This window comes from Vigna umbellata, chromosome 5 (genome assembly GCF_029865625.1).
Source record: "Vigna umbellata cultivar VRB3 chromosome 5, Vumbellata_1.0, whole genome shotgun sequence".
Lineage (NCBI taxonomy): Eukaryota > Viridiplantae > Streptophyta > Magnoliopsida > Fabales > Fabaceae > Vigna > Vigna umbellata.
In genome coordinates, this window is record NC_142169.1 from 27,707,174 (window position 1) to 27,779,262 (window position 72,089).

A 72,089-nucleotide genomic window follows, 5' to 3' on the forward strand; every position below is an offset into this window, starting at 1 on the left:
AATTTTTTTAATTAACTTTAAATGACTGCTCAAAATATGAAACATTGATAATTTATAATTTGAACAAAATAGTTGGGTTCAGGGAAAATGCACACTCCTTTGAAATATAATTAATGGTTTTGTAATAAGATTGTAAACAATAATTATTTATGATTTTGAAACGTCCTAACAATAATTCAATCAATACAATCCGTCAACAACGATTAATTATATAATAAAAAAATAAACTATAGCAAGAAATGAAATCAACACATTAAACTATTAAGTTTAGAACAAACACCTGCATCACATTTTATTATTCACTTTTCATTGTCTTCAAGGACAGATTATTTGAAAATGATTTAAACATGTTTTTTTTTAAATTGACGACAAAATGATTGCTTAAAAAAAAGTTAGTTCTTAGATCAACAATTTAAAATTTAAAATTATTACGTTCATTAGAAAACTTAATTAACATATCATGTAAAAGAAATTACATTAAATTAGACTATATAAACTTTGAACACTCTCAAAAACAAATAATTTTGTAATGTAAAAGAACATCTTTGTAATTCAAACATATAATTTATTCTATAAAACTTTCTATACATCTTTTAGACAAATATCATTAATATTAATATTATATATTATAGTGAATGTGAATGAGAAAAATATATAAAACTTTTATATAAAATAATGAAGTACTTATTTTTAACTTGGTACAACAATTCAACTTTTGAATAATGAGATTGACACCAATACAACCTTTTTTTTTACTCTAAATGTTTGCTCAAATATAAAACTTAGATAATTTTTATCTTTAACGTTAAACAAAATAATGATTAGAAATCATATTCTAAAAAAACAATAATTTAACATTAAATATTTATAAAATTCAAGAAATAATACAAAATTTGTTTAACACTTATGTTATGTTCAGATGAATGGACGTCAATGTTCACATAAACTAGAAGAGACAGATTGCGAATGAAAGTATTCGCTAACCAATTACGAGTGATAGATGATCATGATTTGCGAATGAAGGGTATTCTCCATTTTGGGGAAGACATAATATTTGAGTGAAATATTTACTTTACCCACTGAAGAAGGTTGCGTATTCTAATACAGAGGTGAATTCGATTCTAGGGAGGGGTGTATTCTGTTTCAAGGAAAGTGAATTAGGTTCTAGCTCGTGCGCAAAGTCACGAAACTTCGTATTCGATTACGAGATTTGCTGTAACTGAATACAACATTACATATTCGATTCTAAAATATTATATTTAAAAATATTTATTTCATTTTTACTTAAATATTTTTTTTCATTTTAAAAATTAATATTTTTCTTCTTCTTATATTATATATATTATTAACAATTATCATTTTATATTACTTTTATTACTAAAAGCATTTCTTGAAAAGTATGGTGACATTTTAGTTAAATTTATTTGACTAATAACAAAAAAAAATCCCTCTTACACTTTAAACATACTTATATACATATATTAACTATATAAAGATAAAATGTTAAAAATAAAGACAAGTAAAACTAAAGATATTGAAATTAAAAATGAAAAGTACTACATCATATTTTTCATGAAATATTGTTGCACTTCTTATAAAAGAAAATATTTTGGAGTTTAGATACGCTTATTTATTGTAAATGCAAGTAACATATCACTAGTTATGATCAACAATAATATGTTTAATAGTTCCAAAATTAGAAAAAAGATAATTTGTTTTGATATTTAATGTTAAACAAAAAAGACTAATATGTTTCGGTTGTGCAGATTTTTTTTTTTCACCTTTTAAGTAAAGCACGAAACAACTATTGACTTTACAATCCTAACATTCCATCCTTCCAAAATGGTTTTGCAAAATAACTTTTAACACATTCTTTAAAAGATTCTATATTGAGAAAATGTCAAGATCTTTTGACATAATGAATAAAGTATACTTATTATACATTCAACAAAAAGTTTATTAAACTATCTCTGTTGATGTAAAAAGCTTATCAAACAAAACATTCACATAAGTGTTCAACAAACAATATTTACATGTATTTAACCACTCAACTTATCTATTAATGATAAAACACGCTTAAAATATTATATTTAATACTTCATTATTTAAACACAAAAATTATTAAAATAATAAAGTATGTTCAACTGGAAATATAACAACTCTTAGTTTAACTTTTTTTCAACTTTTAACTATTTTTTAAAAATTTGAATTAATGTTATCAAACATAATAGTAGCATGTCTATTTGTCATATATTTTTTACGATTTATTTGATAATTTTAATCGAGCAATTCTATGTTATAATATATATATATATATATATATATATATATATATATATATATATATAAATTTTGACTTATTTAATTTTAAATTCTTAATATATGATTAATATTTTTAATATTATATAATTTTTTCTTTGCCTATTGAATTGTTTAATAAATTATAAAATTTTGACTTAAGTTGAAAAAAATATGGACTCTTTAAAATAATTCTAGAATTATTTCTAGGTTTCTTTTCCAATGTTTTTTTCCCACCATCAGAACAACAAATGTTGCTTTTCTTAATATAAGAAATTATTTAAGCCTAAACGTTATACTATAATTCTTAAACATTTTTATACCTTTTACAGTAGCCAAATGACCAAATAATTCTTCAAAACCACCAAAAGTTGAGGTGAGGTTTCTAGCATAGGTTGATTTAAAATGATTTCTATGAGGATTAAATCTTTAAATTATTATTTCAGGCATATCACATTTTTTCCTTCTCATTATTTTTTTTCTTGCACTTGGGTACTATTAGATATGTTGTTGAAAATTCATGATTTTCTTTCCTTAAAAAAAAATATACAGAAAGTGTGCACTTATGTACAGACCCAAGGAAATAAAAATACCTGTTTTAACTCTTTCTCTTTTCACAAATATATGGTTTACAATTACTTTTAAAAATAAAATATTATGTTTAAATATAGTTATAATAATAATAATAATAGTAATAATAAATATGAATAAAATGTTATGATATAATAATAATTTATATAGTTGCAGAACAATTATAAAAAAGAGAATATCAACTCATGGTCATGACTGGCCAAGAAAAATAAAGTAAAATTGGTAAAGTTATATAAATCAAGACAATCAGAAAGAAAAAAGAAATAAATAGTTGTACCAGTGAATGATTCAACAATAGTTTAAAAGTGGAGTCATAGAACTATTTTCTTTCAGTTCTAAATTGTGTGAATGTAGTTGCTATAACTAATATTTGAATTATTTGAGGTACTTCTCACTCTAGAATTCATTACTGAATATTGTGTAACAAAATAGGTACAAATTGGATGGAAAAAACCAGAAAAGCAAGAATCTGTTGAGTATACAAGTCTTCTTAAAGTGCACTACCAATACAAAGTGTTCTGCAGAAGCTTTTTCAATATACTAATCAATCTGACAAGCATGGCTAACATAGGCTCCACAAACAATGACGTAACTCCAATTTTCAAGAGAGTACACCTGTGTCACTAAAAGAGTAATACAAGCATGAAAGAGACAGAAAACAATTCAAGAAAAAATCTGCTAACTAGAAGACATTATATTTGCTCTCTAAAGCTTGCTACTCAATTATCATCAAAATTTACAGTCAATGATGCCACTGTTGTCAACTAATTCAAACTAGTGAAATAGAGAATATCCCAAAACCAGATGCACGATTTGGGTTGAAATGTACTGTATATATAAACAAATGCAGACGAAGCCAAGATGTTAACTAGTCAATCACACAAAAAAAATGACAACACAACAATGAAAAGTATTGGTGCATGCGTCAAATTCAAGATGACAATGATCTTTAAAGGACCAAAGATCTCAATTAACATGTAATACTGATAAGAAGAGAAGCAAGTATCAAAAGAAAAAATGTTTTTTTTTTTTAATTTCCTTTATACCTAATGTTTCTTACCTCTCTCTCTCTCTAGATGATAGTTTGAACCAGGTAGATTATATGGATTAAACCTAACACAATTAAACATGCTCAGTATAGATTAATCATTTATCAGACATGAGAGGAAACCTCTTCTAACATCATTCGACAGAAGGGAAGAAAGATTAGGAAAAACAAAACATATTCAAGGAGAGACATAATGAACCGAGTTTCAGAAAAAATATAAACCAAAACTACATCAGTTTTGTTTTAACTAATAACTAACAACATGCATGACTCCTCGCACGCCATTAGTTAAAGCCATCAATGTTCTGATGGGCTCTGCAAATGGCATACAGGGAGCCAGGCACGCAAGTATGTTAACAGTAACATAAAAAACCAAATGCAAACTTAGCCATATTTATCTCACTAACATGGAAGAAGAAGGTAAGATGCATAGAGATGATTTGAAAGTACTATGTATGAGGTAGAAGCAATTGAACAGCATATTATATATATACAAAGACAAGGCCTTCCATGTCTCTCAAATGACAAAAACACCCCTAAAACCCTCTTGCTACTGTTTTAACTTGGGAAACAACTAAGAAGCTAGCAATTTGGCATGAAGCAAAGTTAACTTTTGTAAATAATTCTACCTGAACCTACCTTGTCTCTCTCTTTTTCTGTTCCCTATACTTTACTTTTTCAAACTCCCTAAGAGTTAGAAACTCATTGAAGAATAGTGTTACATACATACACATATAAATAAAAAAAACTGATTGAGGAGAGACTGAAGGACATAGACAATGAGGGTCTTGTCATGTTTACTGTTGGCTGAGATGGCTCTAGGCATGGCTCAGAATTCAACTTCTTTTTCCATTGCATAAAGGGCAAGTCATTTTTATCTTGAGAAACTAACTTGTCTACAAGCGCTTGGATCCCCTTAAGATTCCTATTCCCTCACCATTCAGTTTCTTTAAAGAACAAGATATTTCCCTCTCTTGTCCTTTTCCCTTTACACAAAGTGTTTCTTTTTCCTTTCTCTTTTGGTATGGTATACATGATGTAAGAATACAACCTAGAATTGAAAGAATTGTACTCCTAGGGAGCTCTTCTATACCTATTTCTTTAATTTCCTTATGTCCCTTTTTTATCATTGAATCAACTTCTGCAGCCGTTTGCATTAAACTGTTACCACTTTGCAAGATAAAAAACTGTAAAATCAGTTTTTACCTTTGGGACTTGGAAAAAGTAAACGACACAAAGATTTATGGGTGTCAATATAAAATAATCATAAACAAATAAACTTTTGTAATTTTAGAAAAGATAAAAAAAATAATCAATATAAAAAATTTATGGGTGTCAAAAATATCTGTGATTCAAATTTACACTACCATCTTCATTGAGTAATATGTGGTCCACTGTGTAAACCTATGGTCGCAGTAACTTTAAAAAGATATAATTAGATATAATAATTAAAAGTTAGAGCAACAAACAACTGTGAAAAAGTGTTCAGTAATCTGTCTATTTCTTGTGAACTTTGATTGCAATGCAATTTTTTGAATCAGAATGGTTTGTCGCCTGTACCAAACTATGTAAACCTATTGTCTTGCATAGTATACACGGGTGCTCTAAAATTGTCTCTTGATACTCCATGCAAAACTGATAAACTCCAAAATGAAATTATTAAAAGTGAAAGCATGAAACTTTATTAGATCCGAAGAAAAAGAAAAGACAAATTGAAAGGCATTAACATGTTAAACTGCTGAACGAATTGCATGCATGATAGAAAAAAAGCAACGTCCTGGTAATGCTTACAACAGTCACGGGGCAAAGACACATGCAATTATGCAAAAGCAGAATGGCTAAAGTAGAGGGTTCCCTTCTAGTTAGACAGGAATCTCTCGTAGTACCAGAACCAATCCTGAAACAAACACGTTCAAGTTGTAAATAAAGCTGCAGATTTTCCATACTCAGAATCTTGTAGAGAATACTCGACAAGACAAATATTTACAAAACCTTGTTGTATGAAGTAGCAACCTGCTATATCACTCCTTTGGCAACATATATGTGTTTGGAATAACCTTCTATGTTTTTTGTTTATGCTTTGCTACCAGCACTTGTGCACATGCCTTCTGCTTTACATACACTCCAATGTAGAATTCCTTTCCAACTTTAACTTGCTTGCACTTATATTTTAATTACTATTACATTCAATTCAATTCAACAGTTTTTAAATGATTATATAAGACAACACACTAAGAGACACCAGTGAACATGGCATGACAGCATGCATGTCAAATGTATAATATTTTTCTAAAATTACATTATCTAATATTACAACGTGATTTCATACTTATATATGTCAATTCAAACATGTAGCCTTAAAAATGAAAACAAAGTTTACATTCTTGTCTTCTAATTTCAACTTTTCTATATTTATGGACACACTTTGTTGTTCCTTTATTGTGTCCTTGAGTTTTTTTTTTTTTCTAACATGACATGCTTAACTTAAAACTAATTTAAATCTGGCAATTCAATTAAATGTGGGGGACACTTTTGTTTTTTACAATGAAACCGTATTAATGATTTTGCAATGAGGTGTGAGTGGTCCTCTTTTATTTTCATGAAAGCAACACAGCAATTGGTACTTCAAATCGAAGAGGAGCTATGTGATACAATTAAACGAGCACAGACATTCGGCCAATACATATAAACTATCATAAATTATTGAACAACGGTATAAAGGAGAGATCATATTCGAGAAGGATCGATATAATTTTTAAAAGCAGAACATTAGTAATAAAAAGTCTATTTTATCAAAAAAATTGTTAAATTATACTTTTTTTTATATAATAATGATTCTTTATGTTAATGTGAAAAAAATAATCTGAGTTTTGAAAATATTTAAGCCAATGACATTAATAATATATCATTCAATATAAGTTATATTATATGCTTAAGCTAGTTTTCTAAAACTTGCAATATTTTAACTATAACTTGTGTGATGTGAGTTCAATTAGTTTGTCTCTTGCCTCACAAACAAGTATTGTAAATTGATCCTAATTTTGTTTTAGAATGTCTTGACTTTTGTCTTATTAACAAAGATGTGTTAAAAGAATTTATTATTTGTTTCATTTTTGTTAATTAATGAACTAATATTTTCTTCTAATCTTAGGCAAAACTCACATTAAATATACATAGTACAAGGTCACATGAGCGCAAACTGTCTGTATAGAACTAAACTCCAAGAATACTTTGATTGGAATGCAAAATCATTTGCTCCATGAATCAAATCAAGTTACTATGAACCATTATGAACAATTTTGATTTTTTTTTTAATTTTGAACTGCTTTTACATTATTTAATTATTAAAAAAACATTTAATAAGTGTTCTTTATACTTATTTTATCAACAATAGCATTCACTTATTTAATTTCTTTTAAATACTTTATTTTGATAGTTTTTACAATTTAAAAAAATAGAAATTAACTATATTTTTTAATTATTACACATAACATTTTAAAATTCTTTTGATAAGATTTAGTGATGAAGAAAAAATTAAGAAAACAAAAGAATATAGAAGAAGCAAATACAATCAAGCCAACATGGTCCTTGCTCAACTAGTAATCAATTGAAAACACCCTCTTTCACCTCCATTTCTTCTTCATTATTTTTGTATAGATTTCATGTTATTTAACTCTATGAATAACTAAATATCTCTTGTCTAGATTAAATATAGTCACCAAAATCTCTTGTATATTTTGATTATGTTTACATAAAGTGGTAAATTACTCTTCTATTAATGTTTACTTAAATTAGACATATTTATCTTAATTTCTTATATAAAAAAAAAATAAAATACAAAAAATTTACCTAAATATAAAAATTAAATAAATTAATCTAGTAAAATAAAATTTATTTAAATATAAAAATATAAAATACAGATTAAAAATTAATTATAATATAATATGTTATATATTTTAAAAATAATATGAAATTGTTAGACTATTTAACTTTATGTTATATTTTTAAATTTAGTATGATTATTGTGAAAAATATTTTAATATTTAATTCTTTTTCTTAAGTAAAAGTTTAATATATTTTCTTTATAATTTTTATATCTAATAAGACTTTAATTAATCATTTTAAAAAGTAGATTAAAATTATAAAATTTTCAGTTTTATGTTCCATAATTTAAAAAAATAAATAAAAAATATATAAAAGTGGCCTCAATAAAAAAACACACAATATAATAATAATAATAATATAATTATATAATAAATCACATTTAAATTTCAATTTAAATTTGAAATTGAAAAATATTGTGATTTAAATTTCAAATGGAAAATAGTAATTCAAACGAAAAAATATGTAAAATTTAAAAGAAAAAAAATCAAAATTTAATAAAATATTAAATTTCTAATATAATTAAAATTTTAAATTATTCAATATTTTTTTTGGACATTTCTTCTTCTGTTATTCCTTCCCTATCATTCTTTTTCTCCTGACTCGAAGAAGTGTGTTTGATATTGTATCCCCAACCATGTTGGAGCTTCATATGTTATAAAAAAGTGAAAAACTTTTATGAGTTCCTGATTTAAAATAGAACAATCAATAAATTATTTATCCAGATTTATTAATTATCTTTAGACCTTAATACGAGTTTATTTTATTAAGTTGATAAAGAATTGTAATTTAATAAAGTATACTTAGAATTTGTTGTAAAATATTACTGTATAACTTTTCGGAACTCATGACAATTAAGAAGAGAATAATCTTTAATCTTGAACTTAATGAAATAAGAGGGTGTGGGTGATGAAATCTAATTCTAACATATTTATATCATATTTAACTAGCTTTCTCATTTTATAAATACCAAAAGTATTGAACTGTTTAAATCTAACTTCTCTTTTATCTTTTGGTTATTTAATCTTATTTCATATTTTATATTTTGTTTTGTGTCTAGTAGTATAAAGTTGGTGTAGTTCTTAATATGACAACATTCATGTGAATTTGATATTCTTATTACTTTTAAAATTACTGAGAGAAGGAAGGGTACGTTTGTTAAAAAGTTAACAATATTTCAATGTATTTTTTGCATTTTTAATTTTATAATTTATATTAATTCAAAATGTTTTATTTAATAATAATTTAATCTTTTTAGGCTTAATAAGTTTGAAATCTATATGAAAATTGAGTATTTTTAATTGACTTTTTATTAATTCTTTTTTAGTTGATTAGGTACTAAAAACTTTTATATTTTTAATTAATTCTATGTCAAAAGTAAGCATTAAAGTTTAATTATTTGGTTGTACTTAATATTTTTTTTGAAAGTTTCATCCTTGTTCCCACTTTGCTTTTTGTTTTAATTGAGTCTTAAATTTTAAAAAATTGACAAAATTAGATTTTTTTAACTAAATTACAAACTATGCTAATGACATGTTGTGTGTTAATTCGTAATTATATTTGTTTTTTATTTTATTTTTAATTATTTTACAAAAAAAAAATTGTTGCTCACGTGTCAGATCTCATGATATGATATGTGATACTTTTACTATCACGTGACGTGACAGGATAGTGTCACATGAAAATACCACATGGCTATTAACTTCTCAACAAGTGTAATCGCTCAAGTAATATAAAAAGGTAAGTTTATCGTTTTTCAAGAGACTCGTGTAATACTACATAATTGTATGATTAATAACTCATCTACACTAAAGAATATAAGATTGTGTGCAAGAAGTTAAATTAACAAATAAATAAATGGTGAACTTTGATAGTAGGAGGCACTTAAAAGAGGAAAAATGTCAGAAATGATATGTAATAACATATGGTAGAATTCACCGACTTCACTCTTGTGCACACACAAAATCATGTCCTCTCCACCAAACACTAAAGTCAACACACTCAAACCCTAATTCCTTAGGGGAAAGAGTCTAGGTTTTCTCACTAAGAACCAATATCTTAGACACTTAACAAATTAACCCGCATTACAATTTCGGGTTTAAGACAACTAATAACTCAAGTTTCATCCTAGATACGAGCTCTATTAGATCTCGTGTTTCAAGTTTAGGTTTCACTATATTCTTCCCAAAACCTAACAAGCCACAAATCAAGCTATTCATGTCTCTATTTCAAGCAAGCATTAAGAGTAGAAACAATAAATCATCATTTAATGAAAGAGACATATATATAATCAAAGCATTTACAAAGTACATGAAAGTTCAATGGCTACAAATGCCCTTAACAATATGGGTTTGGCTATTTATTTTCATGGAGAGCCTTGAGCTTACAAAATGGAAAATGAAATAAGGAAACACAAGGAGGAAGAAGAAGATGTTTCCACAAGCCCCAAGTAGCTTCCATAAGCTCCAAACATAGTAGTCGTGCTTCCAAACCACCAAAGACCTAGTTTCCTTTGAGCTATATAGGGTTCAACTTGCCACATCAACAACACATAAGTTAGCGCATGGGGCCTGCCACTCAGCGCTAGGTCTTCATAAAACACCAAAGTTACTCTTTAGAATGTGCTCACTCAACGATGTTTTTGGGCGCCGCAAGTCTTCTCTATAGTGCTCTCGCTCAGGGACAAGGAGGTGGCGTAGACTTTAAGACTCCCCTATTTTATGTTTTTCTCGTTTCTCTGGTTGGAGGTTCTTCCTAACACAAAATTAGCTAAAAAAAATGGATTAATGATATAAATACATAAGTGTAGCCCAACATAAAAGTATTTACAAAAGGAAGATAAAAGTGAGGATTAAAACAAGTTATAAACTATAAAAGAGCTGATTTTGTCAATAAAATGAGGCTCAGATAATAGTAGGAATTAACATTATTAATGGTAATGTTTTAGTGTCACATGTTAATGTGAGTATCAAGTTTCATTATTTTGTACTCAATTCAATTGCATTTTTTTCTTCAAAATGGAGCAATGTTGTCATTGTTTTAATTGTGATCAAATTTATTATTTGTAGTGCTGTCAAAATGGATCAGAATCCGCGGGCCAACCCGGTTCACCACGGGTTTGGCTCTTAATTTGAAAAAAATGAAATTTTTTTATATGGGCAAATTTTTAACTCGACTCACTTAAAACTCGGCTCACCCGGGTTGAACCCATATGAGCCGGGTTGGCTCACCAACCCACCTAGTTTAATTTATTATTTTGTGTTTCAATATTATTAGTTAACATTTTTTTTATTCTATTGTAAATGAGAATAAAGAAAAAGATGTTTCAAGAAAGCAAAATATTATAAATTTATCCATTCAAGACTCTAATCTTATAAATGGATAAATGACACAAAAATTATCAATATTATAAACTTATTTATTCGTTTTTAGGTTTGCTTTTGAGTTACATCTGAGTTGTATGTTAATCTTTTTTATTTTGAATTGTCTTTAGAGTTTAACATCATTTTAGAGTGAAATTATTTAAATTTGAATTACAAAAAAGTTGTATTTTTTTTATTTAAAAAAATTGTAATTAAGTGAGCTAGTGAGGCAATCCGTTTAACCCATCAACCTGTAGTAGACCAGGTTGGGTTGAGTCAGGTGACCCGTTTTGACAACACTAATTGTATAAATGTTATACTTATATTTGTCTTAAAATTAAATTTTTTATTAAATATTTCTAGAATTATTTTAAACCAAATCTAACAATATTATTGGATTCCATTTAAATTAATTAGTTTTAATCTTATAAAAAAATGGATTAATAATATATTAGTTTTAATAAAAAATCTAATTTAATAAAAGTCAATTGATAACCGAGAGTATTTAATTAAGTCATATTTAAAAACTAAATAAAAAAATATTTAATTTTTTAATGGAGTTTAGAATCAATTTAATTTGGTTTAAAATTTTTTTGTCATCCTTCAAATATATTTTCACATTAAATATTTTTTTAATAAATTTATTACGAGGCTTATATAAAATAATTTTCTTTTTACAATAAATAGTTTTTTTTTAATATTCTTAAAATATATAAGATTAATCTAACCATTTTTTTAAGTTCATCAATCTAGCTTGTCTAAACAAATTTAATAAATACATATTTTATTTTAAATATAAATATCTAAAAGCATCAAGCAATTTGTATTTTTTTTTAATTTAAAACTGTTAAATAAATATGATCGTTTTATGAGGCATGCATCCACTATTATAAAGCTGAATAGAGTGCATATCATTAAAAGGATTTGATAACAGAGAGTATTTAAACTATTAATAGAGAGTCTCATCTACATTTTAAAGACTAGTATGATGAAAAATGGTCATGTACAACTTTTATGTAAATTATCCAAATGTGTTTTACTGTTAAACTAACATGTCATGGATTTAAATTTTATTGCATTGCGTAATTAAGAGTTAAGTGTGAGCAAGTCTTTATTTTTATTGAAAATAAAGTTTCAGTTGTAAAATTTGGTAAGTTGTTTCTCTAATTTGTGATAGAGAAAAAATACATTCTTTAGGCTAATTGTAATTGACCTAAACTAAAAACAATCTCAGTTAAAAATCAAAATCTTACTTTAACTAAAATATAACATTAACCAAAAATTATCTAAAATATCATCAACATTGACATTTTTTAATTATTAACAATCATTTAACATTTAAATAATTTTTACATTTAGTGATAAATAAAATATTTTATTCAAACAATAAAACTAAAACTTACTAAGTTTAAATTTCCTCATCCAAATAAAATATTTAAAAAATAAAATAATCTAAAGTGTGATAATTAAATTTAATATATTTAAATATTTAAGAAATTGCGAGATTTTACACTTGTATATTACTCTTGGTAATTAGTATTTCCTATAATCAATATACTTATAGTTCAATATTTCTTATGTGTAAGTTACAGAATATATTAAATTAATATAAAGAATTAATAAGTTACCCTAAAAATTAATTTCTAGTTCGGTCTTGACAAAAGTTAGTTTAACTTCACTATTATGAAACATCTTATACTGCTTACCTTTAACCTTGAACAAAACAATTCCACTAAACTCTTCAACATAAAGAAAAGTAAAGAGCTTTCAAAGGAGAGCCTCAATCTAGTATTAGTCACGGTGGAAACTGCAATTAACAGACTCAGTCGAAGCCAAAATCAAGTAAAAGGAGAATATGACGGTGTTTACAAAAGAATAAATGATTGGTTCAGCTTTACTCAATATAAACTGACAAAGTAATCCTCAGACCTATGGTAAAGTGGTGATACATATAAGCATGTCTATGAATTCTTAACCGCTTATTTTAACAAATCAAAAATTAATTTTACATGGCAACAAGACACTACATATCATAGCAAAAAGGCAATACTCTATCTCCACCACAATCTAGAACAATAATAAACACAAGATGAATGAAATATATTATTCTGCATAACTTGAGTTCCCAGCACCAATATTTAATTCTTCACACTAGTTACATACTTGAGGAGCGTGGTGACAACGTCCCCTGATATCCTCCCTGCCTCAGTTTTCAGGTGATGGATCTTTGCTCCAGTGTCTAGCTCAAGTCTCTTTACATTAGCACCAGAATGTCCACTACTCTGTATTCGTAAGAATGAAAGCATACAAACTTAGAACGAGAAAGTGGTACAGTACAACAGCTATAGTTATTTATTTTACTGGAGTCAATTATAGACTTGCCTCTGACACTTTCTTTTGAAACTCGTACTCCAACTGAGCTCTGTACTCAGCAATTTCCTTTTCAGCGTTTTCTTTGGCCTGCTTCAGTCTGGCTAATTTTTCTAGCAAGGGACAATAATGATACTGATAAGTTCACCGATAAGAGATTACAACTAGATTCAGCTCAAGTTACAGGAGTACAATAAAGGAAATAAACAGAAAGATAGGGGAGGAGAGGTGGAATAACTTATTATAGTAATACTTAAAGAATTTGCTGTCACATGTATGAGGAAACAAGCAAACTGACCCCTCATAAAACCAATAACTCAGACCTACATATGAAAATGAAAATATCAACGCAAAAAGGGATAGAGGGAGGCAAGAATATAAACAATACCATTTTTGGCAGCATTGACAATCCTTTGTGCTTCTTGTTCAGCTGCCAGCAACTGTTGAATTCCACCTTGACCCCTGTTGGATGCCATTCTGTGATAAAATCAGTTGGTAACTATCAACATATACGAAATTAAATTAGACATAAATCAAGTCCTTCAACAACTCAAACAAATACCTTCGCAAACAAACCACCACGATCGCGACATGGAAATAACTACGCATACGTTGTAACACAAAGACCTTGAGCTCAACAAATTAGACAAATAATCCCACCGAAAACACTTCTCCTCACTCCAAAAGGAGGCGGAGAATAATCATCACACTAAATATGTACTAGATTTCAATTTTAAACAACAGAATGGAGTATCCCTTAATTTACTTTTGTTCTCCCTTGGTGAAGTGATTCAATATACTTACAATGCCAATAAACTTAAATATGAAAACCTAATTCTCCTTTTTGCGATTTAAGACAACGATATCGTGCAGAAAGCAGATCAAACACGCGCATCAAAACGTCAATCGAAAGACAACATATACAAATAATCCATGGTGATTATACATTGCATCAATCAGATGAAAATACATAGTCGATCACAAGCAGATGAAAAGCCAAGCGTTGATCATGTGATGAAAGCATAGAGATTAAAGAAGGATGAATGAGAAGAGGAAAACGAGTTGAGCATAGTGTGAGAAACGCATGATATCTAAAAGACCTGCATTGACATGGAAATCGTAGATCTGAAACGGCGGAGAGAGAAGAGGAAGTACCGTATCACTTGGAGTGTGTTGGTTTCAGAGAAAACCGAAGGTTGTGTGATAAACCTTCTTAGCTGGCTATGTGTAACGAAATCCAGAGGACTGTTTTGCTGATTTGGTTTTTATTTACACAATCCACCTTGTTTTAAAAGAAAATGATTTTATTTTTTTCAATAATAGTATAAATACCATTCTGTAATATTTAAAAAGTTATATCACCCAATTATTAATTAATATAAAAGGATATGTTACATTACATATGACTTAGGTAGACAGTGCCTACAACAATTTTTTTTTACCAATTTTGTTATCCTGATATTAGTTTAGAAATGTTCGCAAATATTTTGAAACATGCAGATACTTAAATATTTTTCAGTATTTAAAAAAGTATATTTTATAAAATTTTAAAATAAAATAATAATAAAATATATAAAATATAAATTAAATTTTAATTTTAGTTAACTTTAATTTAATAAAATATAAATTAATTTTAATCTTAATTTTAATTAAATTTAACTTAATAAAATAAATATTTTTGTTATCCTCAAATATGATCTTGATTAAAAAAAATGTGCAGAGTATGATAAAATCATCCCATAACCTTTTTCATTTTATTATTATCGTCATAATAATAATGAAAGACAAGTGAAGCTCACCTCCGATGCAATGCATATATTTGGATAGGCCCAATTTGAAAGTCCATAACTGTAAGCTACCCTTGATTCCTGGGGTTCAGTTTATCCAAATTCCTTCCTCCTTGGGCCCTTCTCGTTTTAACGAGGAGCCCATGCACTAATGATAAAAAGTTTATTTTAATCAATAAATTATTATCATGAAATAAAGTATATTTTTCCTTGAGATCAATTTGATGTGAGAAAATCTGATTTGTTGACTATATATATAATGAATCTTAATTATCATATTTAACAGACCTCTAATTTATAAAAGACTAAACCAATACATTTTTTACTTTTCAAAAATTGAAATACAATGTTTATAAAATTTAATGCTGTTATCTGTGTGAAGATTTAATCCAAGAATTTGTTTATTATTTATTCATAATTTTAAATTAAAATATGTTATAGTTCTGAAAATTCAATAAAGATTTGAACCGATATTTTTATCTGTTTATTTTAATAAATTAAATTTCTTATTCTTCTAATCTAAAAATAATACAATCAATCTTCTATTTACCAAATTATGAGTAACATATTGAAGTAAAATATGTTAGTTAATACCATTGAAAGTAGAAATAAAGTCTGTATCAATTAAAACTCAAGAGATGCGTTTTTTACTTTTATATATTTGCTTATCTCTAGTCAATATACTTGAACATGTATATGATGATGAGATAATTAATTTGTATGAGCAGGTATTTTGTTTTAATACTGTACATATATCACCCAAAAAAAAAGACGTTTCTTTTTTCAATATAAATTGTATTTTCAGAAATTACATTTTAAATAACTCTACGTTTAAGAAACTTATTCCAATAACATGCTTGTTTGTTATCAGAAATTTTACAACAAAAAATAAAAAATATTTAATTCATTTTTTAAGGAAAAATAAAAAAGAAAGTGGAAGAACAAAAATAAATAGTTACTATAAAAAATAGTTTGCATCATGTACATAGAATGAAAAATAATTTACTCAAATTCGTTAATGATCGAGTAAATAATTTTTATTTTAAATACATGAGTGCAACTCATTAGCCTAACATTTTATTAAAATCATTCCTCATATATGGATATTTTAAATTACTATGAATTGGTAGATTATGAATGAATTGGTAGATTTTAACGTTTGATAAGAAAACAAAATTATTTTAAGATATTTTTAAAATTAAATATTCATTATTGACCCAAGTCAAAACAATGGATTTGTGATTGACTGAAGACGTAATTTGGGATACTTGACATTTGTTTGAATTTGAAGATTTTGGAAAAGAAAAAACAAGTGAAAGTAGAGTTATATGGATTAAGGAAAAGATTGTGTGATTTAAGATGATATGAGATCAAAGTTTTGTGTATGATATAATGATATGATAAATTAAAAAAGTTTTAATGAATAAAATTAGATAATTATCAATGTGATTTTAATTCAAATATAAATATTATTATTATTATTATTATTATTATTATTATTATTATTAGTTATTGTTATTAGTAATTAATATTATTTTCATTGCTCTTTTGAATGTTCTTAGATCACATAATTAATAATAAACAATTAGTTAATTATTTAATGTTAACACTAACTGAACCTATATATTGTTTTGACAGCCAGTGAGAATCGGTTATATCAATTTTATGTTGCACTGGAATCGATCGATCACGTTTTCGAAGATCTTGTAAATAGTTCCAAAAAGTGGGAATCGATTCGATCAAGTATTCACAACAAGCTGTAATCAATTCCAATGAAATCATAATTGGTTATATCAATTTTACAATACCCTAGGACCGATTCCACGCACAACATAATCAATTCCCAACGCACAAAATCGATACCAGTCCTTTCTCCACTGTTACAACACTCTCACGTGAAAAATTGAAGGAAAGCCTCCAAAACTGAAGATCAAAAGCTGAAGAAGAACTCAAAGCACTGATGGTGCAAGTACGAATGTTTCATGAAACTTGCAACTTTAATTAGAATGATAAACAAGGCTATTTTGGTCTTTCGAACATTTTCAAATCATCTCTAATCTATTCAAAATGCGAGGATGAATGGTTCGTACAATCCCTCAAAATCCCTCGTACCAAATCCTTTCAAATAAACATAACTAAAGGTTTCCAATCTGCGCATATGTCTTCCTACATGGTAGCGCTTACCACTTCTACAATTTTATGAATTGAAATCAATATTGTCAAACTAGCTCAAATGATAATAAAACGTTTTATGATTTTCAAAAAGTACAAAATGTATTAAGTTTGAATTGCTTCATTTAAATTGCTTAATTTTTTAAAATAAAATAATTTAAATGTTACCATTATCAATTGATAAAATTTTCGAAAAATATTTTTATTTATGTTCTAATTAACATTGATATTAAAACTTCAACAAAGAAGATACTTTTAATCTTGATTAAAAAACTTGTAATAGACACTAGAAAAGAGACCATCAATTTTAACAAATAAAATACTTATTAATATTAATTAAAAAAAGTACCCTAACTTAATTATTATGTATATTATTAGAATTGGAGACGTTTCTTCCCTAGCTAAATATTCTAATTAAAATCCTAACTAAAAACCATCAAATAGAAAATATAAAAAAGGCATAAATTTACTGAGAAGTCAATTTTTTTTGTATATATCAAAGACAACATTACTGAGAAGTGATTTTTTTTTCCAATGGGTTTTTACCCAACTTTAGAAGTTGACATAAACTCCAAATAAGGAAAGCAATTGCATCAACTACTTGAACCTCAATGATAGAGTGTCTAAAGTTTTGTTGTGGGTAAATAATTTTAGAAAACTTTACCGGATAAAAATCTTTGATACTATTAGTTGAAACAAAAACAAAAGATTTTACCATTTAGCAAATAACTATATTTTATGTTTTACAAAAAAACTGTAATTAGAATCAGAAGTAGGTTACTGAACTTCTTTTCACCAGCTGTTTCTGTTTCCCGGAGCCAGCACAGCTACCTTCAATCCATTTCAGAATTTATTTCTCATCATTTCATGTCTTTAATTCCAAACTTTTCTTGACCCACTCAAACCTAGAATATTAGTTTATGCAAAATCACAGTTATTCCGGCGGTAAATATTAGAAGGTGAGTTTTTAAACAGTAAAAATTGTGTGGTATAGAACTGGTTAGAATAGACTCTAATCATGACTTTGACACTAATTAGAAGATGGGTTTTTAAGTCTAACTCAACTCTATAAAATCAGTTTGTAAGATAAGATTTGCACCTCACTTATGTATTATATTTTGGCCTTATCTTTATTACATGTGGGACTTCCAACCGTAAACACGAGCATCAAACCTTCTTAAATGTAGTTCATCTTCCTCTTTATCTTAAACTATTGAAGTTACAAACTTAAACAAAATCTAGTGCCGAAGTACAAATTTACTATTTTCATTAAGTACTGAACTTGTATATATGAATTCCATAACCCATGGGAGCATGTGAATCGTGGAACTCGATCGAAAAACCAAATCCTTCCCTGGATAACTTCCAACAAAAAGTCGCGATCGCATCGCTCGCATCACAAGTTGGCTAAATTTGCACCTTGCATACACTTACCCATCTTGGATAATGACAGATATGTTTGGTGGGTAAAATGACAAACATTCAGAAAGTTTCACACTAACATGTAGTTTATGAGTTTTAGTTTTCAAATTTGTTCACCTCCTCACGTTGAAATTAAATAGACAGTTTGGAAAGGAGTTTGGTCCCCCTCATCCATCCATGCATAAAGCATGTAACGAGTAAAGACAGGGACGTCATTGATCACCCGGGGGAAAAGATTCTCAGTCCAATAAAAATCCGTACTGGACCACACCACCTTTCATTTCAGAACAGAAAAATTAAACAATCATGGACCACACCCATAGATAAATCCATTAATCGCGACACAGTTAAATAGACACGGTACAACGATCTCGCTCTCAGAAACACCTCTTCACTACTACATGTGATCCTATCATCGCCCGAGAACCACAGCCACAGGTAATTAGCGCACATGTAGGATAGAGGATCATGTAATGTAAGGCTTAAAGATATGCATACACAAATTAACATGGACATGCATGTCCGTTGAATGGACGTTACCGCAAATAGTAAACATAAATAAATACACACAGTGACGAGGATATACAAATCCCAAATCCAAGATCCATCGAATACGATTAATTAAGGCTGTCTCCATGTGGTTTTGTTGGAATTACAGGTGCGAGGAGCTCCTGAATGACCCGAGAGCCTTTGCCGCTTGTGCCCTCAATACGTACTGGTGGTAGACTGCGGCAATGGCTGCACCGATGAAAGGTCCGACCCAGAAGATCCACTAAACCATTCCAAAACAATTTTCAGAACCCAATTAAAACTTAAGGTATCAGAACCAAATTTAGTAACAAAAATTACATTTTTTCATTTGTGTAGGTTAAAAATATTTTAATGACCACATTCTCGGTAAAATCTTATTTTTGTCTCTTTTACAAGCTTCATTGTTTGTTTTATTAACTACTTTTTTTTTTAGTAAAATGTGACCAATACCTTTACATTTTTTTTTACTTGATAAGTACTATATACTATGAAATATTAAAGATAATAGTCAGCATTAATTATTAACTATGAGGAAAGTAATTAAGTGAAAGTAAAATTGGTAGCCTTGATTTAAGGGTAATTTTAAACGATAATATACATTAATTAGTAACAAGTTTAATGTTATTAACTAGATTAATGAACTTATTAAATTATTATTAAACTTAATTATGAATAGTTTAGGTAATAGTTTGACTAATTAACAAATACTATAAATTGTTAATTAAATCATTACAAAATATTTATCAATAAGAACATGTATGGAAAAAAAATTGTTTGCAATTTCAGCTAAATATTTGGAAAAATAAATAATTATTTTTAAACAAGTTAATTGAATGAGAACATTTATAAATTAGGGTTATTTCTAACATTTTTCTTTTCTCTTTTTGTCTTCATAAGCTACTATTTTTCTGGGAAAAGAAAAAACTGATTTTTTATTTCATCCGAAAAAAATAATTATTTTAAAGACCACTTTCGACAAATTCATCTAAACAAAAATTTGTTCAATTATAATAGATTACAACGACAGATTATACGTACATATTAACCCAAATATAATTGAAACGCATCCACTTCATGTGAGAAGTACAGTAGGACTTATAAACTGTTTCATCGTTGATGTTTTTTTTTTGACATAAAAGTTACACAGAAAAACTGAAATGAAATATATGCATGGATCTCGTACCTGGTCATCCCATGCTTTCTCGTTGTTGAGTATGACAGCAGGGCCGAAGCTTCTGGCGGGGTTGATGCCAGTGCCGGTGACAGGGATGGTGGCCAAGTGAACCACGAACACCGCAAACCCAATTGGAAGTGGTGCCAAAACCTGCATAAGTATTTTACTGACTCAAGGTTCTGTATCAAATTAATCTGGTATAATTAAGTATAGAGATTTTGTGTTATGTGGATCCTTATGAGTGAAAGTAAAAAGAAAAACGTACGGGAACATGGGAATCTCTGGCTTTTCTCTTGGGATCGGTGGCGGAGAAGACAGTGTAGACAAGAACAAAGGTGCCAATAATCTCAGCGCCCAAGCCAGTGCCTTTACTGTACCCATCAGAGAGCAAGTTCACGCCACCATTGTACCTGTTGTAGTAGCTCTTCTGAAATGCCTTTACCAGCCCCACGCCAGATATAGCTCCCAAGCACTGAGCCACCATGTACGCGATCGCTCTCACCAGCGACACCTTCCTGGCAAGAAACAACCCGAACGTGACGGCGGGGTTTATGTGACCCCCGGAAATGCCCGCGGTGCAGTAGACGAGGACGAAGATCATGCCGCCGAAGGCCCAGGCGATGCCGAGAATGCCGACGCCATCACAGGAGTCGCCGAGGTGCATCTGGTGGTTGTAGCCGATGACGGTGAGGATGGTGACGTAGAGGAAGAGGAGGGTGGCGACGAACTCGGCGATGAGGGCCCTGTAGAAGGACCACTTGCGGAGCTCGGCGGCGTCGTAGAATGGGGCTGGGGGTGGGTCGTAATAGTCCTTGTGGGTCAATTCAGTTGGTACCTCGGTTTCTATGTCCTTGGCCATGGCCATGGTTGTGGGAGTTAGCAAGATTCAGCGGGTGTTGTGCTATGTGATAAGGTTCACAGGAAATTATGGAAGCAAGTGTATCTATATATACAAGGGAACATGCTGTTGATATGGCGTGTGGTACCGTTGCTTGAGTTTGATGGCTGAAGTAAAATTTTCACTAAGACTTCCTTTTCCAATGGCTGATTGCAATTTTCACTCTTACCCTGCCCCCACTGAACCTACCTTTGTACTTCTATGCTCCTGATTAACCTCTTTCAGTGTCTTCTGCATAAAATTATTAAATTATTGTAATTATATAAATATATATATATATATATATATATATATATATATATATATTGTTTTTTCTAATTTTATATTTTATTTCGGTGCTCTTTCATCATCGCATCCCAAATTGGACTGTTTTTTCATTTACTATATGAGAACTTTAGGGAAAAATAGATTTACATATATTTGCATTTAGAAATAGTATTAAATTTGAGGTTAGTCAAATTTAACATTTTATTTAAATAATACTCTTTCCAATTTAAATAACATTCTTTCTGTTTTTGTTTCTTTTAGATAATACTTACTCTCTCACTTGAGTCAATGGAGTTTAAGATTCTCTTACAACAGTAATGAATTTTTTTATTTTAAAATAATTTTACTAAAATAGTTTTATTATTTAATAAATGCATTGATAGAACAATGACAATACGAGATAATTTAGAATTTATGGGGGAAAAAGAATTAGGAATTATCATATGGTCCCAGTATTTCTGTGGACTTGCGGGTCTTGAAACATTTTGGATAGGAAAACTAATAAAATAAGCATGAGAATTATGAGAGAGGAAGTATTTTTTTTCCATGTTTTTAATTATCTTTTCAATAATATATTTACGTATAATTACCAATAATTAATACAAAAATACTAAATTAAAAATAATTTTAACTAAATATTTATTGATTTAAAGGTTAAATATGTTTTGTTACTTTTAGTAAAAATTAGAGTTAGTTTAATTTTTAAAAAATTTAATTCAATTTAGTATTCTAGTTTTAAAAATACGTTAATTGAATTAATGTTAAATTTATTTAACGTTTTAAATATGTTTTTTTTAATTAAATTGAAGTAAAAATAGGTCAAATAATTTAAAAATTCAAATATTATCAAGTTGAAATATCAAATAAATTTAATAAAATTTAGTTAAAAAAATTGAAATTACATATTTTTAAAATTATATGACTAAATTGAATTAAATTTTCAAAAATAAATTAATTTTTATTTTTATTTAAAGTTAAAAAATAAAAACATATTTAACTTTTAATTTAATATTATTATTTTTTCCAATGAATGAAATATAAAAGAGTTTATTCTCATTTGAACATTATGGTGATTTCATAAAAAATTAGAAACAATAATTTTACTATTTTATTTTAAAATTAGTTGATGATTATGAAACTAATTCAAATGTAATATCTACAATAGGAAATTTTAGTATATAAAATTATGGTAAGAATCCAAAAAGAAAAACCAAAAACATTAATTTATTGATTGACCTTTAAAATAAAAAATAATAATAATTAATTATCATGATAAAATTAATTCAACCACCATGTTATAAGACATTAAGTAAGGAGAATTGGACAGAATAAAACAAAACACGGTACAAGAGGATGAAGCATAATAATATTAATAAGAAATAAAGGGCGAAAATAAGGGTATTTTACCAGAACAAAAGATTATAGTGATTAACTAATTACATCTTTATTTGACAATTAGACCTTAAACTGAAAAAAAAAACATATGAATCTAGTACAGTACTAATTGTAAAACTCTTTTTCTTAATTAAACAATATAGTTTCATAACATAATACTATAATTTTGATGACAAATTATGAAAAATACATTTTAGTATACTTCTTTAATAATTGATTTAACTGTACATAATTTGTACAGAAAAACGAAAACATTATGGGGCACCACCTGATTCTGCACTGAACTGCTGGTCCTATAAAAAAAAAGTTTGAAAGTACCAGTAGTTAGTTAGGGGAGAAAGATAGGTGAGATTATTAGATGATGCCACTATATTTCATTATTAAAATATTAATATAAAGAAACAAAAACATTAGTAAATTTTAATTTTTAACTCACCAAATTAATTTTAAAAGCTTTTATTCTTTTATTATTATGATTTAAGATGGATTATAAGATTATTGTAATAAGTACTTATTTTATTAGAATCTCTTATTTTTTTGTCATTTATTTTTATAATATTTTCATGAAAAAAATTTAGGATTTAAATTTTTATTTTTTTTAAAATAGATATAATTAACTTTTTGTTGCCTTATTTTTTTTTGTAGATAATTGAATGTTTGAAGAAAAAGTGGATGAAGTTTTTCAGGACAATCTGGCACAGCAAAATGATCTCATGCTCAACAAAAAAAATTATATTTAATTACTGTTTTATGTCACTACAAGTATTTTTAGTTGATTTTTTTTTTCAATTTTTTTGTCTATTAATATTAAAAAAATATTTTTTTTAATTAAGTATTTCTTGTTTAATTTGTTTTATGGGTTGAGTAAGGTGATTTCTATTTTCTTTTGTCATTTTATTTTAAATCAATACCAAATCTCACGTTTAATTAATCTTCGAGATAATGAAAACAATAATAGATAAACTAATAACCACATTATTCAATTAATGAAAAAGAAAAACTTTGAGTATAGAGTAGATAATTTTTTTTCATAAAATTCACATAAAAACACTAAATTTTATGTGTTTTTAGTGTATGAACTCTAGTTTTTTCATTCAATGGTTTTCAACATGGAGAGTCTTAAACTTTTCTTCATATTTACATTTACATTGCATCTTCTCCGTCTTTGCAATTTCTTAATCATTTTCGTATGATTTGGTTGATTGTTACATTTCTTCCACAACTATGTTGCTCGTGATATTTTATGTAGTTATCATGGATTAGTAGACTCTTCTTTTGGTGGGTGTCAAAATATTTTGGATATATGAGGTCGAGTCTTCTATTCAACTAGTGGTCTTTAACTTATTATCTTCGAGTCCAAGATTTGTTTCTTAACATTGGTCCAAAATACTTGTCAGAGATATTCCTATACTAAAGTTCCTTCCATTCAGATTATAAGTAATAAATACGTAATTAATGTGTAACCCACCTTAAATTTCTATTTATAAACTTTGTGATGAATTTTTTATTAAGGTAGGTCGGTTTCATTATGATCCAAACAAGTTTAAATCTTTAAACAATATGATTTTGGAGTTAATCTGTTTCAGTTTGATGGTTCGGTTTCTACAATACTTTGAACTCTAGTCTAATTTAACCTCATTAAGGATTGACCGTCCAACTAATAATTAAATATGCATTTAACATTTTCTCTTTACTTTTTCATGAAAACGAGATATATTTATGCATGGATATTTTTTAAGCAAACGTGTTTTAAAAAAATAGTAATATTATTCATGTAAATTAAATAATAATTTACATAAAAACTACCTTTTAAAATTTTATCAATTCTATAAATTATCCGTCAAAAAAATAGATTACACTAAGTATAGACAGAGAATTTTCATGTTTTACTAATAACACATAAAGCAAAGATCTGACATGATGTATGATTATTGTACCGTACGACCCTCATTCTTGGTCGTACGGTCCCCACACTTGGCCGTCCTCCCGTACGGTTCTTCCAGGTCGTCCACCGTCCTCCCAGGACGTCCTCCCATGGTCGTCCACCTAGGCCGTGCCAACTGGTAATGACTCATTAAGCTCCTAATAAAGATTAAGGTGAGATTGGGCCGTCATTAGACCGACGAAAGGTAAAAGCTCATTACAACAGTATAAACAACAATCCCATGTATGATTTCTGGATCACGCTACTCATTATGCATGCCACATGCATTATTTGCAGTGCCAACCGTTCGGTCATTTTACTGACTTTAGTGTCGGAATGCCTTTGACAGGTATCCGTCTGCCCAGCTTGGAGAAGGAGGAGGGAGAACGAGCAATGTTCGTCCGTCCAGTCTTCAACGTCTATCCAGTCTTCAGTACCACCAAAAATGTTTTAGCAATAGACCTCCAAAACCCACCGGAACAATTATAATAAAGTCGAAAATCAATAGGAACAAAATGCGTTCGACAAATCATCTATATAGCAAAACGAAAATTCATGTTTGAATAAACATCATAATTAACCACGATGTTGGAATTACAAATAGCACTTGGTTGCACTTTATTTAATTAACTCCATTATACTGACAAGCAAAAGTTTGAGATATTTTAATTTAAGATCTATTCAATGACGATTGCCTAAAACATCACAAAAAGAAGTATAATTATAATTATTGTTCCTACTGATGACAATCGTGATTAATTTCAAAACAATCATGCATTAATTTATATGGGCGTGTGTATGTATATATATATATATATATATATAGTAAAGTTAACATTCTATTCTCTCTCTCTCTCTCTCTCTCTCTCTCTCTCTATATATATATATATATATATATATATATATATATATATATATATATATATAAGTCCATTTCTCTCACTCTTCATCAATACTAAAAGTGTAAAAAGAAATTAATAATTAAAAAGCTATAACCAAAATGGGGCACATATAATATAATTTCCTCCCTTAGTTTTTTAAATGTAAAAAATAATTGACTCTAAATTTTGTATATTTAGTAACTAAGTATAAGAAAAAATGGATAGTATAAAAAGTAAAGGATATATAGGATACTTAGTTTTTGTTTACAGTGATACACGTGCACCTTGGGTGAGGGAGGGTATAGATAGTAACAAACTGTACCCGTTTGTTTCCCTTAAAACAAGTTAAAATGTGAAGATTGTTTTGGTGTTTAAATAGTAAATAAGGAGTGTTAATAACAATGCCCCAAATGTTTTAGATCATGCACCACCACTTCCTTTCTTGTAATCAAGCCCGAATTTGTATAAGCTTTCTTTCATGGGCTCAGCCCAGGTCTAACGTTCAATTTCATCATCCTTTTCTTTTCTCTTTCCAGAGCTAGCTTTTGGGTTCATACCACTTTTTATGATTATTTGTATCTTGGCTCCGAAAAAGAAAATTAAATCCACAATTTTTTTATTATTTATTTTTATCTAATTTAATACACATATTAAATAATACAGTTTAATAAGATTTATTAAGTTTATTTATTTTGGAGCAGCTCAAACATAATATTTATATATCATGATTTATTTTAGTAATTTGATATTATAGTAATTGTATGTTTGAAGTAAGTATTAATTGAATGAGAATTGATTTTATAAATATAACTAGTATTATTTAAGAAATATTCACTAAATAATTACTCATACTTTTTAAATTCATAAAAATCCAAATACTAACTGTTTTTTGATGTAAAAAAATTTACGCTGAAAATATCAGTAAGATCAGTATCTATCTTGATGTGAGTTCTTGATTATTGATTTTAAACAATTAAAAATTTAAATTATTTTATCAAAATTTTTATCTGTCGCAAACTTAAATGAAAAATAAATAAATAGTTATTTAAGAAATTAAAAAAAATATTGGAGAGTAAAAAGTCATATATTAAACTCATGAAACTTATTTACACTTCCTTACATGTAGAAGTTAGATTAGTCTAACCCGCCAATACACCAAAAGCGATAATCTAGAGTTTAATATAATCCACTAATCCAACCAAAAAGAAAAAAAGGTTGTTTAGAACTAATTTGCTTTGGAAGCCATTACCAATCATCGCGAAGCCAGATTTCGAAATTTGGAATGGGATGTAATTTAGCATAGAACAAAAACTTTAATTTTCAAAACTTGTCAAACTGAATACATACATAAGATTTTGAATGGGATTTGAAATTGTTCTTCACTTGAAAGTTGGGAAAAAATTTCATAGATAATCGCTGTCCCACACGTGCAAAGAACTTTGTAAGGGTTGGATTAGAGTAATTTATTGTTAATTCATGTAGAACATGTGAAAAATATCATATGTAGTTGTGTTCGCGTGAGAATGATTATTGGCATACACTCACTACAAGAATGATGTGGCATTACTCAATGCTTACCCCACCACCGACAAAGAAAAAAGGAAAGTGGACAATTTTCTTAAATGGAGAAGTTCTGTTGTGGTCATTAGTTCAATTTTTCTTAATAATATGTAAATTATCAACGAATTTAAAAAAATATGTTAGACATTTATTTATTAGAATCCAGATAAATTTGCTTATAAATGAATTTTTTAAAGTTAGTCAACAAATTTGTTTATAATTAATTTTTTTTATATCTATCAATAAATTTGTCCATAATTTAATTTTTATTAAATTTGTTGATAAATGTGTCAACGCATCGAGAGGAACCAACTATAACTCTGGATTTGAGTGATATTTTATCTCTAACTACAACACATACACTTGTTCTTCAACATTAGTCGATTCAGTCAACCACTTAGTTTTACATGTAAATAATAAGGTTTTATAACATACCATCGACTTAAGTCTTCTATTGGACTTAAGTCTTCTATTGGAGATGAATAATCATGCTTATATACCTAATAGTTATATATCATTTAGAAGTCAATGCTTAAGACAATTTAAATATTTTTTTCTCTTTCCCTTTCTCATAAGCTTTTTAATAAAATTGTGATGAAACATATGTTCCGAAACAAACAATATAATATCAATTATTTATATTTATTATATATAACATATAATAAAATTTAATAGATATAGTAATTGTAATAAATAAAAACATTTTTTTAATATATCGGCACATGCTATATATTTAATAGATTGAGAAAATGTATAAAATTGAAAACAATTAAATAGTAAAATAATAATCGAGTAATAAAAAGCTTGAATGTTGTATACAAATCAAACCATCAATTCAGCAAAGCGAGATAATTTATCAGTTTTTCTAAATTCTGTCAATCATAGAGAGCATCAGGCTTTGTTACCAAAATAGGCAAAAATAGATCATATATTATGAGAATAGGCAAATTCAATTCAAAATACCAAAATGGAGAAGTCGTGGGGGGCCAAAATGACTTCAAATGAAGAAGTCGTGCCCCCCTGCACGACTTCACACTGTGCATTGACCAGTGGTGAAGTCGTGCACCCCAAAAACGACTTCTGGGTCCTGTAATCGATTACAAGGTACTGATAATCAATTACACAATGTTGAAATCGTGACCCCCCTGCCCGACTTCAGTGTAGTAGGCAAAAATGCTACTGGTAATCGATTACGATACTTCTGTAATCGATTACCAGTGTTTTAAGTGTGCAAGAACCACCCTGGTAAGCGATTACAAGCTTGTTGTAATCGATTACGAGTGTGTTTTGGTTGGTTTATGAAAATTATTTGGCAGTTTAGATATTTTATGTATTGTTTGTGTTATACGAAAAAAGAAATTGTGGTTATTATTTAATGAATGGAGACAAATTTGAAGAAAATAGAAAAAAATATTAATAAGGAATATTAACAGTAATATATTAATAATCGATTTGATTACAATTGGGTAAGATTAATAAATAACTAAGATTAATAAATAACTAATGACGAAATGGACAATTTCCCCTATGATGACCTATGTTGCGGCAGTAAGAGCATTTTTTTGGCTTATCTGGATTGGATTGATCCATTTCATTGTGAATCCTATTTGTAGATGGTCTTTCGGATGCCTTGCGTCGCATTTTATGAGGGTTCTTGCACACTTAAAACACTGGTAATCGATTACAGAAGTGTCGTAATCGATTACCAATATCATTTTTGCCTACTACACTGAAATCGTGCAGGGAGGTCACGATTTCAACATTGTGTAATCGATTACAGGATCTTGTAATCGATTACAGGACCCAGAAGTTGTTTTTGGGTGCACGACTTCATCACTGGTCAAATAAACAATATGAAGTCGTGCAGGAGGCATAACTTCTTCATTTGAAGTCGTTTTGACCCCACAATTTTATATGCCTAATTTGATGCAAATGCCGAGAGCATCATCCAGAAAAAAGAAAACTGTCACATGGACACAAGATTTTTTTAAAAAATTATATGCAAACTAATAAAGAAATTATGTACATATACATATATATAATATGCAAACTGAAAAAGAAAATTACATAATTAATTACACATATATATATTTTACAAATATACAAAGTTGCTGCAAAGACGAGCACGACGAAGATCACACAACAGGATTCTCTTCATAAAACTAGAGCCTTGAAAAGATGTTTGACCAAACGTTCTCATCTTCACTGGACAAAATCTTGAAACATTATTAAGTATTTCACCTTTCCAACATACGTAAAAGCCTCCGTTGGACGCGACATGCAGGTAGGAACCACCCTCCAAATGCACATGCATGCATGCGTCCATGATGAGTGGATAGATACCCCATGTCAAACGATAAACAACTTATGCATGTAACAGGTCACATCAGTTAGAGCAGGGAGAAGGTCGTTTATTATAGCTGATGTCGTCATTTTCGAAATCCTCAGCAGCTTCCTCGGCTATTGTTTCCAGAGAAGGTGTGTTCGAAGGTTTCTTAGGAAAAATTACAGGTGCCGGGGCAACCTCGATCCATGAACTTAGCTTTCTCATTCCCTTGCTCATTGGGACATGTATATATATATATATTTTTACAGCAATGATTGATCTTGCTCCTCAACCACAATCTGCAATCCTTCTGTAGCAAAACGAAAATATTTTCTCTCCTTCTCCTATGTCTAGAAAGAGGAGAGAGAGAGAGAGATTTTTTTTTCCTAAGAGGCTTTTTACAAGGGTTCAGGATTTGCTGTTTGCTATGTGTCAATTGCCAAAGACCTTATGCCTATATATATATATACACTTGTTGGAAATTGGAATAAGAGATGGATGGAATTATAGGTAGGAGATATTTGGAGAAGGCATAAATAAGAACATGTATACCTGGACGGTTTTCGGGAAATACACGTGGAGAAAGACATAGTTTTTGGAAGCTTCCTTTATGGCAACATTAACATAAAAATCTAGGAATCATCTAACCATAAACGTGTCCTATAATAATTTCGTTGTCGGTTTCTAAAGGCCTACAACCCCTAAACGAATTACCTGTTCGAGAGGCAAAAGAAAACGTCAACAGCTCCTCACTTTTCTCCTCTCCATCAAAATATTCGTCTTTTCTTATCCCAACTGTTGACAATTTGGGCATAGCCTCTAGAATATACCGGAATATAGCAAACACAGAATACATTCTGATTTTGGAATTAGAATTCGTAATTCCTCATTGAACATGTTACTAATATTATTATTTTCTTGTTCTACTCTTTAAACATGTTACAGATATATATATGTTTCTTAAGTGTTTTTTTTTCTTTTGGGGCGATATACAAGGTGCACGATGTTTTATGTTTTTATTTATGTAGATGTGCTTGGTTTTTGGTCCTATCCACTGTTTATGCCCAACGAACTCAGATTGAAGGCAACCATGTACTTGAAAAAGGATAAGAGTCGTAGGCCACTTGAGATTGGATCAAGGCCTTTGTTTCGTGTGGTCCCCATCGAGCCCAATTAAATGAGCCCATAAATTGGTTCAACAAAAACTATTATATAGACTGATGACTATGATGCCACCAGCCTATAAATACCATGTACCGAGTCTACTCTACAAGGCTACTACCACGTCACACAAGTGCGGTCCATATATTTTTTTAAGAAAAGTTTAATATAAAATAAATTTAGTCTTTCTAATAAATAAATTACAACCATCGCACCGAAGTAAAAAATTTTAATATTTTTAAAAATAATCTCAATTTTATTTAATATAAAATCAAATTTAAACTATTATTCATTGATTAATATTTCTTTCACTAATAATTTTATTGATCACACTTTATTTAAAATAAAACTCAAAAACAATTTACTAATGAAGCGGATATCTTAGAAATATTATTTTTAGGTATTTATTAAAAATATTAATTCAATATTTATTATAAATGTTCTCTGTAACTGGAAGCATCCGTGAGTACGAATTCTTTTCTCATTTCCTAATTGTGAAAAATTACGAAAGAGTGATAGACTGAAAAAGTCTGAGCTAACCATTGAATTATTCTATTCAACCTAACGCTTTCTTTCTATTAATTTCACATGATTTGCGAATAAAAAATGAAGCGGCAACACAGCATGGTGAAGAAGTAAAAGAAACAGTTGCCAATTAGCTACTGTTGAATTCCCAGTGAAATTCGTTAACAATTTGAACTAGTACTGTTTGGAAGGAACAGTTTGATCTAGTAAGGGAGCATTTTTAAATGATACAAGGTCCAAACAATGGCATCCTTATCTACAAAACAACAAAAAGACAATCGTAGGTAATCATGTTCTGAGAATAGACACACTGTTTGCACATCCTAAAATTCTAACCTAACTCATTTGACAGCACCCCAGAATATGTGCATGCGCATGCATGCACCAGTAAAAACCAGTTGTTTATCTTATAAGAGTCCTCATAATGTTGTTATATATGAGACAAATCGATAAATCAATTATAATTTGGATTTTTTTAGCGAGTTATATCAATAAACTGGATTAGTTAATTAGTAGTCATGAATCAAACTACATTAACCTTGATATTAATAAATTTAAAAATAAAATATAATTACTCACGTAATTGATTAATTTTAATAAAAAAATTTACTCTGAAATCTATAAATAAATATTTAAGGCAAAAAAAAAAAATACTTAGATGCATTTACTGTTATATTGATTATTAACTGTCAAATGTTTTTACACTTCGAATAGTTTGATACAACAATTAGACTTCTAAACAACATTTGAACTCTGTGAACAATATAATAAAACTCTGATTGTTGATCTTGATTTTCAAATAAGAACCATAAAGACAAGTTGGAAGTTAAAATAAGGTGGAGATTAAAATAGAAGAAAGAAGGGGACAAGGCATATGCTTTATTAGGCCTGGTTCATTTTTCTAAGGCATTTGGTTGGTTGAATCACTCAGTTCAATTAACATTTGGTCTTCTCTTCATAACTTACACGCCACTTTCTGTTTCTACCTTGCTTTTTCTAACGTGGAACTACGAGTTAGGACCATCCTTTTTACCTTCCTCAATAAAAACCTATCTTTCAAACTTTCTCTTAAGTATTACAGTATATATATCTTATTTAAACTTTAAGATTATAAAAAATTGTTTTTTTTTATAACATGTCAAGATTACGATGTTATGCTATTTAATATTATCTAATTATTATAAGTGTTTCATTAATATTGTGTTCGATCATTAAATATTGAATTAATGCGTGTCATTATCAATTTAATCATCAGTCTAATTTTAAAATATTGTTTAAAACCTCGAGAAAGTGGCATATTCCAAGGAATAAATCACTAGAAAAGTTGGCTTGAAGTACGCATAGAAATCTACTCTTATTCTACTCCAAGTATCTCATACTTGTAGAATAGACGTCTATTTTCATTTTGAATAGAAACTTTTCATGTAATTGCGTCGTTAGAACGATTTTAGGAAAATGATGAGGAAAAAAAATTGAGAAATTTGTTTGGAAATATTTTATTCTGCTGACTCAATTATGTCAAGAATATAATTCACCTTTTGTATTAATACTTATAAAAAAGGATTAAACAATATATTATTATAATTCAGTAAAATCAGTAATATTAATGGTGTCATTGGTATGGATTTTAAAGGACTAAAAGACGAGACAGTTTATTGAATATTTTCCATCTTGGTTATAAAGAAACGCTTTAAAAGCTAATTACAAAGACGCGTTGATACAGTTTTACGACACATCTCCAAACTTAAAGAAAAAACATGTACTTGAAAGAACTCGAATTTATTTAGATCTGTAAAAGTTTTAATCAAGAATTAGCCTGTCTAATCAAATTGATAACCTTGATTATGGTTTAATAAGATTAGGGTTTCCTTTTACAATTAATACCTATAATCTAGTCACCTAAATTAGAATACCAGAAAGTTATAATAATAAATGATTTTTATTACAGCATAAAACTGAAGATGTATCTAAAGTCAGTTGTTTCGAAAGAAAACTAACATTTGGAGTGAATGGTGAGCCGTTTTCAGCTTAATTAATTTGGCCTTTGTTTTTACTTTTTGTTTTCTTTTCTTTTGCATTTTGAGCAACTTATTGCATACCAAAACCCTTCACGTCTTGGGGGTATGAATAGGCATTATTATTAGCCCTTTCTTAATACTTGTACGTATCACAAAGAAAAACAACGTCAACACCATTTTTCTTTTCATTAAATATATATATATATATATATATATATATATATATATATATATTTAATACTCGTTTTCATTCTTTCTCACTTAATCTAAACATCACTTTTTGGTTATGGTATTTTCTTTTTGTTTCACACTTTCTCAAAGAAAGTACTATAGTCATGTCTAATGCATGCACCAAAGGATAATAGGATTAGGCTATTAGGGGTGATTAAAACTTTCCTTCTTCTCAAAGAACTAATTAAGAAAATGACAAGGTCGATGATAACGTGTCAAGATATAGACATCTTGATCTTGATTCAACGGTGATGGGTGGAACCCACAGTTTTAAATATGACAAAATATTTTCACAAATTTGTGATGAAAGCGAGATAAAAAATAAATTAAATGAATAATTTTATAAGAAACAAAATACATGTTATAAAAGCATTATATTAATAAGGTTTAATGTCATTTAGGTCCTTATTTTCGATCCAGAATCTCAAATAGGTCTCTTTCGTTTTCGGCGTTTCAATTACGTCCTTATTTTTGTAAAATTGAATCAAATAAAGACTTTCCGTCAAATTGATCAAACACTGTTAAGTTGGGTGTTTCGTGGCACGCTCACACTGTAATTTTTTATTACGTGGCATTAAAAACGTGACTGAATTGTATTTTTTTAATTTTTGAATTAAAAAATGAAGTGTACATAGTGGAAATATAATTTAAGGGTAAAATTGGAAAATCAAATTAAATTAAGTGTTAAATTGGAAAATCAAATTAAATTGGAAAATCTTCAACCGATCGGCTCTCCGTACTTCAGCCGTTCGGTGTCCTCCTTCTTCTTCACTGCTTGGCCTCGCTCGGTAGCCTCACCGCCTTCAACCGTTCGGTTCCCTTCTTCTTCATCCTCACCGCTTGGCGTCTTCCTACATTTCGTTGTTCGGTTGACTACTACTAATATCCTATAACAGGCTGCCGCCAAACCTTAATTCCCTAACCTAGCCAATGTCGCCGTCAACCACGTTGTGCCGCCACCATCATCCTCGTCGGACCACAAGTCGTTATCGCCGACCTCCATGGTCGCCGCACATTCATCTTCATCACCTGCAAACCCAGAAATCAGAAAATTCCAATTGCCATGTAATCCTAAATCGCATATCCCTTTCTTCTTCCTTGCGAACTTTGCTGCTACCACCAGTTAGCGACATCATTGCATCATAAACCTGCATCAAATAGAAACCACATCATCATCTTTGACTTCCCATCTGAACTACATCATAACAACCCACCAAAACCCTAAATCCATAGTCAGTCACCACGCCGTTCAACCACCGCAGGAACACCATCAGAACCTCGTCGGTCCTCCGTTCACCTCTAATGCATCTCGCATCATCCTCACTGAACCACCTCGCGAGCCACGCGTGAAGGCTCCATCACAACGCGAACCAGATCTCTGCACCAGAGTCGCACCACCACGAAACAAAAACAACACCATCGCGAGCCCCAAAACTCCTCCGCATAAGCCCTAATCGTGAAAGATCACCGCGCCAGAAAGGAGATCAAAATCGCAAGCCATCAACGGAGCAACCCAAACCGCGACGAACAAAAACGCGAACACCTCAAAATCAGATTGTTCTCTGCAATTGAAATCAAAGAAAGGAGCAGCCTTTAATTTCTTTTTTCCAATTTACCCTCAATTTTTTAATTTAAAAATTACAAAATACATGTCACAATTATGTATAAACTGACACGTCATCTAAAACAACACCCTCAACATGCCACGTAATACCCTCATTAACATCGTTTTCTCAATTTGACGAAAAACCCCTATTTGATTCAATTTTAAAAAAATAAGGACTCAATTGAGACGTCGAAAAAGAAGGGGACCTATTTGAAATTATGGGCGAAAATTGGCACTAGTTATTGATAACATGTCAATATATTGTTTTGTGCGTTCTGACGTGTTACTTTCTTACAAAATTGGGTCTTCTTCTTCTTGTTTAACCTATAATCCATATTCAATCACTCCACACCAATTTGTATGCAATCTCAAAACTACACAAACTCTGAGAAAACAGATCAAAATGAAAAACTTTATTAATTAAATCTTATAATATTACATTCAAAAACCATAACTCAGATTCATCTATCCAAGATCAAGGACAATTGCTTCATTCCCCCGTTTCCCCACCTCACACAACCAAACTCTATGTATGTATAATCAACCTCAAAAACATCAAATTCATGCACAACAGAGGTTTCATTCTAATTCTCATCTTAAATCAAAAGATCTTATATCATCAAATCATCAACAACTTCCAGAAAGAAGAAAGAATCAATTAATCTGATCACACCTACGTCTGATCTCCCCCTTTCTCCTTGTCTGCACATTGAGCAGACTTAGCTTCTGCATCGTCGAGGCAAAAACCCTAAAGAACCTAGCTTGATCCTTGGCGAAGCCCTCCAGGAATGGTCTCGTAATAGGGTCATTGTAACTTGTTGGGAATCATAATGTAATTGAAGACAGAAAGGGTAGGGTTGGTTCTGTAATCGGCGCAAGCTTTGGATAAAGGTTCAGAAAAATGAGGGTTGTAGGAGGAAGAGGAGTTCGAGAGGTTGGTGACGAATTCAGAGCAGTGGGAGAATCCCACGGTGTGGTCCCCACTCAGAGCGACGAACTCCTCCACGAAGAAGCCGTGACGGGTGAAGCCGCGACAGGTGAAGATTTCCGTGATTTGGGACATTGGCATGGATGGAGTGGGAGGTGGTTAGGGACGGAGGCGGTTGAAGAGAAGCGGTCGTCACGACGCCTAAGGAAAACAGGGTAGAAGAGGCAGCTGAGCATGGTCAGAAGGTCGTGGGTTGCGGTGGAGAGGATGTTGGCACAGGAGACAGTGTTTGGGCAGGCCAGTTCGAGGGCAGTCTTGGCGCGGGCGACGAGGTCGAAGGCGTCGCCGAGGAGGGAGAGGTTGATGTCGGCGTCACCGAGGAGGGAGAGGTTGATGTCGGCCTCGCGATGTAAAAACCCTAAATCAATTTTTTCCCTAATATAAAAATCCTAAAATCTTTAAAAAACCTCAATATGGTGTTTTATCAACACGTCAGCACCGCACAAAACAATATATCGACACGTTATCAATAGCTGGTGTCAGATCATCAACACACTAACTCCGTTTGGTTATACTTAACTGAAGGAACAAATTAGACACAAATTTTACTAAGTGTAGACATATTCCAAACACTTTTAAAAGTGAGGACTGAATTGATATTATCCAACGAAAGTGGGAATCAAAAAAAGTATTAAACCATAATATATAGATCCTTATCTTTATTCTCAGTTGTATTAATGGGAATATGTTGATTGTTTTTTCCTTAGATGCATATGTAATATAGTACTTAACCTCTTATAATCCAAACATGTCATGCTTGCATTATTTATAACTATTTTTCTTAAAAACAATTCTAAAATACGTGACAAAACGAAGGAAAAATTGTTTCTAGAAAAAAAAAACTCACTCTTAACCTTTATTAAAAGGCAATGGAAATGTTTTATTTTGTTAGTATTTGTTTAACTGTATTCAGTCGCCGAACAGAGATCCCATTGGTGAAAGTGTCTCACTCATGGAAATCGGATAACTTTTTCTATGTTTCTCTATCTCCTTTCCCCTATCAGACTTGTTAGAAAGAAACAACTGAGTAAAGAATCTATTCGTTTCTAAATTCATAGAAAAAAAAACCTATGATATTATTTTAATTAAATTAAAATTAACATATACTTGTATAAGATATATAGTATGGGAAAACTTTTTCAGCGCATGACAATGGTTTGCTTTTGAAAGTTACGTAGCGGTTTTTAAAACTGCAGCTAAATCATGTGTAGAATGTGACTTTTTCTCTTGTGTGCAAGGAATTTTATATGGAAGGGAAAGCTGTGGTCACGAGGTAAATATTTGGATCCGAAACATTAACGGACGGGTTCATGTAAAATCACGTGAGGACCCTTGCATTGAACCATTTCTATAGTTATATTACAGTTAATTTTTGTTAATTAATTGTAACGCGTGTGGTGAGCCCTAGAGTAGAGAAAAAGTGGATTTGATTGGCTTTATCCTTAACAACCAAAAGCCTATTATATAAATTACAAGAAGGAATAGTCAAGAGTGTGAAAATCACTAACATAGCCAAAACAGAGAGAGAGAGAAATAGACGTCAAAAAGCTTGATTCAGAGCTTCAATGGCATCAAGGAAGGGCTTCCTTTCGAAGGTGAGTTCCATGTTTGCATCATCGAGCAGCGAATTGGAGGGAAAAGCCGTAGAAGCTGACATGGAATTGGATGAAGCTGAGGTGTGGAACTGGAACTTATCCAACAGCAATAACAGTGTCACAGAGTCGAAGAAGTGGTCACGATCTGGTAAGAAAGGGTTTAAAAAGGTGGAGGGTGGTGGCAGAGTCAACCCTGTTGCATCATCCTCAATGCCGGTGAATATTCCAGATTGGTCCAAGATTTTGAAGGAGAACTATGAGGAGCACGAGAACAGAGATTCTGTGAGTGGTGATGATGATGATGATGATGGTGGTGGCGAACGAGTACCCCCTCATGAGTATCTTGCTAGGAACAGAGGAGCTTCTCTCTCTGTGCATGAAGGAAAAGGGAGGACCCTCAAAGGTAGGGACTTGCGCAGTGTTAGAAATGCCATTTGGAAGAAAATTGGTTTTGAAGATTGATTTTTTCATCCGATTCCATTCCACAACTTTTCAATTTTTGGAACCTGGCTCTGTTAGAAAGAGTTCATATTCGTATGCATCTTCTGCTCTTCATCAACGATATTTGTTTTCTTCTTTTTGGACCATTCTTGTTTGCTAAGTTATCTAAGAAGATGTATAAGAGTCTCTTTCGTTTTGAGTGTCTGAAAGAAGAATCACTCATGCCTGTAATTAACTATTTTCAACTACCTAAAAGAAGGATTGGTTTTGTACTTGTTTTTTAGTGTTACATCATTTGTATTTTTTCCTGATTCGTTAAAAGGGTTTTGGGTTTGAGTGAGGAGAAAAGGGTACGGTGTTGCAGAGACAAAAGGAAAAGCATGGTAGGAGAATTTAGTAGGATTGGAAGAAAAGAACACGTAAGGAAAGAAATTAAATACGTTGGCGGACTACACGGGTAATAGGTTGTTGGTAAGAGATAACGGCTCATCGCATCGGCTGATAAATAATTTTATCATTTTATATAAACAACACTTCTTAGAAATATATGTTGTTTATAAGTTCTTTTTCTTAAAAAAAGGGAAAATACCACTTTTTATAACTTCTATTATGTATATAATGCAATGTATTTGTATAAACATATTACGCCGTAAAAATGTTTGGTTATGATATAAATAAATATATTCATACTTTACTTTATTGCACTTTTATCATAATAAAGCATATAGTGCATATTTCGGAATAATTTCTTAGAAAAATAATGATTTTTATATTTATGATGTAAGGGCATTCAACTTTAAAAAATAATTGTTCATATGTTCATTTTTAATAACTCAACTCTATGAAATGATTATTTGCTCCTAACAAATTGTTCCCAAAAACTTAGTTACGTGTATGGTATAAAATGTCTTCAAACGTAATTAGGAATTTTGTGGTATATTTAGGCAAACATATAGAATGGATTAGAGTTATGACAAAGGTCCACCGGTGAGATGAATGAGATATGTAAGAACAAAAATAAAGAAAAAGAGTAATAAAAAATAATAAATATAGTAAAGAAAATAACATATATAAATAAATGGAGAAGATAATTATGTATCATTTTTCAACTCCCCTCAACTCTATTTTTTTTTCTTATATACTAAAAACAAGGTGAATGATACAACAGTCATTGCCACGTCACGTTTTTTTTGTACTCCTACCTAACACTTTCCGTTTAGTATTAGTATTATTATAATTTTTTAACGAATATGAATATTTCCGCGTCTCACCCCAACAAAATTGATTTGATTTTAATTATTTTATTTTTGTCCCTCTAACTTAAATTTATTTATTTCTTTATCCAGAAAAGTTGACGTTAAAATAACAAATCACCGTCAGAAAGTACAAATTAAAAATAAAAATAAAGTATTTTCAAATTAAGAAGGACGAAAATGACATAATTTGTTTTAAAAAATTAACTGGAGAATTTGTTAAGTTAAAAATTATATTTTATTATTTTGTTACAAAGTTCAAAAAATATATTTTTAACGCGAATTCTCTCATTCTAGAAAATCTTAAATAAAAAACGAGAAGGTAGTGTGTATTTTATATTCACAAAAAGACAAATATAGCAAGGAAGTCATGACACGAGTGACCTGTGAAAATAAATTATACGCGTTTTCATGGAGAAAAAGATCACAATTGATAAGGAAAAAATGAAGAAGGTGAATATTATACATTTTTTATTATTAATTTAAATCTATATGATTTTTAAAAATTATTGTAACCCCTCTTTTAAACTAAATAAAAGTTGAATGATAAAGAAAATATTATAACGTTAAATTCTAATCTCACACTCATTATCCCTTCTAATGATGACACTACAATTCTAATATGTTAGCAAGTACCTTCAGTTTCTAATTAGTGTAGATAAAGTGGTAACGTGATGCATAATCACATGATTAATAATAAACCGTGTTAGAAGTAGACGCGAACTTACGATTTTCTTTGTACTGTATCAGACGCTAAAATGCCCAACGAAAATTTAAGAGGTTTCATCTCATACGCTAAAATGGTAGGACCCTAAATTGACCAAAACCACTCCCAAAAAATTGACAAAAGTAAACCTTAAATCAGTTTTAGACATTGTCAGTGTCATCTTTAGCCCTTTAAACAAAAGTTCCTAAGCTTTATTTCCTTGTTCTCATTTAATGTAATTATATGTTTGCTGAATTCATTTTTTCTTTTCCTCGTAAGAAATATATACTGTCTTAACATTTCATAATCATATTAATTAAAGATTGTATTCACGTTTGAATTAGAAAAAGAACATTCAAAGAAAGTGTCCAGTAGGACTAAATTAGTTAAAATTTATTTGTGTCAATTAAACCAAACACACCACTAGAAAAAGAACATTCTAAGAAAGTGTCCAGTAGGTTCATTTATATGTCAATTGAACATTCATGCAGGTTCATTTATGTGTCAATTGAACATTCATGCAGGTTCATTCACACTCAGAATTTTGTTTTCTTCATAGGTGGTCTACCACTAACACCAAAGACTAAAAGATTAACTGGAGTGTAAAATCTAACCGAAATCAAACTTTATTCAAGTAGCATAGAAGAAAAACAAAAAAAGAGTGATGCATTCAGAGACTTGGAAAGATCCAAAATACACAACAATTTTCCAGCTTCCTTTCCTACAGGATGAATTACCAGCTCAAAGGCCCTCAAAAAACCGAACGTGGTCTTCAAAAGTCTCACCATGTCTTATTTTGCTCACTGATCCATCATCTTCAACCTAAAATATTTTACAGCATAAAAATGTCATGCTTTATATCAAATCAAGTTAAAATTGATTGTGTTCAAAACCTGCATGGTATTCTACAGAGCAACTAAATATAATAAAACCACAACCAACAAGAAACGAGTTATTAAATATTAGAACTTTCAATCATTAATTATAACAAGCAGTACCCTCGTTTTATATAATGTGTTTTCTCAAAACATGTAGAACTTCAAATGGTTTTGCCAAAGACCTTAAACACAGAACAATCATTAGAAAAACATTATTCCTATTCAGAGAGGCTTTCCTGATATTATATGTTCATTGACGATTATCAAAAGGCATGTTCACTGAAAACCACTTCAAAGAAGTTAGCAAGTGGAGAAAAGCAACTCCATACCCAATACTCAGGAGGCCGCATCTTTAGATTGTATGTTGATGCCATGCTCATGCAATAAGCGCCAGCATCATGAACGACCAAACCAGTACCCTGACAATAAAATTCAGATGAGATAGTTTAAATAAGTTAGCATTCCTGTCATCTTTGTTTTGTACAAATTATGCACATTTATTATTTAAGCATGTAGTTTAATTTAAATTTAAGAAAAAAATATTATATTACCTTGGCTGGAGTAGGAAGTTCTCTTTCTTTTCCTAAGAAATCTGCAGACTCGCAGACTGGGCCAACCACGTCAAAGGTTGCTTTCTCAGCATTTGATGGGGCAGGGGAAACCAACTCTATATGCTGCACCCAAAAATTAGATGTCACTATTAAACATTCACGTAAACATAGATTGACACAACCCATCAGCATGAGGTAGCCAAAATGACCTTGTGCTATCCAATAAGTTTCTTTAGAACATGCTAAATCTAACTTTGTTCACTTCTAATCTGTCTTCCAATCAATACTGTCCAGATTCCACCAGATTTGAAAAATCAGAACCAAAAATGTTATTGCATGCTTTGGTATAGTGAGATCCAAATCCAAAAATACAAGATTAGCATCTTCTCCTTTAAGCTATATTCGGCAAACAAGCGGGTCAAGGTTGTGGAATCCCAACCAAACTATAATGTATTGATCAAGTTTTAAAAGTACATTATATGCTACGGGAAAACACAACCGTTCATACGGCCTAGAATTCTTCATTAGTTTCTGAGGCAAGACTTAGCATAATGGCAGCCATCACACAAAAACTTCTCAGAAGAAAAAATTATCTTTGTCAAACACCCACACCACACCAATATTGATTTATTGATTAGAAGATATAACAAACCTTTGGCACTTGCATTACATACCTGGTAAGCATCATAGAGACTAGGGCGGATAAGTTCTGCCATACTTCCATCAATTACAATGAAGTTTTTAGATCCATTAGTTTTAACCCCTGTCACCCGGTTAACTAAGCAACATGTGTTAGCAATGAGTGATCTCCCTGGTTCAATGATGAGATTAAGACCTCGGGAAATAACAAGATCTCGTACCTACTCCAACCATGAAACAAAAAATTGATATTAGCAGGTATGGCATGTGCACAGTTAATAAAACGTAGTCCAATTTACTTATTCTGCTATAAAGGGTAGTATAACAACAGGTCAAAGACTGATACAAATTGGCAGTGCAGAAGCATGTGATCCCTATGATATATAACACTTACAAACATATGTGTGAAAATGCATTCATAGTATATGTTATTTCTAGGACACAAATAAATACAGAGTCATATTCTATTATTTAAATATCTTTGGATCCCAGTGGACTTCCTTCAACAATAGCCAACCTCAGCAGACACGTGAGATATTATCAAATTACCATGATTAATACGAACTACTTATCTATCAGTTATCACACATAAACTGTGCTCATAAGGACCTCCAGCACCAGTCATTTGCACATCAGAAGGTCCAATAGTTACTTCTATGACAATTCAACATCCATGAAAGCTTCTATTTCAATAAAACATGATAACTGCAAAGAACTTCAGATCACAATTGACAATTGATGAGATGTTTGGGCCATTTGTACTATAGCATCTTTCAACAACTATAATTAACGAAAAAGTTCTCAATAGATGACATTGATCAAGTTCCTCAAATACTGTGACAAAAACATATATTGTATAATTTAATATTAGTTCCTAAAGGACTTATTTATCACGTTTGTGTGCATCTAATATTTACACAAATGGTAAATGCTGAATTTTAATTGTATAACATTGCAATATTAAGAATATCTATTTATCAGCCATTGCTTATTAGTGATATTCATTATGCTAGTACGCAACTGCAAACTTAATTACATATAAAATGTAAAGATGAAATGATATGGGCCGAGTCCTCACAGTGTCAATGAGATCTCTAGGTGAAGGAAGGATGGCACCAGAATGATAATAATCTATCCCAAGTCCTCCTCCAATATTTAAATAATCAACTTCAAAACCCTGAGCTCGGATTTGATCAATGTAGTTGATCATAATGGTGGCAGCATCCCTGAAAATGTCTACCTGAAAGAGTGGAAAAAGAACACAGCTATATTTAGATAAAGATTAGGAATCAACAAAAAGTAGTGCAAAGCTTGAAATTGACTTAAGCAAGAATGTTGTACACAAATAAAGGAAAAAAACATAAATATAAAAAGAGCTGTATAACTTAATATACCAAAGCAAAAATAAAATAAGCAAAAATAATAATAATTTCCATCTAACCTTGGTGATTGTTGAACCGAGATGGCAGTGGGCCCCTACTAGTTTGAGCTCATTAGAATGCTCCTTCACTACATCTAAGAACCATTGCAGCTTCTCATTTCTAATGCCAAATTTAGAGTTCTTATTCCCAGTAGCAACATAAGGATGGACCTAAGAGTAACAAAGTTAGAAGTTTAAATATTTTCAAATAAAAAACATAAATTATGCAGATGAGAGCTAGAAATCCGAGGTTTCAGTTCTGCCCAATGGTGAGCTGTTCACTAACCAGTCAATCACTAGTAATACAGAAAAGTTTTAGTACAGTGATGATAAATACAGGAAGAGTAAAGGAAACTGCTATAAGTGCTGAAATGGGGTATTTTATAATGTCAGTGAAAGGAAGATATCGTATGAACGTAATATGTAATTGCCTGAGAACATTGATAATTAATTGTTGAAATTACGCAAAGCTGTTTGCAATCAAATGCCCTGAGCAATGCATTAGTTAGAAACTAGACGAGTGTCATTAACCATGTTCACTTTCTTCTACGCTAGAAAGCTTATTTTAGCCGCATTAATCCTGATAGCAGAAACACATTTTAAGGAATTAAACATTTATTCTTTTCAATGGAAGCCTCTTTCGATCTGTTCAACTTCAGTTGCCTATCAATAACACCTAATCTGAAAAAGTTGCCAAAGCCTTAGAAAATGAGTCAAACATGACAACTCAATTAGCAAAAACGTGGACAACAACATACCTGTGGATCTACATCCGGATTAATCCGAAGTAAAACATTGACCTTCTTTCCGGCCCTTTTTGCAGCCTCTACAATGTTCTCCAAGTCAAACTCACTATCAATGTTGACAAACACACCTGCCTGGGCAGCCAAGACCAAGTCCTCCAAGATTTTACCATTCCCATTAAAGATACACCTATCCATCCAACCCAGAAATAAACTAAGAATACATGAAACTCTTAACAACACAAAATACAAAAATGCCAAACGACATGTAATGTGGGTAAAAAAAAACACAACAACACATTAATCGGTTGATTGTTATTGAACCTTGTGGGATCAAAGCCAGCACGAAGAGCCAATCTAAGCTCATTCCCACTAACAAGCACAGCTCCACAGCCCAAGTGCCTCAAATGTTCCAGAATCTTCAAGTTATTGTTGGCCTTAATGGCATACCCAATTATAGAGTTCAACCCTTCCAATGCATTCCTATAGGCTTCAACATTCCTAGTTATCTGGGGCTTGCTGTAAAGATAGAAAGGCCTTCTCTCAACAGATTCCATGATGTCATGTACCTTGAGGCCCTCACAGTACAGATACCCATCTTCGGATTTGGTGAAACAGTGCTGAAAAGGAGCCTTCTTTGAGTCCTCTACCGCGGTTTGAGCAGCTTTCTGGGAGAGAACAGCTCTAAGAGCACGCGGTCTGAGGGTGGCCTTGAATTTGAAGGGTAGAAGTAGCTTTTGAGATAAAGGGTTTTGGTTGAAGGAGTGGTTATAGGTTTTGGGAAGGGAATGAGAGTGAGAAAGAAGGTGTGAGCCTGCCATTGCAGTGTCTTGATGAATGATTTTGCCGACAAGACTGAGTTGCAAGGAAAATCACATGTCAAAACCCTCGTCCATGTTGCCTTTTTTTTTTCTTTCCTGAAGCTAAACTACAGCAAGAGGGCTACTTCTTTGTAGGTTTGGCCCATTATAAAGCCCAAAAATAGGGCCCAAATATTTGCATTTTTGTCAGCCCAGTGGCTTTTTGCAAGATTGAGAAGGCTAGAAAACATAATTTACAACTTAGTTTTTCTTTCCTTTCTTTTTAATTAGATATGCTGAATATTTAGAAAATATGGAATATCTAAGTTCCTAGTACCAACAAAATTTAGATAGTAACATTAAATCTCACACACTTAAGAAATTAAAGTCCAGCTCCCAGTACCAACATAATGCTGGTAGTTAAATTAGTTACACACAATTCATATTCATACTCATTATATATCTCATTCAGTATATTGAAAGTATCAATTCATATTCATACTCATTATAATCATTACCATTATCATATATCTTTATTCTACTATTTATTATTGACTTTAGCAACAGTTGTATATAAATGAATTCATACTCTCTGAGAGTAGGATATTCAATAAGTGTCAATTTCGCCTTAAAGATTTCCTGATGATTTCCAGTAAAAACAATAATATTACTAAATGTGCTCTGTTATTAATTTTAATTTATTAAAAATCACAATTTTTATTATTTTATTTCGTATTTAGTAAATATTTTTCATGATATGTTAGATCTCAATAATCTTAAATGAATAATACAAGTACCTTAAGAAAAGTGTATTGAAAAAGTAATTATAAATATTATTGCATAATTTATTACGATCGAGCGTTTTTCTTTGGCGTTGAAAGTGGTTAAACATGTAAAGATTTACGTGTGCCCCAAAAGTGGGCTACATATATTTTTCTTTCCTTTTTGTCTTTGATTTATTTGATACGAGGTGGGTTTTTTAACATTATTTTGATTTTGTTTGGATATTGAAGTTATTCTCTGTCAGAAATGTTTTTGTATGACTTCAAACATTTCAAGACCAAAAGTTCATGTTAAGTTTAACTTTATTTAATATCAGTTGAACCATTCTTTGAACGTGACTTTTTATTTATATAATATAGCAGGAGGTTGATAACTTTTACTTTCTCTTTAAACATTAACAAATCTCGAAAGGAACTATTCCACAAAAGGTGAAATAAATGCATAAACTATTTAATACTTACTTTTACGAATAATTAAAACTACGATCAAATGTATAGTTTTTAATTATTATTCATGAGACACTTCTTTCACGTTGATCTCACTTTTCAGTGTTATAAATGAATCTTAGACAAGTAATTAGCGCTAAAGCTGGTCTGACATTGTTCTAAAAGGTGATTGTTTTAAAAAATAAACAAACCCAATGATAGGTTCATGATAATTTTAAGAACTTGATATGCAATTTTATAGAAAAATTGAAAGGCAAATGGGTAATTAATTTCATTAAAGCTGGTCTTCACATTGGGGACCAATTTTGGGTTCAAATATTATGAAGAGCGCCATGGCCATGATTAAGACACTCGTGATAACATATACATCTTTTTATGGATTACAAAAAAACGGGCCATTGTCGGTTAAAAGAAAAGGACAGAAGAAGAGAGGAGATAATTGTCGACATTGTTTAGACTAATACATTTGGACATATATGGGTAAACTTCTGTATATGGTGAAACAATAAAATCGTTTGATGTCGAATTTTCCTTATCCAACAGACACAGTTGAAGAAATTGTTGTCAAAAGCTGTCAAAAGAAACTTGATGTCAATGGTTAGAACGGAGATTTGGGAATATAATGCAGGTCCTTTTAACTTGAGAAAACTGAACCATAATATACAAACCATGTTACCCAACATAACAATAAAATATTCCTTGAAAGGTGCTTGCACAAGGTAGTGGTCCTAGACTTATATGCTTGCCAAAACTAGCACTACATAATGCACAGTCAACTGTGTGTATTATAGTCAATACCCAAGACTAGCTCTTTAATTTAAACAAGTTGACTGATACAAGGAAAGGAGCTTTTTCATGCCCTTTTTTCCTCTTTGCCCAAAGATGAAAGCTTTCCAAGTCCTCATGTACTACCATATTACTTTTTCTTCCATCTATCATTGCACTGGTTTCTTCCTGCATTTTCAAACATTTTCGATTTGAATGTTCAGAGAGGGAAGAGGATAATACATTATTCTGTCTGTCAACTCCTCCACTTTTTGTTCTGCTGGATATTGGAGGCTTGTTCTCTTCAGGCAAAAAGTAAAAAAGAAAAACTGTGAATTGAATCCTTGATTTGTTTATCCTAAGGATAGTTCAAGAAATAAGGTGAAGGAATAATGAAAGGACTTTGATTCCTGTTTGCAATGGCATGTTACAACTTTTAAGATATGAAAGGAAAAGAATACTGAGAAGGGATGACTGCTAGAACACAACCACTGAAGTGTTCCGGAGATATGTCTGAAGCAATAGCCCCAAATGTACAAAGCAGTTGTTTCAACCACTGGCAATTGTTAGATGAAACCGGGGACCAAAGATGGCCATCATATTGTCTTCAGATGCATGTGCCACATGACCCATTTAACTTTTTCTTTGAATCCCATGTTGCCCCTGCCAACACATGGCACTGTCCCATTCGCTGAGGGATAAAAGGGTCCTACAAACCTCACCCTCTTGCTCCAACTCGTTTGAGGAGTGCAACCCTTTCTTTCCATTGCACTTCCTCCCAAGAATTGGCCCCGGTCACTCAATACTGCTTCCATGGCACTCAGTTTGTTGTCTTTAGTTTTGTCACTCTCTTAGAACTCAAAAACCAGTTACTTCAAGACAGCTCTGCCACATTTCTGTCTCATTTTCGGTCCCATTCTTAATTATTAACACTTGCCAACATTTAAGTCGGACCATAGTTCTGTACACTACTTTCTTTCCATCAACTCATGGACACTGTGCTTTCTTTATTCTTAGTTAAATGCTTTAATCATCTCAGGAAATTACAACAAAGTTTCAAGTTATTGATAAAGGAATAAGTACTGTGCATGGAAAATCTGTTCATTGTCTTGGCCAGTCAAACGTAAAAATTAATTGGCATTGAGAAATAATAATAATAATAACTTCAGAAGCAGGTACTTACAACTTCAAGAAAATCGAAGTTTCACAAGTAATGGCAATAACTAATAGAGTAGTATCACATATCAAGGTCAATCCTGGTAATTTACACAAGAAATTAAAAGGATAAAAACAGAACAGCGATAGAAAATATAACTTCTTCCAGCTTCAAAATTCTATATGGTCTCATCTTCCGTGCACGTGAAGTAACCTAACTACCTTGACATGTCATAATCTTGAGGGTATGCAAGCTGCTGTTCTATCTGCCAGCTCAACTTGGAAGCAACACCCTCATGGCAGGGAACGTAATCCTGTGAATTAAACACAAAAATATTTCATATTACTCAACTGCATAGTTTTTTGCACAACAAAAGTTGATTACGTATACAGTTGATAGAATAAGCTTGATGACATAAATGTGCATGTCCTCGGACATCCAAGAAAAGTTTTGTTTTGTGCGTCTACAAATCTTTTATTTACCTGTTTTCATATATAGTATGAAACCAGGGAAACCTTTGTTTTGATGTGACTTTTCCAATGAAATCAGAGAAAGTGGTTTTATGTGAGACAGTTGCTTCAAATTGTGAGAATCAAATTGAAAAGGAGTTGTGTAATGCCCACAAAGCTTCACTAGAGTTTTCAAAATGAGTATAAGGTTGATTCAAAAGGGTAAACGTCAAAATCTGTTTTAAAAAATATGGAAATATAATTTTAGTAAGGAAATATTACCTCCAATTTCTTCACCAACTCCTTTGCTGTTGGTGCTGATACAATTATGTGACGAGCATTTGGACTGATAAATCCCTCTTCCACGGCTTTGTCAATAAATGACAGCAAGGAATTAAAGTATCCATCAACATTTACTAATCCCACCTACAATTTTTGGAACGTCAAACCTAACTAGGCTGCAAACACCAGACAACTAAAGGAACATAAAACATTCAGTAACATGATTCCCATAATGATCAAGTCAATTACCGGCTTGTCATGAATCCCAAGTTGTGCCCAGGTTATGACTTCAAGAAGCTCCTCTAGAGTCCCATATCCACCTGCATGTGATTTTCATGAGTTTCTTCAAGAATTGAAAGCACAAACATTGAATGAAAAAGTCAAATTGAAAGGGTTTAATAAAAAAGGTAAATAGAAATTTAATTATATAGTTTGAAAACTGTATTTCAACTACTTGTTTGTTTTTTAGGTATGATTGTGGTATCTATGACCCTAGCATTTAGTACTACCAACTTGTTGTTGAAACAGAATCATGGATTTGGCAGTGTCAAGGGAGAGTTCATCAGAGATCATGAATTGACCCTCCTGGGGAATCCTCTTTCGTACGAGGGACATCTAAGATAGAGTGAATGCCAACATTGTCTTCGAGCGCTCCTCTCTCTCTCTCTCTCTCTCTCTCTCTCTCTGTCACTAATTTTCAGCATTCAATTATACACTGAGGATGCTAACAACGGGCAGTTAAAAAAGTCTTAGAAAAGGGTCAAGCATTATTCCGTGTCAGGTGCAGGTGCTAGTTGGAAACGCTATCTCGTGAAAGTTCTCTTGCTTTACTTTCCCTCTTTATCAAATAAGGGAAGTTTTGTAGAATCACGTCACGGTCCAAACCAAAGTTGAGGGGGAAAATGTGTATGTATATTCAACCTGAACCTAGCCACAGTGGCTCAGAGCTGCAGAAGCTTAATTTATATCCCAAGATATATATTAAGGATTCATGAAAGGTCAACATCATTTTCAGCCTGCTTTGAAGGGTTGCTCTCTCTAATCATAGCATTGGGATGTGCCATGAAAGTTGGTTTTGCAGCAGTGTCAATTGAATTGAATAAAAGAGGCCCAAAAGAAGGTTTGGTTAGAAACACTTTTTGAAAATTACTAAATTCCTGTCTTATCCCCATGACACAATGTTTACTAAATAAGTGGACACTGGTGAACATTATCCATTACGTGTCGTGCCTTCCAAATCATCACACAAGTTTTTAACGCCTTGTCAAGTACTATCCATAATTAGGCGTGGTAAGCACTTTAAAATTGTTTAGCCAAAAAGGTTTAGCAAAGCAAAAAAAACACACCAAAGCCAGTGTCAGTTTAAAAAGCTTGTAAACTTTTGTAGACAAAACCATTTTGCTGAAAAGCAACACAAGTAGTAGTAACACCGAGAAATCAACGGGAAACATGTCGGTGAACTAGCCTCGAAACAATCATGAATAGATATGCCCATCACTAAATGCTACCACAAAAATCATTTAAAATTCTCTTCCTTCCTATTTTTATCAATCCTCTTAGTCACTTTATAAAAAGTTTGTATATCTCAAATATATATTATAATATAATATATATATATATATACACACACACACACAAACACACAAACACACAATATTTGAGATATCAAACACGTTTATCTTTTGTCTAATACTTGTTTTATAAAATATTAACAAGACATGACATAACTAAAGTGAATGAAGCACATCGTGGTTACAACCTTTTCCTTTTTTTGTTAGTGTATCTCTGATTCTAATGTGCAAACAAGTATATTCGCAGTCTAACCTGGTAAGGCAATAAAGGCATCTGAATGTTTGGCCATCTCTGCCTTTCTTTGGTGCATATCAGCAACAGCTTTTACTTCTCCCACCGTTTCACCAGTTAGCTGCAAAGGAGCATCAAAACAAAGGAATCCAAAGAAAGAGCATTTAGTAATGATGAAAGTTGCAGGGATGGAAATCTGATACATTTAACCTACTTTGAAAACTTATTCCAGTGGAGTACTACAGTACAAGACACCAACACAAGCATTGGTCGACAGAAACAAGTTATTAAAAACAAAATGCAAAATAGCTGAGTTTTCATTTACAAAATTTACAACATGCTCGTGAAGGATGGAATAGAATGCTTCAGTATAATCCTTGATGAAGTTGAGAAACAAATTAAATAAACAAATAAACACAAGTAAGAATAGTTTAAAGTTTAAAAGCGTGAAGAGAAAAGGGGCTGAGCTTTTTCTACTGGTTGAATCAGATATACATACCTCTCGAGGCATGAGCGTCTTGGGAATAACTCTGCAAGAGACAATTACAAGACAAATATAGCATCAATAGTGAAAGAGACTAACAAAAAAAATACAGTGGTTACTCATTGACTACGAATCCTTGTTCTTGCCTTTTACCCAACAACTTTGTGGGAAAAAAGAGAAAGGGGAATTAAAAAGAAACAAAAAAAGGTAAAACGGTGAGGAAAACAGTGTTTACCCAATGACATGGCGACCGCCATCATGAACAGCTTGAGAAACTAAACCCATTAGACCAATGCTTCCCCCTCCATACACCAGATCGATGTTCCTTGAGACCTTCCAACATCATTCAAAATAATATTAGTCACCCTAGGAATAGTAAACAATAATAGTGGTGGTTATGATTGCGTATGATCTAAAAGAAAGAGTAATGAATGACACTATAGAAAACAATCCCCTGAGAGTACATTCTTCACTGTTTCAAAATGCAAGAGTAAAAGGGGAAATTATTCCTCAACGCTCAATCACTCAGCAGAAGGCACTTGTTAACTCCGTACAGTGTTCAGTTCAGAGCCCCTGAACCAAAAGCTCAAGAGGCAAGAAAAAGAAAACAATGGAGTCTTCAAGCTCTAAACAAAAACTACTCAGAGTTTAACGGTTTCAGAATGCTCAAGAGACATCATCTTTGCATTGCGAACATAACCAACTCACCCGTTATGGTTTCAAGGGAATCAATAACCATACCCAAATGAAAATGTAATAAAGAAGTGAGCTTGCACATGATGAAGTTCACTCCGAGGAAAAATATTCAACACCCCATACGAAAAATAGAGGAAAGAAAAGGTTTTGAAGATGTTGAGGAAAACAAAACAAAAGCATAATGCAGATAAAAGGAAGACATGAAGAAAAAGCATACCAGTTCATTGCCGAGCTCAATGGCAGCATCTTGATAGCTACTCTTCTTGCCGGGGCTACTTCCACAGAACACACAAATCCTGTTGAACTTTGAATGCGTTATCTCACAACGTGTCTCCATTTGTTAGTTGTAAGGAAGATAGTTAGCTATATGTTTATCTTTCACAGTCACACAAAAATTTTGTAATGTTTGTGAAACAAAAAGAGTGTCACAAAATCCAAATTCTGTTGCAAACACTATCTTCCCCTGTTTCAAGTTGTTACAAACAAGTGTAAGAGTGAGTGAAGCAGTAACAACAATAACAAAATTACACTCCTTGAGAAGAAAAGAGAATTTAGGAGAAGACTCTGTGATTGCTTCGCTACTACTCTTAGAACTCTCATGCCTTTATATAATAAAACCATGTTGGTCTTCGCACGTGACCAGCCATAGCACTTGGCACGCGCGCACTTCTACCCTCCCACTCACCATCTCTATTTCTGCAGAAATAGTAACTATATGGTAATCCTTATTAAATTTTAAGTTTGACATAAAAATATATGATACCACTTTCACCTGTCTTAATTTCAAAATAATTATACATAAAAAATAAGGTGATTTCTAACTATTTATCGTTGTAAAAATATTTACATATTCATAATATATTGAAGCTACCTCTGATAATTGCATACGAATTTTGTCATTAATTGAATATGAAGATAGAAAATATCTTGACCTCTCTCTAGAATGGTTGAGGTTTTTTTTTTTTTTCTAGTAAAAATACACGTTAATTTTTCGTTGTTAATGCTTGTTTGTTCAAGAATGGAATTGTACGTTTCTCCATTCCATATATTTGCGTAAAATAAACTTAAATACGACTTTTACCGAAGCATCTTTTTTATTAATATTATAATTTAATAATGGATGACTGAGCACATTATTTATAAAATAATGTATTTAAGACTATTTATAATTGGTTGAAAGTGTAAATTGTTTATATTGATTATGTATTAAAGTTAAACTATTTGAGTCCCAAATTGGAATGAAACAGTAGGGACTGTTTATGTTTAAATTTTGTTAACATAAAAATAATAACTACTTTTATGCTAATAACTCTTTTTTTTTCATATATGTTATATAGGAAAGACATATGTTGAAAATGCTTTGTTGACAGGCTAATTAGCACAGAATTGTTTATTGTTGGATTAAAAAAATATATGTAGTGGAATTATATTCTTTAAAAAAATAAATGTTTTTTAGTATAGGATTGAACATTTAGTTAAAAAATATATTTTTTTTAATCAAATATTGTATTTTCCAAATATGGATAAGTTGTATCTCAACTCAGTGAGATACTCATTAAAGATGTTCTGGCTTTAAAGTCAATTCAAGTTCGATTGATATAATAATTGTAACATTCTAAAAATACACTGTAAAATTATATACGAGAATCATCATATATTAACGATACTACAGATAAGTTCTACACAGAACGAGATACTATTATGGCCGAACGGCCTTACATAATAACAGAGAATTTAAAAACGTACGCTAGCTACTACTAGACTGAACGGTGTATAAAATAAAGGGTTAAATATGTTTTTAGTCCCTAAACTATTGGCCGTTTTTGGTTTTCGTCCCTCTTTCAAAGTAAGGTACAATTTGGTCCTCATTCTTTTCGAAAACGTTCGTTTTAGTCCTCGAAAACTAACACCGTTTAAAAATTTGGTCCTCATTTAGCAACAAAATGAGGACTAAAACCAAAGTTCCGAGGACTAAAACGAACGTTTCGAAAAGAATGAGGACCAAATTGTACCTTACTTTGAAAGAGGGACGAAAACCAGAAACAGCCAATAGTTTAGGGACTAAAAACATATTTAACCCTAAAATAAATTATACCGAACGGTCTTACAACATATAAAGCTAATAAAAGATCGAACGTCCCTAAGGTTCGGTCTTCACTTCTGCCGCGTCTTTCAATACTTCTTAAAGCAGCTCTTCTTCTTCTGCTCACATCCACACGGATGATCATTGCAACAGAACAACGACAGAACGCACAACACAGACAAAAATGATAAACAGGGTAAGCTTATGTAATTTAATTTATTCAATCACAACATACAACATTCATTACAAAACCAACAACGACCACATCATAATTCATACATCCATGCATGCAAATAACGACCACATGACTCTGACTGTCCGGACTGTATGAATCTTGTGTAGCTACGACGTTTGTGCACCCGGGTGATGTAGTAACTGGGATACCTTCAACAGCTGCCACCCGAGGTTGATCCGTTCCATCCAAGTTAACCTTATGGACTAGGACCTCCTGTCATTCCCACACGTGACTTACTCCTCTTTACATGAGAACGAGTAATCATGGAATATCAGGATGAACGCCCGCTAAGCTTTGGCCACATTCATACTTTACCAATCAATAACCACTTTCTGAGATATTCCTCCCTGGAATACTCGTTCATAATCAAACTATTTCATTCACATCACATTTCAAATTTCCTTACACATCATTAATACATTCAACTGGAATACGATCACATTCTCTCATCATAGTGTAAGTACGACTGAAATAACATTTCTTAGAAATTAACATAACTGAGCGCTACTTATTCCACTTCCATCAATAGACCCCTAAGAGTTCAAACGGACGCCACGAAGCCTAGGCCGAGTACTGAGACTCTAGGCCGAACACCTTTTTAAAGACCAACACTGACTTATACTAAATAATAATATTGATGAGAAACTATGAATTAGCGAACCCTATCTAGTTTGAATAAAGACTCTGATTCTAAGCACAGTAATACTATTTTACAGAAAACAAGACCCAGCAGCCCTGTAGAAACCGAACACTTTTGAACGAGCGCTGGTCCAAGACCAAGTGCTTATCAGGAATGAGCGCTACTGAAACTGAAAGATTGGTCCAAGACCGATCGCTAATAAACTCACAGAAAATGAATGAATATATATATGAATATATATATATATATATATATGAATATATATATATATATATATATATATATATATATATATATATATATATACACACAACTGAGCCACCACTTATTCTGAATGAAAAGAACGATAACGTCTACGACCTTGAGTAGTATATGACACGTTAACTAAATTATTTAGGAAGTCTAAAGGAGAACTACACTTAGGCTGATCACTCATATTTACATTCTAATATTATAACACGCTCGTTGTTACCGTAATTCCTTGTATAAGAGAACCTAATATAGACGGACGCTCGACCAGGTTACTACCTTTACTCATAATACTACAGTTGACGATCAATCCCTGTCTCAACTCAATTCACCACATGCATCATTCATCCATCCTCACATCCAAACAAGCAGTACAAGCATGTAGCATACTCATCAAATAATCAAACAACGTATCATGCAAGCATACAAACTTTCAACATAACAATCTAAATCAAATTATATAAGCTTCCCTTACATCTAAGCGTGACCGAACATTCACAATTTGAACAGAATAACTCACCACCAATCTCTTAGAAGACTACGATCACGATTTACGAAACTAACCAAATGAAAGACCAAGAAGGCGTTCAGAATTGGGTTAAGGAACTCAGATAACCGAAAACTGAGTTTGCATGTACAGAAAAAACCACTTGGCTGAGAGAGATGAACTTACCCGTCCAGAATCCAAAACTGATCGGTTCAAACGAACGCCCTCGATGCCGGGAGTGTTCAGACGATTCTTGAGAGGTGATTGGAAGAATAAATGGTTAAGACCTCTTAGAGAGAAGGAGGATATTTTAGAGAGAAGAAGGAAAAAATGGTTTCAGCAGGGTGGGGAAGAAAAAAGGCATGCAGAGAAGTGGCACGACATTTGAAAATTTGTCTTAAATACTATCGTCGCCCAAAACGAACGGCCACTCCCTTGCAGCCACCTGCTCTCCACTAACTGAGACGCTCACTCACTTCTTGGCACATGGATCCCACTACTTGGAGTTTTTGGTGTGTTTTTAATGGGTTCTGACAATAATTAATATTATAATAAATTTATAGTCAAAAGTTTTAATAATTATAATTTTAACTTGTATTTATAATTTTTTTAAAATTTTTTTTACTAGAATTAGTCTAATCTGTTTACATGAATGATATGTTTAGCTAATTTTTATAGTGACCAGTTTCTTTCCTGTTTAAACGATCGATTATGTAATTTCGACTAGTGTGTATCAGTATAATTATAAATTTATTAGTTTTATATTTAAAAATATTTCACTAAGTCATTATCTATTTTTTACACAAAAATATTTAAATAACTCTTAATTTTTACTGTGGGCTGATAAAATAAAATGTATAATGATACAACTAAGATTATGTGTTTTTAATTACAGAAAAAAATAATTGTCCTTACTAGAAAAAGGAAAGGACTCAGTAAACCTTGAAACTTTTATTTAAACCAATCGATAAATTAAAATAAGTTATTCCATAAAAATCAAAACTTAAATTTATAATAAAATATTATTTATATTAAATTTTTATATAAATTGTCTGTGAAAAAGTTATCAATTACTATTATTTACGAGGAAGAAAGCTCGTTATTCATTTTTGACACTGTTTTAATAAATAATAATATAATATTATTATTATTATAATTTAAATAAAAAATAATAAAATTATAATTAATATATTATTATTTGACAGTAATAAATGAACTTATTTTTCGTTTTGTGGCTGTTGTATTTATGACGATCATTAGTGTTTTTTCATGTATTGTTGATTCTAGACATTTTCTTTCATTTATGATTTTTTTATTTTTTTTTTCTTTTCATATTTTAATCTATTTTTCTTTATGAGTTCAAATAGGAATAAGTTGAAAAAATTTATTGAACTTAAAATAATTAAAGAAGACCGAATATATAGACATTGACGTGTAACATATTTGGCCGCATCTTATTTAAGTTCTCTTTCCGTTGAAGTTTTTCAACTTCTTCGCACTAGTGCAAAATTGATCTTTAACGTCACCCCATAGACGTCCGTCCACCAAAACTCCAACGTAAATAATTGACCGGTGGCATAAATGTAAATAATTGAGTGTGGAGACGTCCGTCTTATAAGGGGCCGGACGTCTATAATATAGTAGACGTCCGACCCCTCTAACGGACGTTCAAAAGCCTGACGGGAGAGTTGAAGATTCAGCCTTTTGAACGTCCGTCCTGGAGGGGGACGGACGTCTATATATATTAAACGTCCCTCCCCCTCTAGGACGGACGTTCAAGGGGCTGACTGGTTCAACTACTCTGTCAGCCTCTTGAACGTCAGTCCTGGAGGGGGACGGACGTCTATATATATTAAACGTCTGCCCCCCTCCAGGACGGATGTTCAAGAGGCTGACAGCGTAGTTGAACCAATCAGTCCCTTGAACGTCCGTCCTGGAGGGCGACGGACGTCTATATATACTAAACGTCCGTCCCCCTCCAGGACGGACGTTCAAGAGACTGTCAGCCCATTGAACGTCCGTCCTGGAGGGGGACGGACGTTTAATATATATAGACGTCCGTCCCCCTCGAGGACGGACGTTCAAGAGGCTGACAGAGTAGTTGAACCAGTCAGCCCTTGAACGTCCGTCCTGGAGGGGGACGGACGTCTATATATATTAAACGTCCGTCCCCCTCCAGGACGGACGTTCAAGGGGCTGACAGGTTCAACTACTCTCTCAGTCTCTTGAACGTCCGTCCTGGAGGGGGACTGACGTCTATATATATTAAACGTCCGTCCCCCTCCAGGACGGACATTCAAGGGGCTGACAGGTTCAACTACTCTCTTAGTCTCTTGAACGTCCGTCCTGGAGGGGGACGGACGTTTAATATATATAGACGTCCGTCCCCCTCTAGGACGGACGTTCAAGAGGCTGACAGAGTAGTTGAACCAGTCAGCCCCTTGAACGTCCGTCCTGGAGTGGGACGGACGTTTAATATATATAGACGTCTGTCCCCCTCCAGGACGGACGTTCAAGGGCTGACTGGTTCAACTACTCTGTCAGCCTCTTGAACGTCTGTCCTGGAGGGGGACGGACGTCTATATATATTAAACGTCTGTCCCCCTCCAGGACGGACGTTCAATGGGCTGACAGGTTCAACTACTCTCTCAGTCTCTTGAACGTCCGTCCTGGAGGGGGACGGACGTTTAATATATATAGACGTCCGTCCCCCTCCAGGACGGACGTTCAAGAGACTGATGGGTTGAACTACTGTCAGTCTGTTGAACGTCCGTCTTGGAGGGGGACGGACGTCTACTATATTATAGACGTCCGCCCCCGCCACAACTGACGTTCAAAAGACGTTTAAAATAAGCACTTACTAACCAAAACGCGAACCCGCGAGGAGTTATGCGAACCCGTGAGAGTTCCCTCTGCGCCTTGCATTTCCAGGTTGGTTTTTATCTGTTTTGGACCGTTTAATCTTACTTTTATTCCGATTAAATTGTTCAGTGATGAAATGTCTTTCATTTGGATCGATTAAAAATCGTTTTCTGTGCATTTTTGTGCAGTTTGTAGAGTGTTCTTGGGCGGCGTTTTTGGCCTACGTTTTAGGTCGTTTACTCCTCCATCTCCCTCCATTTTCATTTCGAATCTGCTCTTCAGACGTGTTGCAGTGCACAAAAAAACGTCCAAAACCTGTAATGCTAAATAACCCGTAAATAACCCTAAATAACCCGTCTAATAAAGCCCTTTTTGCAGTAGTGTATAGACGTCCGAGAGGTTCGCAGCGGACGTTTATATAGACGTCCGCCTGACACAGCGGACGTCTATATAGACGTCCGGCCTGACACAGCGGACGTCTATATAGACGTCCGACCTGACACAACGGACGTCTACATAGACGTCACCTGTAAAGACGTCGGTCGAACGTCGGAAGTCAAAAAGCCTAAAGAACGGACGTCTATGGCCCTTTCTGCACTAGTGTCGACCTCTACAATTACTTCAAATTCATGTAAAACTGCTTTAAATTCATCTAAATTTAAACTCATACCAAAAAACATACATACTCAAGATTAAGATACTAAAAGAGAAAAAATATTAAAAAAACATAAAAGAAGAAAAATATCCAAGATTAATAGACTAATAAGATTAAGATACTAAAAGAGAAAAAATATTAAAAAAACATAAAAGAAGAAAAATATCCAAGATTAATAGACTAATAATGGTCATAGATAAAGTATAAGTATGATGCCCAAAACGACAGATAAATTCTTTTGGAACTATCAAATAATAATATATTAGTTATAATGGTATTATTTTTAATTTAAAATTATAATGTATATTATTATACTATTAAAACAGAGTATCAAAAATGAATAACGAACTTTTTCCTCATAAATAATGGTAATGGGTAACCTTTTCACACACAATTTATATAACATTTTAATATAAATAATACTATTATAAATTTAAGTTTTGATTTTTATGGAATGACTTATTTTAGTTTATCGTTTGATTTAAAAAAAAAGTTTCAAGGTTTAGTTACTCCTTTCCTTTTTCTAGTCAGCATAACTACTTTTTCCTGCAATTAAAAACACATAGTTTTAGTTGTATTATTATAAATTTTAATTTATCAATCTCACAATGAAAATTAAAACTAATTAAAATATTTTTGTGTAAAACAATAGATACATGCAATAACAACTAATGAATTCATTCATAAGTAAGTGAATTGTACACTTATCGATCCTAATAACAGGATTGATTGTATAAGTATATAAGAAACCAGTGAATCAAAACTAAAATCAGTTGAATATTTAATTAATTTAAACATGTCTGTTTAAAGAAAATTGGGTCAGGTCGATTTTAATAAAAAAAATTATAAAATATTATAAATACAAGTGAAAGTAAAAAGTATCTTTGTTGAAAATATTTATTATGTATTTATTATTATATTATTTGTGTTACTAATAAACTTAAGTTAATTTTAGCATCGAAACACTTTTGGACAATATTTCCAATATGTTGGAGAATAACTTATTTGAACAAGATAATATTGAAATAAACACCAAAAAGTTGTTTTAAATAGATATTTAGCTATATATTCGAATGAATGAGCATAGTAATGTTTTCAGGATATCTGTCAAATATTTTTCAATACTAAAAGAAAGATAATAAATACATAATTAATGCACAACCTATCATTTTATCTCGAACTTTTATTTATAATTTTTGTAATGAACTTTTAATTACTACTAATCTAATTATGATCAAAACTTAACTAATTGCGATCAAGCCTTTAACCAGAACAGTTTTCCAAATTAATTCATTTTACCTTGATCATTCATCAATGTACTTTGACCATTCAATTTAAAGTAAAGAATTTCACGATTGACTGTGTGACAATTTGTTAACAAGATGGAATATACTGTACAATGACCATACCTATGTGGTTCCAAATCTACCTACAAGCAGTGGAGATGGCAATCTGAGGTCTAATATTTCAGCAAGGACACGTTGCCCTTATCCCTTCCTTAAATCATGTTCATCTTCTTCTTTTGATCATGGGGGTGGTGTGAGTTTTTGGACATGTGATGTGAACATAGACAGAGGTTTATCCAAGAAAACAAGGTGTCATGACCAGTCACGAGTCTTATTAGTGTCAATAATGACTGTGACCAACATTGCCACTTTGTTTCCCTCCCACCCTGACACTTGTTATGTTTTTGCATTCATTTAGTCCTTACCCAAAAGTCATGAAATCATTTAGCTGGGCTTTATCTACAAGGCCACTGCATCAACCAACAAAGTCATTCCTCCATAACTTTTCAACCAACCAAAACACCATTGCTTGCTTAACTAACAGAACAAAACCTCTTCCTAACCAAAAAAAACTTTAAAACAATTAATAATTCTTCCCTTGGAAAGAACAACATAGTGGGAACTCACTGTCTTTGCTTTAACCCTACAAGACCACCATGAAAAATGACATACAATTCTTACTACCCTTGTGCCTTTGATTAGCTTCACCTCCTAAAATGGAAAAAGGGTCTCCATCAAATCAAGAAAACTCTTTTTTTTTTTTTTTTATAAAAGAAAGTTGAGTTTGTCGTCAAAATAAAACGTGAGGTTGGCACAATTTATTATTGGTCAACAGTGGACACTGCTGTCAGATTTTCTTTTTTAGTCTGTGCAGGAAATTTTTTATACTGAGCAAAGAGTTATGGGTAATAAAAAAAGGTTAATGTAGATTGGACTCCCATTGTGCATTGATGATTGAGAAAAAAACATAAGTAGGTTGTAGTGTCTGATTTATATATATATATATATATATATATATATATATATATATATATATATATATATATATATATATAACAGCTTCACCTTCCCTTACTCGATACTCTTGTTGTATGTAAAGGAAACATTTGATTTTTATTTTACACGCTCCTTTTCTTTCCCCCATATCCCTTACCACTTCCTCAATTCTTCAACCATATTCTCCTTAACCCCTTCTTTTATCTATCTACTCATTGCATGTTATCTTCTCTACTTGAGTGCATAGAATCTGTATAAACATTTTTCTGGACTAATCTTAATTACTCAACTTCCTGCATTGGTAATCTTTTCCAAAGAATTCAAAATATAAGATGGATTTTGTGTTGCCAATGTTAAAACTTTGTAACTTGTTAAGAATGGTACTTTAAATTTACCTCAAAAATTGAAGTTTGTACTTATTTTAATATATCTTTAATTGATTGATGTGAGAATTTCCAACAAAACTTCGACAGTTTTGGAAAAGGAAACGGAGGAAGTATTGTGAAAGTTTAGAGCATTTGAATTATGATGTGTCGTGTGATAGGCTTAGTTAGTTTAGCTCAATTGATGGAGCCTCTGATTGATTGCTGACATTTTGTTTATATCTGATTTAGCAGGATTATTAGAACTGAAGTCATGTCTTTAAGCAAATGGTTATTATATTAGTTTGAGTTCCAATCCCCAAATAGCCTTTTTGGCTGTTCTGGTTTAGCTTTATTGACACCTATGTTTTGTCTGCTTTATTGTCTTCCCCTATGTTTAGATATTATAAACACATAATCACTCTCTTAATGGGGGATTGAGCTTATGTATAAAAATTTATGTGAAATTCCTGCATGCTCGCACGCGTGTTACAGCATGTTTTTGCGTGTTAGTGAGTTTGCTGGTTGTCTTACTATGGTAGTATGATGATACTGGTATTGAAATATGCTTCACCTTAATGTCATAAAATGAAAACTACTGGAGGTTGGAACTGTGACACTGGACTTGGTTTAATTATGATACATTCACAGGAATTCAATGCACATATATACTTGGAATTTTCTGAAACCCTTCCTGCTACACAAGTTTTGAGGTTTTACTCTCTGCAGCTTGTTCTGTTCAAGGTAAGACTAAAAAGTTTACCAATTGGGGAAATGATTATTGCTTTGAATTGATGTCAAAATTGTGTTAAGAAAAGGTAGAGGCATGTGCATGTAATAACATAATGTAAACATTCAAATATACATGTTAATGTTTAGAGTTTGCCTATATTTTAAACAAAATCGTCTTCAATTTAGAAGACTTAAAAAATAAAAATTGCAAATTTAATGAAAGGAGACTTAAATTTATATAAATTTATTATTATTCTTTTTGTACTAGTAAAAATACATACACTTACGCATATTCATGCATTTTTTTTTATAAAATAAAAATTACATTAATAAAGGATAAAATTTAATAGATCAATGTACACTAGGAAAACAATTACAAAAGAATTATAATGGTGAATTAAAAAATATTTAAAAAATCTTAAAAGAGAAAATAATAAAATAAAATATGTTAACAAGATAATAAAATCGTGCAAAAATTATGTACATTAAAATCGCAATTACAAAAGTGAATCTCAATTTGGTGAACCTAGAAAAAAATGTCATGTTGGGACAAAGCCAAAAAGTCTACAAACTACTAATATGAAATATCTTTTAATTTGTCTAAAAATTGTGGAATAAATGTATTAATATCTCCATCAAATAAATATTTTAAAATATAAAACAAACAAATATTATTTGTATTAAAGTTGTCAAAACGGGTAACCTGGTTCAATCTGGCCCGGTCTATCACGGGTTAGTCACTTAGTGAGTCAATCCAACCTGGTTCACTTATTAACGAGCTGAAAAAATTTGAATCCGGCCTGACCCGGTTGATGGGTTAAATGGGTTGACTCATTAACTCATTTAATTATAAGTTTTTTTTAAATAAAAAAATTACAATTTTTTTTAATTCAAATCTAAATAAACATTACACAAAAATTATGTTAAATGTGACATCCCAATTATATATATAAAACATATATAATAAAGACGTCATCATTTATTAATATAGGAAAGCAGTCAAGAGTAATTTAAGGATTACAATCATCCTTAGAATAACGTGGAATTGAAAACTTAGAGTAATAGGGTTTCTCCCTAGAAATTACATAGAATTTAAAGCTTTAAACGTACAAAAGTCCATCAAAGCTAACTAATAAAAGCTAGCGAATCTAAGCTGCAACATTGTCTTCCCCATCAAGTACTGTTTCCAACGTATCCTCCTTGCCATCTGCTCCCGTATAACGAATTATACGATCATCGCACATACCCAAACACAAACAAGTAGGGTGAGCTAACATGCAACCAATCATTTATGAAACATGCATGCAAACCTCATATAATAATTATGTCATACATACTCATACCATCATACAACAATCACATCATACATACTCATCCATTACTTTGATACACATGGTAAATTGACATCACAAGACTTGTTACTTTATAACCCGACTCGTCCGGACTAGAATGATTACCGAGCTATGGCGGGTCTTGCACTCGTGGTGGCTTTATGAAACTTGGCACTACCGCCTTATGAAACTTGGCACTACCGCTTTGTGAAACTTGGCACTACCGCCTTATGGAACTTGGCACTACCGCCTTATGGAACTTGGCACTACCGCCTTATGGAACTTGGGCACTACCGCCTTATGGAACTTGGGCACTACCGCCCGGCCACAGTCACGAGGTTAATCCGTTATCACTCACCTTGGATCATATGGAAGCACCCAAGACTAGTACCTCCTGCTACTCCTCACCACATGGTTCAATCCTCTCTACATGAGAAGAAAGGCCATTGGAGTTTCAGGATGACCCCCAAAACTGAGCTACCATGCAATCATTCTATACACCCCCAAATCACCACCATGTATCCTCTCCTTGAGGATCATGGAATTACGTTCATGAATCATACTATTACCTTGAAACTTAACCCAAGACATGAATAACCATATACCATCATATTATCACAGTGAATCTAACATATCTCATACATTCACATACTTTCCACATAAATAACATCATTATAGTTCACAATCATGTTCAGATGCATAAATTCAAATGTAATAAAATCCAATCATTTCCGAAATCATACAAACTGAATATATTCCAACCAGATATATTACACAATAATTTAACAATACATAATCTGTTCAATAGGATTTAAGTTAAAAACTTGTCGAGTAGACTTCCAGGAAAGAGAGGTGCGTCACAATGGACAACTTAAGTACCAAGTCTTTCCTTAGCCAAAGTGTTCCTCAACTAGTTTTTAACAAATTTCTTATTTACAGATTCAAAATAACAGCATACAATATTTACACCGAATTTCAACATAGATAAACATACAGTAAGCATTAACAGTATTTACACAGGATTTCACGATATGAATAGTAATAAAACAATACTAAATCATAATATAAAAGCATAGAAATACTAAATCATAATATAAAAACATAGAAAAGTTAGCTCCCCTACCTCTATTCCAGACTTCTCTTGCTCTGAATTTATTTCTCCGAAACCCTTCAGAACCTCTACTCAAAATTTCTCCCTAACTCTTTTTATTTTTTTTCTATTTCTCAAGCTCTCACTTGATTTCTCTTCTCTTGGTGCAGAATAACCTTCCCTCCCATGGCTATTTATAGTAAAAAAAAATTTACTATTCATTAATATTTTAATATTATTTATTATTTTAATATTATTTAAAAATAATATTTCAATCATTTTCTCACCAAATCTGATCCTAATTTCTACCTACTACTTTCTTCCATGCTAAGGAATCCAAATGCTGAAAATTTATTTTTACTATTCACTTTTTACTATTTACTATTTACTATTTACTATTTACTATTTACTATTTACTTTTTACTATTCAATTTAAAAAAATTTACTAAATAAGTTACCAAAAATTTGAACCTCTCCTTCTAAAATTACTAAAATTTTATATCCAAAATTTACATTTTTCTATCCATTAAAATTATTATTACTAATAACATACTAAAATTTACTACTATAAATATATATATATATATATATATATATATATATATTTTTTTTTTTCATGGGTCTTACATTAAACTTCAAAGACAATTCAAAATAAAATAAAAAGTATCATACAATCCGAGCGTAATCCAAACACATGTACGAAAGACAAACTTTTAATATTGATAATTTTTGTATTATAATATTAGAGTCTTGAATAGATAAATTTATAATATTTTTCTCTCTTGAAACATCTTATTCCATCATATACAATATAATAAAAAATGTTAACTAATAATGTTAAAACACAAAATAATAAACAATTAAATTAAATTAGGTGGGGGCTCACTATGAGTTCAATCCGGTGAGTCAGGTTCTAAGTGAGTCGGGTTGAAAACTGCGTGAGTCAGGTTCTAAGTGAGTCGGGTTGAAAACTGCACCGTACAAAAAAAATTACATATTTTTCAAACCCAGCTCGATTCAAATTCACAATGAAGTCCACCTACTACAATCCATTTTGACAACATTAATTTGTATATTTAGATAAAAAATTATCAAGTGATAAATTGATTGATTCAAACTCAAACAGATTAGTTAAATGATACATCAATTGACTTCAGTTGATACGTTAAAACTTTAATATGAATATACAGACTTTTAACTAAGAATTAAGGGTTTATTAAAATAAGAAAATCATAACATTTATATACTTTATTGACGTAAAAACGGTTTGAAGAATCTAAATATAACGAAATATTATAAAAAAGTATATTCATACAAAATTTTAATTCTGAACTCTTGCTCTTCATACAAAATGATGTTATATGAAAAGGAAAATATGCGAACAATTTATAGAGCTTCAATCCACCATAGAATAATAGACCTTGAAAAATTCAGCAAAACCATGACATCATATCCACATATTCTCATATAATGGATTGAATATTTATTACAATGGACCACATAATATAATATATATATATATATATATATATATATATATATATATATATATATATATATATATATATATCCAAAAATGCACGTATCATGATCATGTGGTTGTTGGTTCAATGCAACGATTGTTTGTTTACATTTTTTATGTAACTACTAACACATATCCTCAATATTATTAATAATATTGACATTCTTTTTTAAATATATTTAAAGATGATGTTGTAGTCTACAATTTTTTTTAAGTTATTTACATTATATTTGATATATATCGTCATAGATGGTGACTTCTTTTTATAAATGTATATAAGATAATATATATGTATATAAGGTTTGGATTTGTATGAACAATTTTATATGGATGGTTTTCATGATTCTTGATAGGTAATGTAAAGATACTTGAGATAGTATCTTATATGAGATGACATTGATAAACACAAAATTCATATTAATATAAGTATTCTATTTTATTATTGTCTAGTTATGCAAGCGAGACTTTGGGTAAACTTTTGCATGATGTGTTAGACATATAATGTTTTATTATGATATATTTTATTTTGAGGATTTTGAATTATAGATGTTTATATTTGTATAATATACAAGATGCATTTTGTACAAATTATACATTATCCTACTAGTATAATTCTCTAGTTTTTAGAGAGTTGTAAGAGGTAATTTATTTTAAAGTATAAATTTTACTTTCATAATTAATTTTGAATTTATAAATGAAAGATGAAAAGAAGAAGGTGAAAATTTTAAGTATTTGAATTAAGAAAAAGAAAGTATGAAATGAAAAAAAACAGATAAAATTTATTAATCATTTAAATGAAAATAAATTAAAAAAACTGTAAAGTGATATATATTTATGAAATTACCCAATTATCCTTATTCTTGTAAATTAATTTTTCTTAAATATAGTATTTTAATTTATCTAAAAAATAATTATTATTTGTCATAAAAAAAATTTCCTACCTTTGTTTGGTAATAAGTGAGTGAACATGAAGGAAAACAAACACAAAATAGCACTGCATTTTATTAGGCTTGAAAAAATATATCAGCTAAAAATACATAAGAGTAGATGGAAAATAATGAAGCAAACGTGGATATTGTATAGTAGCTATATTTTGAAGAGAAATGGTGGATTAAAAAGTAATATAGAATATTAAGAGAAATGGTAAGAAATTGAGTTTATCTTGTATTATTTGAATGTTTTTTATGATTTAGGTTGTATTTATAAGGATAATGATATTTTGACAATATTTAATAATACTCATAAATACTAACATTGTGTGTCACAAAATGACACGTAAATGGTTTTTAAAAAAAATGTTTTGAAATATCCTTGTTCTGTTTATAAATAGAAATGAGAGTAGTAAAAAGAGAGGTATAGAAAAAAAAGTTTGTAAAGCTTGCAATGATGCATGATGATGAGGGTTGAATGAGAGAGATGGAAGTTATTGAGAGTTGTTAAAAGGTGTGGTGTGGTCTGAGAATTCTGTGTGGATAATGAATACATAGCTCTGACAATTGGCCCCTCTCTCTATACTCTTTCTGCCTGTTCCTATCAAACCCTCCATTATCTTTTTCTTTTATCTCTTCCAATTACTCAGCCGAACGTTGCAACACTCAAATATGCAGCAATTACATGTAGGGATTTTCTGTTTTCGCCACCACAAACAAGATGCGACGTTTCCTGGTTCCACCCAACTCATCATCATCATCATAATAATCTCTCCTTTCTTTCCCTTCTTCCTTCAACCATCCTCTCTTTCCACCCAAACATCAACGCAACAATTCTTTTATGAATGTGAAATCGCCATCTAAATGCATATTTGTAAGGGACGACTGTGAAATGTTTACATCTTAATTAATCAATGTTAATTTTATTTAATCAGTTCGCCACATTTTAATTTATTCTTCTTGTTACAAAATAACATGTCAAAAAAATATAATGACAAACTTAATAACTAAACTTTTTATTAAATTACAGGTGATTATCTTTCAAATAACAATAATGCTAATTGAATAGGACTGACCATTTAAATCAATTTAATACATAATAATAAATAAAAACAAATATTGAAAACAAAACCTTAAAATATAAGTACCAAAATAATAATCAAACCTTGGAAGTGTGAGCTTTCATGACTCAAGAACTCATAGCTTAAGTTTGATTTTTAACGTACGCTATCAAATTTATCATTTAAATCCGGAACCGAAATGATGATGCAGAGAAATTAATTTAATTCAGTCGAAATTTATGAAGTCATTGAGTTCCTATAAATCTTGATAAAATGAGTTGAATCTGAGCTTTATTTTTGGTGAAAACCATATTTGGACAAATTAGGTCATCGTCCATTTGCCTCACTCACCTATTGCCAACATGACAGACTAGAATGGGATAAGACGATGACCCATTTGTCATATGAATTTTAAAAAATACATTTAAATATTGAGTATTTATGTTTAAAGTTTAATATGACTCTTTTTAAAATTAAGAAAACCAAAATATATACCTTTGTTATTTTTTCATTTTAGAAAAAGGTCTCTGATATTAATAAAAAAAACGTATTTAAATAAAATTTAGATTAATTTATTAAATAATTTATGTCTTATGACTAGATTAATTTATATTTTTTTACTTCCATGATAAACTTAAATCTTTTTCTTTTAGTAAATTTAACATCTAATATCACTATTGTCATTGTTTAAAGAAGAAATTATTGAATTGAACTAACACGAATAAATTCAGAAGAAACCATATAAAAGAATCATGATATCATTTATAATTTAAGTAATTAATGTACATTTAAGTAATTAATGTACATGGATTTTTTTGGTCTTATATATTTTCATCTTTACTTAATTTAGAAATTTTCAACTCCTACTTCTACCTTAAACAAATTATCAATATCAAAATCTTGACTCATTTTTAAGGTGTTGGAAATGAAAACAAATTGAATTGATAACTATAACACCCTTATCCAGATTCTCATCAACCTTTGCTACTTGTGTTTTCTTCTCTCTTCCAAATGTCACTATAATTTATGATGATTTTATTTTTCTTTGTTAACTATCATTTTTCTTTTCTTTCTTGGTCTCGTAAAGGTGGAACTGGTGAAGCTGAGGCTGTCCCAATATAAAGGTAGCATTAGGCTCAAAAGTCTTCATTGAAATTACTCAGGAAAATTATGAGTCTTGTTAAAATTGGTGCTTTTTGACCTTGTTCGTAGCCAATAAGCAGGAGCGTAATGTTTCAAAGTGAGGCAAAAACTGGGTAGGAACATGATGGGATGTTGGTAATATTTTTCCAAAAGTAGTTTTTGTGTTGCTTCTCACTTTCACTTTCCAACCCTAATTAATCAACTTGTCCAGTGCTGTTGTGATGTGAAAAGGAGCTCATGTGGCTGAATGATAGAAGGGTTAGTTAAGGTACATATCAACCTTCAATATAATAAATGTTGGTACGACAGTGACCCAATAATAAATAAAAAAATAAATTCAACAAACAATTTTTTTTTTTAAATAAACTTAAATCATAATTTTATATTATATTAAAAAATTGACTTTAAAATTAACTCAATTCTATAGAATTAATTTGTAAGATGTAATTTAAACTCACTTATGTACCGGAAGTTCATATGAAACTTTTTACTTGTATCTATTTATGAGTCTTTTGCCAAATTGCATCACCCAATAACTATGCACTGATAGCACTGTTGGACAACTTAATTTCACCATTTAAACCGGCTTTTACTGTCATTAACTTTCTCTGTTAATCATATCGTTAGTCTTCTCAATTATAGCTAATGATGATAAGTGATTATAATGATGATCTTTCAATTTCTAAAGTTAATTTAATCTCAGATTTTTTTCCACTATCATAATTATTCTTTTCGTTACTTTTCTTTAACTTCACAGAGTACATAAGAAAAGGCGAGTACACATGTAATATAAATCCCATTAATTAGTTTATCTAATGCAATGTTATGTTATTCTACGCAGCAGTTTGAAAAAGGATGGTATCTGTTAAAAGGAGATATGTAGAATGCATAAATAAATAAAAAGAGATTTACGCTTCTAATCATGGTGAAAAAACATAAACAATTTTATACCATAGTTGAGTTTATTTTGTTAGAAAATTTGCATGTGTAGCTGCCCTCCGGCTATTATGTTATGATAGCTATATTGCGTACAATAATCCAAATAATAGAGACATAGATGAAAATGATATAACTGCTAAAACTGTCATATTCTAACTAAAATTGTCGCCAGAAACCTCTCCCTCATGTCATGGACATTCTAATTTTCAAACGTTGGTCATAGAACAAGGATAACGCGTTATTTGTTGGGAGTGACATATCATTATTAAGGGACAACAATAGAATGATAATATATATAATATAAGCTATTTCTTACACGGTAAGGAAGATGCACTTTTATCCAGCCAGACACCACCTTTAGACTACATGCATTTGAATATTTTTTTTATGGGAATTGTCTTTGCCTTCCTTCAATTCTTGAAGACAGGCTTTACTTATCAACCAACATCTACTTTCCTTCAACATAAGGTGAAAAAATTGGTCGGAAAACCACTCCGTTTCTTTCTTCTGCACATGCTTTATCCTTAAACTGCTGCGGCAATTTGAAAAAATCGCTGCCGAAAGTGTATGCAGATTTTTAAATTAAGGTCAATTTCATCTTTTTAGAGAAGATCCTTAGGTATAATGGCGGTCATTTTCTGTCCCCCGTTTCAGGTATTAATGTTCAATCCAAGATTCATATGCTTGGACGCCACTCAATATATATACTTGGTTGATTTTACTTTATTTGAGATTTTTTTAAAGAGATTTGTTAAACAAAATTATATATACGTGATATGAGTTTAGTTTATAAGAAATTAATATTATTTTTAATTCAAAATTTCGAAATATTAAATTTATAGATTATTTACTTATATTAGGTTTAATTTTATGACTTGTGTTTATCCAATATAAAAAGTTGAAAAAAGAAGAGATGGAGGGAAGTAAAAGGTGTGATAATGGAGCAGAAGGGTATCTCAAATCCCTAGAGTTTCCTGAAAAATATTTAGACAAAGATAAGGGATGAGAAAGTTGTTTGGCAAGAAGTGATTGGCATGTTGTAGCAGTGGATGAGGAAATGAAATGGTAATATCTAGAGAGGAAGAAGACGACAAATTCTGCAAAATGTGCATTCATTTTGGTTTGAAAAATGGGTCCACAACCACATATCTCTCTGCTCGACAATATGCCTTGTGCCACA

General features: G+C 31.0%; 4 protein-coding genes, 1 long non-coding RNA gene and 2 pseudogenes across 6 annotated transcripts; 1 reads left to right on the forward strand and 6 right to left on the reverse strand.

Moving 5' to 3' along the window:
- Positions 1–3,141: 3,141 nt before the first annotated feature.
- LOC148198041 (uncharacterized) lies at positions 3,142–4,982 on the reverse strand. The gene is made up of 2 exons (XR_015779873.1): positions 4,577–4,982; positions 3,142–3,512 (listed from the first exon to the last, which is right to left on the reverse strand). It is a non-coding gene; the product is annotated as an uncharacterized LOC148198041 (long non-coding RNA).
- Positions 4,983–12,994: 8,012 nt separating this feature from the next.
- On the reverse strand, positions 12,995–14,814 carry LOC124830277 (V-type proton ATPase subunit G-like). 2 transcript variants are annotated; one of them, XM_047303940.2, is made up of 4 exons: positions 14,707–14,814; positions 13,940–14,028; positions 13,564–13,664; positions 12,995–13,463 (listed from the first exon to the last, which is right to left on the reverse strand). In XM_047303940.2, the coding sequence occupies exons 2-4, from the start codon at positions 14,025–14,027 to the stop codon at positions 13,320–13,322; spliced, it is 333 nt and encodes a 110-aa protein (XP_047159896.1). In that variant the 5' UTR covers position 14,028; positions 14,707–14,814; the 3' UTR covers positions 12,995–13,319. The 2 variants fall into 2 exon arrangements, with proteins under 2 accessions (XP_047159896.1, XP_047159897.1); XM_047303941.2 differs by having other exon boundaries at positions 14,652–14,793.
- A 4,361-nt stretch (positions 14,815–19,175) lies between these two features.
- Positions 19,176–21,565, reverse strand: LOC124830263 (aquaporin PIP2-7-like). The gene is made up of 3 exons (XM_047303929.2): positions 20,903–21,565; positions 20,647–20,787; positions 19,176–19,704 (listed from the first exon to the last, which is right to left on the reverse strand). The coding sequence occupies exons 1-3, from the start codon at positions 21,500–21,502 to the stop codon at positions 19,585–19,587; spliced, it is 861 nt and encodes a 286-aa protein (XP_047159885.1). The 5' UTR covers positions 21,503–21,565; the 3' UTR covers positions 19,176–19,584.
- A 14,518-nt stretch (positions 21,566–36,083) lies between these two features.
- Positions 36,084–37,172, reverse strand: LOC124830273 (peroxidase 31 pseudogene; annotated as a pseudogene).
- A 711-nt stretch (positions 37,173–37,883) lies between these two features.
- LOC124830278 (protein S40-4 pseudogene) lies at positions 37,884–38,727 on the forward strand (annotated as a pseudogene).
- Positions 38,728–41,022: 2,295 nt separating this feature from the next.
- Positions 41,023–45,533, reverse strand: LOC124830265 (diaminopimelate decarboxylase 1, chloroplastic-like). Its single transcript, XM_047303930.2, has 8 exons — positions 44,968–45,533; positions 44,659–44,833; positions 43,922–44,071; positions 43,559–43,720; positions 42,516–42,701; positions 41,842–41,964; positions 41,620–41,709; positions 41,023–41,234 (listed from the first exon to the last, which is right to left on the reverse strand). The coding sequence occupies exons 1-8, from the start codon at positions 45,462–45,464 to the stop codon at positions 41,154–41,156; spliced, it is 1,464 nt and encodes a 487-aa protein (XP_047159886.1). The 5' UTR covers positions 45,465–45,533; the 3' UTR covers positions 41,023–41,153.
- Positions 45,534–48,576: 3,043 nt separating this feature from the next.
- On the reverse strand, positions 48,577–52,877 carry LOC124830266 (cytokinin riboside 5'-monophosphate phosphoribohydrolase LOG3-like). Its single transcript, XM_047303931.2, has 7 exons — positions 52,525–52,877; positions 51,847–51,944; positions 51,627–51,657; positions 51,149–51,248; positions 49,574–49,644; positions 49,325–49,468; positions 48,577–48,906 (listed from the first exon to the last, which is right to left on the reverse strand). Exons 1-7 carry the CDS (start codon positions 52,642–52,644, stop codon positions 48,811–48,813), a joined length of 660 nt encoding a protein of 219 aa, XP_047159887.1. The 5' UTR covers positions 52,645–52,877; the 3' UTR covers positions 48,577–48,810.
- Between the last annotated feature and the right edge of the window lie 19,212 nt (positions 52,878–72,089).

Coding starts and splice junctions, on each gene's coding strand:
- LOC124830277 (XM_047303940.2), bottom strand. CDS start 14,027: ATGGCATCCAACAGGGGTCAAGGTGGAATTCAACAGTTGCTGGCAGCT. Junction 13,665..13,939: donor TGTCAATGCTGCCAAAAATG/GTATTGTTTATA, acceptor GTCCCTTGCTAG/AAAAATTAGCCAGACTGAAG. Junction 13,464..13,563: donor TTCAAAAGAAAGTGTCAGAG/GCAAGTCTATAA, acceptor TTACGAATACAG/AGTAGTGGACATTCTGGTGC.
- LOC124830263 (XM_047303929.2), bottom strand. CDS start 21,502: ATGGCCATGGCCAAGGACATAGAAACCGAGGTACCAACTGAATTGACC. Junction 20,788..20,902: donor CCAGAGATTCCCATGTTCCC/GTACGTTTTTCT, acceptor ATACTTATGCAG/GTTTTGGCACCACTTCCAAT. Junction 19,705..20,646: donor AGAAAGCATGGGATGACCAG/GTACGAGATCCA, acceptor GGAATGGTTTAG/TGGATCTTCTGGGTCGGACC.
- LOC124830265 (XM_047303930.2), bottom strand. CDS start 45,464: ATGGCAGGCTCACACCTTCTTTCTCACTCTCATTCCCTTCCCAAAACC. Junction 44,834..44,967: donor GCTGGCTTTGATCCCACAAG/GTTCAATAACAA, acceptor TTGGATGGATAG/GTGTATCTTTAATGGGAATG. Junction 42,702..43,558: donor CTAGAGATCTCATTGACACT/GTGAGGACTCGG, acceptor TGGTTGGAGTAG/GTACGAGATCTTGTTATTTC.
- LOC124830266 (XM_047303931.2), bottom strand. CDS start 52,644: ATGGAGACACGTTGTGAGATAACGCATTCAAAGTTCAACAGGATTTGT. Junction 51,945..52,524: donor TTGAGCTCGGCAATGAACTG/GTATGCTTTTTC, acceptor TGATGTTGGAAG/GTCTCAAGGAACATCGATCT. Junction 48,907..49,324: donor AGTTGGTGAAGAAATTGGAG/GTAATATTTCCT, acceptor TTTAATTCACAG/GATTACGTTCCCTGCCATGA.